This window comes from Galeopterus variegatus, unplaced genomic scaffold, assembly GCF_000696425.1.
Source record: "Galeopterus variegatus unplaced genomic scaffold, G_variegatus-3.0.2 Scaffold1394, whole genome shotgun sequence".
NCBI lineage: Eukaryota > Metazoa > Chordata > Mammalia > Dermoptera > Cynocephalidae > Galeopterus > Galeopterus variegatus.
In genome coordinates, this window is record NW_007727505.1 from 250,885 (window position 1) to 312,901 (window position 62,017).

At 56.0% G+C, this 62,017-nt stretch overlaps 12 protein-coding genes across 23 annotated transcripts in view; 10 read left to right on the plus strand and 2 right to left on the minus strand.

Annotated features, from left to right (window-relative positions):
- Positions 1-929: 929 nt before the first annotated feature.
- On the plus strand, positions 930-5,887 carry TMEM115 (transmembrane protein 115). The gene is made up of 2 exons (XM_008576730.1): positions 930-2,233; positions 5,090-5,887. Exons 1-2 carry the CDS (start codon positions 1,383-1,385, stop codon positions 5,292-5,294), a joined length of 1,056 nt encoding a protein of 351 aa, XP_008574952.1. The 5' UTR covers positions 930-1,382; the 3' UTR covers positions 5,295-5,887.
- A 662-nt stretch (positions 5,888-6,549) lies between these two features.
- On the minus strand, positions 6,550-9,156 carry LOC103593700 (cytochrome b561 domain-containing protein 2). Its single transcript, XM_008576731.1, has 3 exons — positions 8,940-9,156; positions 8,063-8,100; positions 6,550-7,387 (listed from the first exon to the last, which is right to left on the minus strand). Exons 1-3 carry the CDS (start codon positions 9,064-9,066, stop codon positions 6,884-6,886), a joined length of 669 nt encoding a protein of 222 aa, XP_008574953.1. The 5' UTR covers positions 9,067-9,156; the 3' UTR covers positions 6,550-6,883.
- A 275-nt stretch (positions 9,157-9,431) lies between these two features.
- Positions 9,432-12,991, plus strand: NPRL2 (nitrogen permease regulator-like 2 (S. cerevisiae)). Of its 2 annotated transcripts, XM_008576732.1 has the most exons (11): positions 9,432-9,919; positions 10,386-10,477; positions 10,567-10,735; positions 10,910-11,018; positions 11,405-11,541; positions 11,633-11,730; positions 11,852-11,888; positions 12,007-12,100; positions 12,176-12,293; positions 12,545-12,687; positions 12,774-12,991. In XM_008576732.1, the coding sequence occupies exons 1-11, from the start codon at positions 9,842-9,844 to the stop codon at positions 12,839-12,841; spliced, it is 1,143 nt and encodes a 380-aa protein (XP_008574954.1). In that variant the 5' UTR covers positions 9,432-9,841; the 3' UTR covers positions 12,842-12,991. The 2 variants fall into 2 exon arrangements, with proteins under 2 accessions (XP_008574954.1, XP_008574955.1); XM_008576733.1 differs by lacking the exon at positions 10,386-10,477 and having other exon boundaries at positions 9,719-9,919; positions 10,572-10,735.
- Positions 12,992-14,027: 1,036 nt separating this feature from the next.
- ZMYND10 (zinc finger, MYND-type containing 10) lies at positions 14,028-18,301 on the plus strand. 2 transcript variants are annotated; one of them, XM_008576734.1, is made up of 12 exons: positions 14,028-14,257; positions 14,509-14,617; positions 15,532-15,648; positions 15,770-15,823; positions 15,945-16,085; positions 16,185-16,273; positions 16,369-16,469; positions 16,824-16,996; positions 17,248-17,373; positions 17,456-17,577; positions 17,698-17,823; positions 17,913-18,301. In XM_008576734.1, the coding sequence occupies exons 1-12, from the start codon at positions 14,166-14,168 to the stop codon at positions 17,986-17,988; spliced, it is 1,326 nt and encodes a 441-aa protein (XP_008574956.1). In that variant the 5' UTR covers positions 14,028-14,165; the 3' UTR covers positions 17,989-18,301. The 2 variants fall into 2 exon arrangements, with proteins under 2 accessions (XP_008574956.1, XP_008574957.1); XM_008576735.1 differs by having other exon boundaries at positions 14,099-14,257; positions 17,966-18,301.
- A 200-nt stretch (positions 18,302-18,501) lies between these two features.
- RASSF1 (Ras association (RalGDS/AF-6) domain family member 1) lies at positions 18,502-27,897 on the plus strand. 4 transcript variants are annotated; one of them, XM_008576736.1, is made up of 6 exons: positions 18,502-18,844; positions 21,101-21,207; positions 25,542-25,646; positions 25,837-26,134; positions 26,258-26,373; positions 26,988-27,897. In XM_008576736.1, the coding sequence occupies exons 1-6, from the start codon at positions 18,595-18,597 to the stop codon at positions 27,132-27,134; spliced, it is 1,023 nt and encodes a 340-aa protein (XP_008574958.1). In that variant the 5' UTR covers positions 18,502-18,594; the 3' UTR covers positions 27,135-27,897. The 4 variants fall into 4 exon arrangements, with proteins under 4 accessions (XP_008574958.1, XP_008574959.1, XP_008574961.1 ...); XM_008576737.1 differs by having other exon boundaries at positions 18,595-18,844; positions 21,089-21,207; XM_008576739.1 differs by having other exon boundaries at positions 18,595-18,844; positions 21,101-21,206; positions 25,529-25,646.
- An 847-nt stretch (positions 27,898-28,744) lies between these two features.
- On the plus strand, positions 28,745-31,880 carry TUSC2 (tumor suppressor candidate 2). The gene is made up of 3 exons (XM_008576741.1): positions 28,745-29,026; positions 30,345-30,465; positions 30,636-31,880. Exons 1-3 carry the CDS (start codon positions 28,881-28,883, stop codon positions 30,699-30,701), a joined length of 333 nt encoding a protein of 110 aa, XP_008574963.1. The 5' UTR covers positions 28,745-28,880; the 3' UTR covers positions 30,702-31,880.
- A 2,356-nt stretch (positions 31,881-34,236) lies between these two features.
- On the plus strand, positions 34,237-39,306 carry HYAL2 (hyaluronoglucosaminidase 2). 2 transcript variants are annotated; one of them, XM_008576742.1, is made up of 4 exons: positions 34,237-34,438; positions 36,558-37,524; positions 38,049-38,138; positions 38,575-39,306. In XM_008576742.1, exons 2-4 carry the CDS (start codon positions 36,604-36,606, stop codon positions 38,983-38,985), a joined length of 1,422 nt encoding a protein of 473 aa, XP_008574964.1. In that variant the 5' UTR covers positions 34,237-34,438; positions 36,558-36,603; the 3' UTR covers positions 38,986-39,306. The 2 variants fall into 2 exon arrangements, with proteins under 2 accessions (XP_008574964.1, XP_008574965.1); XM_008576743.1 differs by lacking the exon at positions 34,237-34,438 and adding an exon at positions 35,589-35,691.
- A 4,394-nt stretch (positions 39,307-43,700) lies between these two features.
- On the plus strand, positions 43,701-46,402 carry HYAL1 (hyaluronoglucosaminidase 1). Its single transcript, XM_008576744.1, has 3 exons — positions 43,701-44,672; positions 45,220-45,309; positions 45,476-46,402. The coding sequence occupies exons 1-3, from the start codon at positions 43,773-43,775 to the stop codon at positions 45,791-45,793; spliced, it is 1,308 nt and encodes a 435-aa protein (XP_008574966.1). The 5' UTR covers positions 43,701-43,772; the 3' UTR covers positions 45,794-46,402.
- A 598-nt stretch (positions 46,403-47,000) lies between these two features.
- NAT6 (N-acetyltransferase 6 (GCN5-related)) lies at positions 47,001-49,851 on the plus strand. 6 transcript variants are annotated; one of them, XM_008576751.1, is made up of 2 exons: positions 47,001-47,126; positions 48,857-49,851. In XM_008576751.1, exon 2 carries the CDS (start codon positions 48,871-48,873, stop codon positions 49,642-49,644), a length of 774 nt encoding a protein of 257 aa, XP_008574973.1. In that variant the 5' UTR covers positions 47,001-47,126; positions 48,857-48,870; the 3' UTR covers positions 49,645-49,851. The 6 variants fall into 6 exon arrangements, with proteins under 6 accessions (XP_008574973.1, XP_008574971.1, XP_008574967.1 ...); XM_008576749.1 differs by having other exon boundaries at positions 47,004-47,126; positions 48,663-49,851; XM_008576745.1 differs by lacking the exon at positions 47,001-47,126 and adding an exon at positions 47,513-47,519 and having other exon boundaries at positions 48,432-49,851.
- On the plus strand, positions 47,513-52,671 carry HYAL3 (hyaluronoglucosaminidase 3). The gene is made up of 4 exons (XM_008576753.1): positions 47,513-47,519; positions 50,610-51,520; positions 51,966-52,055; positions 52,173-52,671. The coding sequence occupies exons 2-4, from the start codon at positions 50,627-50,629 to the stop codon at positions 52,440-52,442; spliced, it is 1,254 nt and encodes a 417-aa protein (XP_008574975.1). The 5' UTR covers positions 47,513-47,519; positions 50,610-50,626; the 3' UTR covers positions 52,443-52,671.
- A 545-nt stretch (positions 52,672-53,216) lies between these two features.
- Positions 53,217-58,620, plus strand: IFRD2 (interferon-related developmental regulator 2). The gene is made up of 12 exons (XM_008576754.1): positions 53,217-53,617; positions 55,576-55,695; positions 55,772-55,856; positions 55,964-56,088; positions 56,172-56,329; positions 56,494-56,544; positions 56,631-56,809; positions 56,897-57,002; positions 57,437-57,574; positions 57,663-57,791; positions 57,871-57,966; positions 58,106-58,620. The coding sequence occupies exons 1-12, from the start codon at positions 53,560-53,562 to the stop codon at positions 58,184-58,186; spliced, it is 1,326 nt and encodes a 441-aa protein (XP_008574976.1). The 5' UTR covers positions 53,217-53,559; the 3' UTR covers positions 58,187-58,620.
- Positions 58,621-59,160: 540 nt separating this feature from the next.
- LSMEM2 (leucine-rich single-pass membrane protein 2) overlaps positions 59,161-62,017 on the minus strand; it is a 3,273-nt gene continuing 416 nt past the window's right edge. The window contains exons 2-4 of the mRNA XM_008576755.1: positions 59,772-59,882; positions 59,491-59,676; positions 59,161-59,294 (exon numbers count right to left, since the gene is read on the minus strand). Coding sequence (XP_008574977.1) covers positions 59,161-59,294; positions 59,491-59,676; positions 59,772-59,882 — 431 coding nt within the window. The remainder of the gene's footprint in view (positions 59,295-59,490; positions 59,677-59,771; positions 59,883-62,017) is intronic.

A 62,017-nucleotide genomic window follows, 5' to 3' on the forward strand; every position in this document is an offset into this window, starting at 1 on the left:
GGCGTTACCTTTTCCCCAGTCCTCAATTTATTCTAAGATAATCGGGGATGTTTGCAAACCTGCGTATGTGCAAGAGTGTGCATTCTAGTATTATTGAAGGATGCAAGCTTTTAAACCAAAAAAAAAAAAAAAAAAAAAAAAAAGTTCAGGTACCAAGAGAGAGCAAAGACATGGAGGAAGCGGCCTTCGCATACAGTAACAGTGGGAATGCAGATCAGCACAGTGTCACAGGTCACGCTGCTAATGGGCGTTACCTTTTCCCCAGTCCTCAATTTATTCTAAGATAATCGGGGATGTTTGCAAACCTGCGTATGTGCAAGAGTGTGCATTCTAGTATTATTGAAGGATGCAAGCTTTTAAACCAAAAAAAAAAAAAAAAAAAAAAAAAAGGTTCAGGAACTTAGGCAATGTCACACAGCCCCAAGTGGCACAGCAAGGATGCCAAACTGGGTCAGACCCTATTCACCAAACCGTGCAGTTCGCACACCCTGGTACACACAAAGGACCGATCATTCAACATCCGCACCCACAACACCTGCCCACGAGGAGTCACCCATTCAGATGTACATACACAAATAGAGCCACTCTTCCCGGGGAATTCACCAAGTGTGCAGCTTAGGGCTGTGCTGCCTCCCAAGCCCGCCCTGCTGCTTCCCCAGGCTAGCGATGCTCATTCACCCTCTTCCGCCTCCCGAGAACCGGTAGAAACGGTCCTGAGAACTACAACTCCCAGCACACCCTCCTCTCACCACTAACAGAAACGGCCCGGGCGCACAGTCTCCTGGGACTTGTAGTACTACCCAGAATCCCGTTCCGCTCCTCCGTGGGCTATGGCCAAAGAATCCATAATCCCAGCATGCCCAGGAACCGGAAGACAGGAGCTCAGAGGGCATCTTCCGCCTCTGGGGGCGCGCAGGCGCAGCACCCATGTTTGTCGGCCCCAAAGAGGGAGGAGGTGCGATTGAAACCAAGACCCAGGCCTTGCCGGAGCTGACTAGACCTGACTCGGGCCTAGAACTAGACACCAGTCTCGCGCGGACCGAAAATCCCAGAGTGGATGGAGGAGGCCCAGCCCTGAGATCAACGCCAGCCCATCCGGCCTGGCGCGGGATCTACGGGGTGGGCAAGCAGGCAGGCGTGCCGAAGCCACTCAGGGCCTTCTCTCAGGTCCCGGGCGAGGAGCCTAAGCTCCGGCCCCACAAGGCCCTGTTCGGCCCCTGGGGACCAGAGCCCGACCCGATCGGAGGCGGAGCCTTCAGCAGGGCTATAGGCCAGTGACTAGGCCGGGACTGGGCCTCCCGTCGGGGCCGGACTGGGACGAGGCCCCGGGGAGGCCCCTAGCCCCAGCAGACCCTTCCCTCAGGCCGACGCCCGCCGGGAAGATGCAACGCGCCCTACCGGGCGCCCGCCAGCACTTGGGGGCCATCCTGGCCAGCGCCAGCGTGGTGGTGAAGGCGCTGTGCGCGGCGGTACTATTACTCTACCTACTCTCTTTCGCCGTGGACACGGGCTGCCTGGCAGTCACCCCAGGCTACCTCTTTCCCCCCAACTTCTGGATCTGGACCCTGGCTACCCATGGGCTGATGGAGCAGCACTTGTGGGACGTGGCCATCAGCCTGGCCACGGTGGTGGTGGCCGGCCGTTTGCTGGAGCCCCTCTGGGGTGCCTTGGAGCTGCTCATCTTCTTCTCAGTTGTAAATGTGTCTGTGGGGCTGCTGGGGGCCTTCGCCTACCTCCTCACCTACATGGCTTCCTTCAACTTGGTCTACCTGTTCACTGTCCGTATCCACGGCAACTTGGGCTTCCTAGGTGGTGTCCTGGTCGCACTCAAGCAAACCATGGGGGACTGTGTGGTCCTGCGAGTGCCCCAGGTGCGCGTCAGCGTAGTGCCCATGCTGCTACTGGCGCTGCTGCTCCTGCTGCGGGTGGCCACACTGCTCCAGAGCCCGGCACTGGCTTCCTATGGCTTCGGGCTGCTCTCCAGTTGGGTGTACCTGCGGTTCTACCAGCGTCATAGCCGGGGCCGAGGGGACATGGCTGACCACTTTGCTTTTGCAACCTTCTTCCCTGAGATCCTGCAGCCTGTGGTGGGGCTGTTGGCGAACTTGGTGCATGGTCTCTTGGTGAAGGTAAAGATATGCCAGAAGACAGTGAAGCGCTATGATGTGGGTGCCCCATCCTCCATCACCATCAGCCTCCCAGGCACAGACCCTCAAGACGCTGAGCGGAGAAGGTACTGTGAAATCTTCCAAAATATTGTCAAGCTAGGAGAGTATTGGTCAAGTATTGGTCAGTGCTATCTGTTTAGGTGCTTGCTGTACATATGCTGGAGACCTAGAGTCAGATGTTGAGGCAGATTCAGAAAGAGAAAATCAAATCCAGTCTTTGGCCTTGAGGAACTCAGCATTTAGGTTCTGGGCTTCGGTAGGTGCTTTTCTCATACCCAGGCCATTTAAGTGTCAAGAAATGCCCATGCTGTGTGAGGGGATGATGGAGGTACATATAACCCTGGCCTTTCTCAGAATCATAGACACCCACCCTGTGGAAGCTAGCAACAACTTGCTGGTCTTTTTCCCTCAGGGAAGGAGACCTGGAGTCCTTAAAAGGTGGTCTAGGCCACCCCAATTTCCAAATGCTGAACTCTGTCCTCTTCCTAGGCCTTAATTCAGATGCTGTGCTACTCTGCCACTTTACTGAGAGGGAAACATGAAGTATTACCAAATTCAACCCCCTCCAGTGGGCATGTGTTAACGAACCCAGGCGACCCACCATGGATGCCTGCCGACCAGACCACACCAGGGAGTGGAGATGACTTTTACATTGTCTGTACACCAAGTTATCTGCAGCATCAGAAATCCCAGCTGAATTATTCATTGGATGCACTTTGGCCAGGGCGGGACAGATCTTCTTATATTTTTATTTATTTATTTTTATGGTAAATATGTAACTTTATTATTTAAATATCTAGGACAGATCTTTTTAAATTCAGCTCTTACACTCTCTCTTCCAGATCTGTGGGCTCACCAGACTGGTCCCAGCTTCCACAAGATCCACAGCTTCATTTCCAACATTATTTTTGATTTTTTGAGGCAATTACTTAAGTAGTGAAATTTGGGGTAGGCTTTGTTTTTTTGCATTTGTCAAAGACTCCTGCTTTTGCTCACTGTGAGGTGGGTTCTTGGCAGGAAGCTTTATGAATTCAGATGAAGAGTTATCCCCGTGCTTATGCTCCACTGGGGCTGTGGAATTGACTGTGGGACATATCCCTTTCTTGAAGGAGTTTCCAGCTGGGGAAGGGCCATAGATTACTATGGTCCAAGGTAGTAGGTGTCAAAAAGTACACACAGCATGCTGCAGACATAATTCTGAGCCCTACAGCTTGGATCTCTGTGGGTGATTAAGTCCTAAAGACAGAGGTCTATCCTAACCTTATCTGGTGGAAGAGACGGGGCCAGGAGGGCTGGGCCTGGTAGGAACTGAGCTGCCCTCAGAGCTATTCAAGTGGAGCCAGGCCAGTGGTGCCCCTTCTCCAGTGAGGGGTCTTAGATTCTTAGGGTTGGGGCCAGCCCGTGGCTCACTTGGGAGAGTGTGGTGCTGATAACACCAAGGCCACGGGTTCGGATCCCTATATAGGTATGGCCGGTTAGCTCGCTTGCGAGAGCATGGTGTTAACACCACCAAGTCAAGGGTTAAGATCCCCCTTACCGGCCATCTTTAAAAAGAAAAAAAAAAAAAGATTCTTAGGGTTGGCTGGACATTCAGAAAACCTCTGCCCAGGCCAAAGAAAATGGACAGGGGGAGGCAGGTTGGTGGGGGGATGAGGGGGTTCAGGAGGTGTGTTCTTGGCATAGCATTATGGTCGTTAGCTTACTTAGGGGTGGGGGTTGCTCCAGTTTGCATGCCACTCCCAGACTCAAAAGGGCTACTAGTAGAGGAAGGCGGGCTTTCCTCTGTCTCTCTGACCCCTAAGAGGAAATGACTAGCATGACGCTATCTCTCTGCCTTGGCAGGCTTTAGACAGAACTGGCAAGGGCATCTCCGGGATGGGGACCTGGATAGCAGCAAGGAAGGACTATCCAGTCTGTGCCACCTTGCTATGTGCCAGGCTGGAGGGCAGGGTGGAAGTGTGCTGGAGCTTTCTATGTCCATGTCCTTGTCCTATATGCCTATCCTGTCATGTTCCCTGGCGTGGTAGAGATTTTTGCTCTGCTGGAACTTGGAAGGCCACACATGCTGTCCCAATGTTGGTGACACAGAAAGGCACAGTGGCCACTGTTGGAAGTGTTGCCTGGCAGCATGGGCACTCCACCTTCTGGTCAGCCATGGTCCCAAGCACATGTGTATACCTTCTTCTAGTGGACTTTCCCACCTCCCCGCAAAGGTGGGGTTCCAAGACTCTCTCCTATGGAACCAGTAGGCTCTGGCCTGTGCCCTACCCACATGGGCAGTTTCTCCTCCTCCTTTTCCTGCAAGGCCTCCGCCAAGTCCCTGTTCTAACACATGCCTTGGTGGCTTTGGGATTCTTCTGGGAAGGAGGATATTAGAGTCGGTTAGGAAGGTTGGACTGATTCAAGTTGGCCTGAGAACCAAAGGAGGTGCTGAGTTCCAGCCTTCCCCCACAGACCCTTGCCAGGAGGCTCAAGACCATCCCTAAGGAGAGGGAGAGAGTTAATAACCCTCTCCTTAGACATGATACCAGTGCCCAGGCAGAAACTCACATCTCAAGGGACTCGCTGTTCTATCCATCTCTTCTGGGGCACTAGCTCCACCTGCAATTAGGCACCACCCTCAGAACCATTCTGCCTGCCTGGCAGGCAGTCTGGCAGACACCCAGCTGGATCTCTCAGCCTGGAGGCACCCCAGCTAGGGAAAGGAAGACTACATACAGCCTTTGGATCCTCATTCTGATGGCAGTGTGGGCCCTAATCCAATCTCTGGGGAGCCTTGGGCCCTGCATGGAGAGGGGGAACCATGGGATTTGGTGGAAGGAATCTTATGGTAATGGGAGGAGTCAGCCTGTTGGGGAAGGGTGCAGGGCATGAGCCAAGCCCAAACCCAGAGTGACCTGTCCTCTCTCCTCTGGCCCCAGGCAACTGGCCCTGAAGGCCCTCAATGAGCGGCTGAAGAGAGTGGAGGACCAGTCCGTCTGGCCCAGCATGGATGATGATGAAGAGGAGACTGGGGCCAAGGTGGACAGAACCTTGCCCTCAGACAAAGCTCCCATGCCCCCAGAGAAGGGTGCTGCCCCAGAATCCAGTCTCATCACCTTCGAGGCAGTTCCCCCAAAGCTGTAACTCCAGACCACCTTGAGTGTAGCACCTTCTTTCCCAAGCCCCCCTTCACATCCTCTCAGCTACTCCAGGACACTGACTGCCCTGAAGAGAGGGAAGAAGGTCTGCTGGAGGTTTCTACGGCCTTCTGTTATTTCTCGCCAACACTACCCAGGACTCTTGCTACCTGGTTCCAACTCCAGACAACCACTATGCTAGGCATGCAGCCTGAGGCATCAGCCAGTCCAGGCCCCCATCTGAGGTAAGACTGTATCTCAGCAGGCAGTCCCAAGCAAGTGGCTTGCAGGGACACCGGTGCCATAGCTCCTGGCCTGGCCCTCACATATGAAACTGGTTGCCAAGACCCCTGAGCCAAGGCAAGAATTTGCCAAAAATGTCCTGGGGGCCCAGCCAGTGCAGGAGCCAGCGTGGGGCTGCACATCCCTGCCCACCCCCAGAAAGACTATGTTCATGTCAGGATTTGTTTCCCTCTGCTGTGGCTGTGACTGCTTCTGGGCCAGAATAGCCACAGCTCCCAGGTATTTTCTACAGGACCACTTGAGTGGGCAGCCAAGCCCAGTCTCACAGTATCAATAAAGCAGTTCTTTGAGGTATGACTCCTAGGTTTTGTCAGGCCACCTTGTATAGCCCCCTCATCATGTTCAACTGCAGTTAGACAAGGACTTTACTGGCTCAAGGGCTCAGTCTCTGTGGCAACTCCAGCTGGATAAGAAGCCCATTGCCCTTATTCTCCTCCCCGCCATCAACACCATATGCCCACTACCAAGCAGCCTTCCCAGAGCTGTTACCTCAGACCCTTACTTCCTTCTTCTCCCTCTGATCTCCAGCTGGGGAGTCCCTCTGTCTCTGCCCAGAGGATCTGATGTTTAAGGGCCTTTCTATCATAAGGAGTTGTTCTTATCCATGGTTCACCTCCAAGACAGAGTGCTTAGTGCTTGACACCTATGGAGACAGAGCCCATTCTCAGCTCCCATCCTGTCATTGTCTATAACTGACCACCAGTCTGGAGATTCCAGCACAGTGGGTAGCTAGGAGATGAGAAGGACACACATAAGGAACCATTCACAGCTACAGCCTTAGGGCCTGCAAGGGCCCTTGTTGGCATGGGCTACTCGGCAGCCAGATCCTGGGAACTTGTGTGCTAGGAGAGCTTCAGCCCCTTGGTCAGCAGCCAGGGACAGGGGGTCTCCGTCTTGCCCATTTTCTCCTGCTGATGGCATTAGCAAAGACCATTCCCAATTCAGCTGCTCCTCCCATCAGTCTTTTCAGTCATTTTTTTTTTATTTTACTTTTTTATCTTCTGTAATTCTGGAGATACGAGTACAAATATAAGCTGCATTGCTGGTGAGGCAGTCTTGGAACCCCACCTTCATCTAGACATGATTCATATGCTCCTCTGGGATGATGGAGAAAGAAAAGGGAGGCACTCTATCATGAGGGGCAAAAATGTCACACACAGGTCTCCTCTTACCCCTGACTGCCCCAGTGCCTGAAGTGTCACCCTGATTTAGTCAGGTGAGAGTCCAAGAGGTCCACAGCCTCAGCTTCTATACTGAGAGGCAAATCCAGGATTTCCTTAGGCTGGAAAGAGCTCATGGTTGGATCCTTTTGCGGTACAGGTAGGCATTGCTCACCTGGTTCATGATGACCAAGCTAGTGAGGACAGGGCATAGCACAGCCAGGTACCAAGTCCCACCAGTGACAGTGGCAGTGAACCAGAATGAGCACATGCCCAACAAGAGGCTGGCACTGCCCAGCAGGTAGCCCACCAGCCCAGAAGTGGCATGGTATAGCTTGAGCTTCGCCAGGGGCCATCGGGGCAACAGCTTGGGATAGAGCAGCCCCACCCCACCTGAGCACTGCAGCCCTGCCCACAGCACAGCTAGCAGCCCTGCCTGCCCATGCCGTGTGGCCAGGTGGGCTTTGCCAAGCTGCTCTTTGTGGAGGATGACCAGGCTGAGTCCCAGCAGTGCACACAGCAAGGCCAGCAGCTGCAGCACCCAGTGGCAGCGTGCTCGGCCTTTCCGTGAGAGGGAGTGCAGCAACGAACTCTCAGGAGAGAACACCAGTAGTGCCTCGGTCATCAGGAAGGAGAACTGAGGAGACAGGAAATGGGAAACTCAAGTGAGGGTGTTGTCCCAGCAGCGGAGAAAAGGCCTTTAGATAACACTGTAAGCTGTCAGTGAGTCTGGACTGATTGCCCTTCTTCATTCTCTTCCCACTGAAAAGACATCCATTTGGTGGGGCAAGAGTAGAAAACCCCATCTTGAGCAGAACATGTGCCCTGAGTAATTAGCGAGAGATGCCTCTCCCCACTTCTTCCCTGGTGCTATTCTGAAATGTCATCTCTGCTATGTTACCCAGCAAACACAAGGTTTGAGATGTGGCAGTTATAAATGATTCACAAGCTTTGTTTCCCTAACATGGAGCTGGGTACAATTTCTTGACAGGAGCTGGCCACATGGGTGCAGTGTTTCAGGGAAAATTAGATGCATCCCCATAAATTAAGGTAAAAAAGGACAGAGGTACATCCAAATGCAATTTCTCAGCTTCCTGCCTGGAGGTGGGTGAAGCCTCATTTTGTGCTTAGACAAACCTCACCCATTTGCCCTGGGTCTTGAATACACTAGTTCAAGTCTGGGACATATATCAAATGCAAAAGTTGGAGCAGGCAAGTCCTCCAAACAGATATTAAGTGTTCACAAGGATTCAGAGGCCACCACCCACGCCCATGCTCCCACCCTGAAGAGCTGCCCAGGCCCACTACTTACAGCCAGAGACATAAGCACAGGGTGCCAGGAGAACAGACCTGGAATGAGAAGAGGAGGCCTCATGGGGCTGAGGCAAGAAGAAACCAGCCATACCAATTCTACATCCTGAGGAATATAGGCAGCCCATCACCTAAGGAGGGGCTGCTAAAATGTGAGCCCCCTCTTGTTGCAACAAGCTAACCCTACGCCTATTCTCTCTTCCTGGCCCCTTCCTGGATCAAAGGCCATGCTTTGCCATTCCTCTGGCATTTCTCCCTTTTTCCTCCAGCACCACCCAAGAGAGGCAGCCAAGTGGAGCACCAAGACAAGGAAAGAGAAACCAGGTACTCTGGGGCCTGGCCAAGCTGGCAGAGCCCCCAACTCCCATCTGTTCCATTCCACTCACCTCTCTAGCACAAAATATCCCTCAGCCAGCCAGCCAGGCCTGTTTCCCCAGGAAAAGTAGCCCTTCCCTTCCCGGATGTCGACTGAATTCTACTTACTGGAGCCAGGCCTGGCAAGCACAGCCAATAGGCAGCCCATCACCTAAGGAGGTGCTGCTAAAATGTGAGCCCCCTCTTGTTGCAACAAGCTAACCCTACGCCTATTCTCTCTTCCTGGCCCCTTCCTGGATCAAAGGCCATGCTTTGCCATTCCTCTGGCATTTCTCCCTTTTTCCTCCAGCACCACCCAAGAGAGGCAGCCAAGTGGAGCACCAAGACAAGGAAAGAGAAACCAGGTACTCTGGGGCCTGGCCAAGCTGGCAGAGCCCCCAACTCCCATCTGTTCCATTCCACTCACCTCTCTAGCACAAAATATCCCTCAGCCAGCCAGCCAGGCCTGTTTCCCCAGGAAAAGTAGCCCTTCCCTTCCCGGATGTCGACTGAATTCTACTTACTGGAGCCAGGCCTGGCAAGCACAGCCACAAAGATGGTAAAGCCGAAGGCCACAAGGTGTGCGGCAGCCCCAGAGGCAGTGCGCAGAGCTCGGTAGATGTGCGACTCGGTCTCCACAGAAAGGGCCATGGTCAGCCGGGCCGGTGGCTGTAGCGTGAAAGCATAGTAGAGTGAGCAAGGGTCTGTTACCCCACTGTCCACTTCTCTCACTGGAGAAAGGGTTGCAGGGCAGGAATGTCACCCTCTTTCAAGAAGTTATGTTGGGGAGGAACAGTACCAAGACTGGCATCGGGAACAGTCACAACATGCCAGTAGAGAATCTACGGCCTGTATCTGAACTGGTACTGATCGCCGGCCAACCTTCCAGGTAGGAGGCGCAAGGCCAAATAAGACTACAAATCCCAGTGTACACTATGTCGTCACCGGCGGGAGCGCCAGGCAGGAGGGCGTGGAGCACTACGGGAATTGTAGTGCCATACTACGGCCCCAGTTACAGCGTTAATCCCTTCGCACACTGCCTCCCCACGTACAACTGGCATACTGCCCCTCCGCTCTAGGGATCTGCCTGTCTCACCCGCAGCGCCGACCCGTCGCGGTGGTTTCCTCCAAAGAAAACTGGTTAGTCGAGGCCCTGCCGCTCGCGCCACAGCTCTGTCGCGGAGCGGTTTCACTTCCGGGTGCGACGTCTACCCAGCCGGGACGTCCTAGGACTAGCCACCCCCACCAGCCTCGCCTCTGAGTCGCGCTGCGCAGGCGCCATTAACCAGACGGCTTTGCTAGTGTGTGTGCGCACAAGCGAACTTGACCCGGCGGCCCAATCCTCTGGCTGACAGGTGTTCCCAGAAATAGGGGCGCTTCCGCGCGCGAGAGACGAGGAGCTACGGGTTCAGTCCTAGCTAGCGCCATGGGCAGCGGCTGCCGCATTGAATGCATATTCTTCAGCGAGTTTCACCCAACGCTGGGACCCAAGATCACCTACCAGGTGCCGCCAGGGCTCGCGGGACTAGGCGGGGAGAGGGACTCTGTAGCGAGCTTAGCCGGCTGCCTGGAGGCGGTGGATCTCCGAGTATGCCACTCCCTTATTCGCGGACAACCCTGAATGGAGAAAACACTCAGACCCAGGTCCCCGGCCCCCTGTGTGGGCGGGGGAGACATATGTCACGTAAGCAGTGTTTGTAGGAAATGGGGCTGTATGGGTCCAGAGGCAGTGCTAGGTCCCACAGAAGGTGGGTTCGGCGGCCCAAGAATATTCCTGGATTGAGTTGAGACCTAAATGATGCATAGGAAGTAAGAACATGGCATGTGTTTGGAAACACAAAGGAGTAGTAGGCCTGGGTATATGGGAGAGAGAAATACTGAAGAAGAGGGTTTGGGCCTCAGGGGTCACCATGTGTACTCCATCCAGTCCCAATGTCCACTGAGGGGCCTGTTGCCACTCCTGTTCCCAGGTCCCTGAGGACTTCATCTCCCGGGAGCTGTTTGATACAGTCCAAGTGTACATTATCACCAAGCCAGAGCTGCAGAACAAGCTCATCACTGTGTGAGGCCCTAGCTGGGGGGGTGGGGAGGCAAGTACCCACTAGGAGGGGACAGGCTTGGGGCAGGCCTGACTCTGTTCCACTCATCCAGCACAGCCATGGAAAAGAAGCTGATTGGTTGCCCCGTGTGCATCGAACACAAGAAGTACAGCCGCAATGCCCTCCTCTTCAACCTGGGCTTCGTGTGTGATGCCCAGGCCAAGACCTGTGCCCTCGAGCCCATCGTTAAAAAGCTGGCTGGCTACCTGACCACACTGGAGGTCTGCAACATGCTGGGCTTGGGTGTATAAGCAGGCAGAGTTGGGGAAAATGTTCCCATGTCTCCAAAGCCCTCCAGACCTGAGACCCTGCCAGCCTACTTGGGACCCCGACAGGGCAGGTAGCCAGCCAGGGGTCCCGGGGTGTGCCCACCATGCTGTCCATGTTCTATCCAGCTAGAGAGCAGCTTTGTGTCCACAGAGGAGAGCAAGCAGAAGTTGGTACCCATCATGACCATCTTGCTGGAGGAACTGAATGCCTCAGGCCGGTGCACTCTGCCCATTGGTATGCCCAGCCTCTGCAAGGACAGCAGAGAGGGAGAGGAGGGATGGGAAAGTGGCAGGGGAAGGTAAGCCCAGCCATTACAGGAGAGGAACAAGAATCATGAACAAATTGGTGGCCAGGAAATAGCCATGGGCTGGCGTAATGATGCCCAGGGTCCAGTTCATGATGATGATGGGGCTGGGGCTGGGGAGGCAGCAGAGCTCTCCAGTTCTGCCCCTTGGGCATATTCCTTCCCCTCTCTGGACCTCAACTTCTCACTCCATAAAGGGGAAGACTGACACTACCCAGAGCTGCCTGCCTGTCTCAAGGGATGCTGGGAGGCCTGGATGGTAATTGAGGGCTTCTTGGAAGCGATGACACTGAGGATATGGTGGGGTCCCCTGCAGATGAGTCCAACACCATCCACTTGAAGGTGATTGAGCAGCGGCCAGACCCTCCTGTGGCCCAAGAGTATGATGTGCCTGTGTTTACCAAGGACAAGGAGGATTTCTTCAACTCACAGTGGGACCTCACCACACAACAGGTGTGCCAGCCCCCCCTGGGTATCATCACCTGAGGCTGGTCACAGCCAGGGCCTCACACCGCACCCACTGACGCTGCCATGCTCTGCCCAGATCCTGCCCTACATTGATGGTTTCCGCCATGTCCAGAAGATCTCAGCCGAGGCAGATGTGGAGCTCAACCTGGTGCGCATTGCTATCCAGAACCTGCTGTGAGTAGGACTATAATCATGCCCAGTATAGGGTCACCAGCCAGAGAAGAGCCCAGGGCCCCTGAGTATGGAGGCTGGGAAAGCATGGTTCTCAGAAGCTGAGCACAGCTATCTCTCCCAGGTACTATGGAGTTGTGACACTGGTGTCCATCCTCCAGGTAGGTGAGTCTGGGATAAAATTAAGTGGAGAGTGGACCATGTGGCTGGGCCAGACCAGAGCTGTGTCAGCCTTCCAAGCCCCTCACTCAGGCCCCTGTGCCTTCTGCTACCCTCTAGTACTCCAATGTGTACTGCCCAACACCCAAGGTCCAGGACCTGGTAGATGACAAGTCCTTGCAGGAGGCGTGTCTATCCTATGTGACCAAGCAAGGTACTAGTGGACTGTGGGGGAAGCCATCTTGGGGAGGGCAGGGCCACCTGGTGAGCTGACCCTTGGCACCCACAGGGCACAAGAGGGCAAGTCTCCGAGATGTGTTCCAGCTGTACTGCAGCCTGAGCCCTGGCACTACTGTGCGAGACCTTATTGGCCGCCACCCCCAGCAGCTGCAGCATGTTGATGAACGGTCAGAGGGGGATTCCCTGGGATATGAGGGGGTTGCCTGAGGGCAGGTAGACCCTCTGTAGGAAACAGGGGATTCCCAGTGAGCAGAATCATGGCACTGCTAGTCCAGAAAGGCTTCCTGGAGATGATGGGCTTGGAGGCCAGTCTGGCTGCTGAGACAAAATTGAAGGGGAGACTGCAGGAAAGGGTTGGCTGGGCTGGAAGGAGGCCTGGCCAGAGTATCACCCCTCTTTGCCCTAACCCTCACTTCAGGAAACTGATCCAGTTTGGGCTTATGAAGAACCTCATCCGACGACTACAGAAGTATCCTGTGCGGGTGTCTCGGGAGGAGCGGAGCCACCCTGCCCGGCTTTACACAGGCTGCCACAGCTACGATGAGATTTGCTGCAAGACAGGTAGAGGCAGGCAGGGCAGTCAGGGTGGGGTCAGAGCAGCGTGGTCAAGCCAAGACCACTGACCTCACTTCCACCACCCCATCCAGGCATGAGCTACCATGAGCTGGATGAGCGGCTTGAAAACGACCCCAACATCATCATCTGCTGGAAGTGAGGCTGGTGGTCGCTAGATATGGCACATTGCTGTGGGTACTTCCTCCTGCTAAGCCCTCCCTAATACAGACAGACTAGACCAGTAGGCTAGTCCATACTGTCTGGAGGTTGACCCACAGTTCTGTAAATAAAGTCATCCATTTCAACCTGCCTTTATTGAGTATTTCCTCTGAGCCAGCCACTGGAGATCCAGCAGAGAATGAAATAGCCACAGTCCTGCTTGAGCGCCATCTGGTGGGCAGGACTGACAGTGGACAAGTAAACATGCCCGCTATTTACAAACTAAAACAGCCAGAAACAGAGACGTAATGAAGACTGAGTTGGGACTGGAGCGGGGACTGGTCTGGATTAGATAGGCAAGAAAGGCTTCGCTGAGGTGACTTAAGCTGAGCCCTGAAGGAGGAAGACCATTGAGATGAGTACACAAGTGCAGAATCCTGAGGCAAAAACTTCTGGGATGTGTGAGGAACCCAAGAGAGGTCCATGGGGCTGGAACATAGCGGGTAAGGGGGAAAGAGGCAAGCATCTAAATCTTGAGATAGAAGAAAGAGCAAGTATATCCTGCAGAGCTGCTGGTAAGCCGCTTCAGACCTAGTATTTTGAGGGCCAGAGGTAGCCAAAGAGCCGCCCTCATGCAAAGCAGTAATGTCTTATGTACACCTTTAAGACTTCTGGCTGCTCATGACGGTCAAGAGAGGAAGCAGGCCTAGTGAAAAAGCCGCTGCAGTTACTCCATGAGAGGTGATGGCAGTCTGGACTAGGATGGAGAGAAGTTGTGAGCCCTGGGCAGTATTTCGGGAGTAGAGCCAATTGGTGGAGCAAGGCGCGAGAAATAGGGGAATGAGGAAACCTTGATGAGGAGCATCAGGGTGGGCCAAGATGGCACAGCTGCGGGAGGAGCTGGTGAGAGCCGGGATTACCCCCATCCCTGTGCGGACAACTTGGCGTCCGAGGAGAGGGTCTAGGCCACAGGAATCTGGAAGTCAGGAGAGACTCGTGGGCAGCAGCCCGCCGCGAGGGAGAAAGTTCTGGGTGTTCAAACAGGGTTGATACCAGCAGCCGCGTAGACTTTGGTGGGGGTGGGGCGGGGGGAGTGGCCCGAAAGGGGAGGTGGGACGGAGCGAGCCGCCAGCAGGGGCGGGGTGCAGACCGCATTGCGCAAGCGCCGAGCTAGCCCGTTACCAAGGCGGCTAGGACCCACGCGCCCCAACCGCCTCACAACAGTCCTGTACCAGACTAAGATCCCACCGGAGTCCGTTGTCCCCGAGTGTGTCGCCACCCATATCCCGGCTGCTGTCCGAGGTCAGCCGGCCCCCGGTCCCGATATGGGCGACCTGGAGCTGCTGTTGCCCGGGGAGGCCGACGTGCTGGTGCGGGGTCTGCGCAGCTTCCCGCTACGCGAGATGGGCTCCGAAGGGTGAGGCAGCTGGGTCAGGCGGAGTCACGGGGTCAAAGTCTTTGAGTGGGGGAGCTTGGGCCTGATGTTAAGGGGAGGGATTGCCCAATGTGAAGGGGATCCCTAGGTGGGGATGCAAAGTTCTCAGAGGAGCATTATATGGCTCCTGAGCTCTCTCTGGCTCAGGTTAGGCTTCAATAGGATCCAGCCTCCATCCTTATTCCTAATGCACACATGTGCACCCAAATGTACACACATACCCTCTGGGGCAGGTGGAACCAGCAGCACGAGAACCTGGAGAAGCTGAACATGCAAGCCATCCTTGATGCCACGGTCAGCCAAGACGAGCCCATTCAGGAGCTACTGATCACCCATGGGAAGGTACCCTGAGGTCACGGGCAGGGTTTCTGCCTTCCCCACCACACCTCACCCACTCTGCCTCTCAGGAACACCCTGGGTGGGGGACATGGCCAGTCCAGGCCCTCCTGTTCCTTGGCTCTCTGGCCAGCACCTCCTTCGCTCTGTCCTGGCACACCTGTCCTCCCCGATGGGGAAAAAGGAACGTGTTACACATTTCATTTTGTACCCCTATTGGATGGACCAGGCATTCCAGGCCTGGTGTAGGACATGAGTTAATCAGGGAAATAATCATGGATCCTAGAACAACCTAGGCTGCAGGGGGGGGCCCAAGTGCTAAAGGCTGAATTGACTGTAAGGTCAGAGGGGGCCCATTGAAGTGGGAGTGGGACCTTGACATGGAAGGAGGCAGCCTTCCCAACATGAGAGAGGGGGAGTTGGAAACCAGAGAGATGTCTGTCTGGAGCATGGTCAGTTAGTGGAATCAGTAGATGACCTGAGATGTCACTTGACAAAAGGATTCCTCCGCAAGAAGAACGTGGAGCTCACTACTGGGGGATGGGGTACGAATAGGGCATTGTGAAGGGCCCTGAGTAAAGGTGAGGCTAAGGCACACAAGAGCCTTGGGGCGCCAGAGGTCAGGGATAAGAAGAAGGGCATGAGTGGGAGGACTGGCCTGGAAGGAATTCCTGGAAGGAGGGGAGAGGAAACGTGCAGGGAGGGCAGGGACCAGTCACAGGAAGCATGGGAGATGTCCCCACAGAGATGCTTGGGGCAGCTGGAAATGAAGGTCTAAGGTGCAGGAGAGAAGTTGGGAAGAGTAATCATGGGGCCTGGGAGAGTCTAGGAGGCCAAGGGAATTTGAGAAGAACTGGGGTAGACCAAGCCAGGCTATGGTAGACCCACCTCATCCCTGTCCTTTCCTCTACTCTTCAAAGATCCCAACACTGGTGGAGGAGCTGATCGCAGTGGAGATGTGGAAGCAGAAGGTGTTCCCAGTGTTGTGCAGGCTAGAGGACTTTAAGCCACAGAACACCTTCCCCATATATATGGTGGTGAGCTGGGCTTCTCATTCACACTTCCTTCCACCCCTTATCCCCTGGACTGGGGGAATAGCTGGTGGCCCCTATCCCTCACTCAGAAGCCCCAGGTCCTGTCTTCCTTTTGGTATGACAGGTACACCACGAGGCCTCCATCATCAACCTCTTGGAGACGGTGTTCTTCCATAAGGTGAGGCACTATCCCCGCCCATGGGCCACTGCTTCTGGCCAGGGCCTGGCAGGAAGGGAGGTTGTGTCAGTGAGGGGAGGGCATCAGAAACAGAAAGTTTCCCTTCCCCCTTACCCCACAGGAGGTATGTGAGTCAGCAGAGGACACTGTCTTGGACCTGGTAGACTACTGCCACCGTAAACTAACTCTGCTGGTGGCCCGGAGTGGCCATGGTGGCCCCCCTGAGGAGGAGGAGGGGTGCCAGGACAACACCCCCATGCAGGTGGGTTGAGGTTCCCTGGGGTTGGCAGCCTAGATCTGGGTTCTCCCAGGCCTGTGCAGGCAAGGGATGACCCATCCTGAACACTGTATGGCCTCCCAGGAGCTGCAGAAGCAGGCAGAGCTAATGGAATTTGAGATCACACTGAAGGCCCTCTCAGTGCTGCGCTACATCACAGACTGTGTGGACAGGTGGGCAGCTCCCGGGCCTGGGGCCTACAGTGGAGGGCTAAAAGATTGGGCCTGTAGCTTCTGCTCACCTCCCTTCCCACCACCCCCACTCCTAGCCTTTCCCTGAGCACCTTGAGCCGCATGCTCAGCACCCACAATCTGCCCTGCCTCCTGGTGGAACTACTGGAGCACAGTCCCTGGAGCCGGCGAGAAGGGGGTAAGGTCCTCTCCAACCCATGTAAGCCCCATCCCACTGCTTCTAGGCCACTGTTCAGGATTGTTGGGGGTGGGCAGTTTGCCCACAGGCAGACAAACCCTTCCCCTAGGCCACAGATGATACCAGGATGTCTTCACCCAAGGTGGGCATAGACCTGAGCTCTGTAGCAGTCAAGGCCCATGTGTCCACTACTGAGAACTCACCCTGCTCTGGGAGCAGCAGCACCACAGCCTGGGCATGTCCTATAGCCCAGGTTCTCCCACCATGCCCAGGTAGTGGTCAGTCCCCCAGCCCACACAGCTGGCTCACTCAGAATGCAATCCCTGCACTCAGTGTCCTGGTTCCTCTCCCCAGGCAAGCTGCAGCAATTCGAGGGTGGCCGTTGGCAGACAGTAGCCCCCTCAGAGCAGCAAAAGCTGAGCAAGTTGGATGGGCAAGTGTGGATTGCCCTGTACAATCTGCTGCTAAGCCCAGAGGCTCGGGCCCACTACTGTCTCACAAGCTTTGCCAAGGGACGGCTACTCAAGGTGGGAAGATCCCCCCATACCAGTCCCCACAGCCCCAGTACTGCCTCACCCCATCCCACCCCGACTCCCTGATGTTTTTTGCCCATGCACCTCAGCCCCAGCCCTCTTTCCAGACGTTGGGCCTCAGATGACACAGCAGCTAGTGGGATATGGGCCCCACAGGCACCCCCAGCTCAGCCTAGGCCCTCCATGTTCCTTGGCCCTCTGGCCAGCACCTGCTTCACACTGGCCTCCACTGGACACCCTTGCAGCTTCGGGCCTTCCTCACAGACACACTACTTGACCAGCTGCCCAACCTGACAGACCTGCAGAGTTTCTTGGCCCACCTGGCCCTGGCTGAAACCCATACCCCTAAGAAGGACCTGGTGTTGGAACAGGTAGGTACTGGAAAGTTAGTTGCTCAGGACCACTGCCTTCTTTGCCAATTCCTTCCTGCTACTATCTGCTTCTCTCCCCTAGATACCAGAAATCTGGGAGCGGCTAGAACGAGAGAACAGAGGTAAGTGGCAGGCTATTGCCAAACACCAGCTTCGGCATGTGTTCAGCCCTTCGGAGCAGGACCTGCGGCTGCAGGCACAAAGGTAAGACCTGCTGAGCTGGCAGAAGGGGTGGATGGGATACAGGAGGCATGGACATGAGCAAAGGTGCTCCTGTGCCCCCACCTGCCAGGCCCAATCAGGCCCTCCTGACTCCTCCTCCAGGTGGGCTGAGACCTACAGGTTGGACGTGCTAGAGGCAGTGGCTCCAGAACGGCCCCGCTGTGCCTACTGCAGTGCAGAGGCTTCCAAGCGCTGCTCCCGATGCCAAAATGAGTGGTATTGCTGCAGGTGAGGTTACCCTAGGACCTTGGACCCTTTAGCCCCACTCCCAGATCCCCCACAAACACTCCCATCCTCACCAGCCCACGTGCCTGCAGGGAGTGCCAAGTCAAGCACTGGGAGAAGCATGGCAAAACTTGTGTCCCGGCAGCCCAGGGTGACAGAACCAAGTGAAGGCTGCAGATGCTAAGGGCCGGCCACATGTGCCAAGGGAATCTTCCCAGAAAGCGGCCCTGAACCTCAGGATCTCGATCCGGCCTCTGCCAGAGCCTCAGTCTTCCTGGTGGTCATGACAGCGGGGCCTGACAGAGTTGCTGACCCATCTCCCCCCACCACCCCCATCGAAGGCTCCCGACTTCCTGCCCCACCAGGCGGGTAGGCTGAGGGCGCTGCCTCAGCAAACTGGGACGGGAGGCCTGGGTGGAGGTGAGGGCCGGATGTGGGGACCCTCTTCCTCTAGCACAGTAAAGCTGGGTTCCAGAAACACGCCTGTCTCCGTGTTGTCGTAGTCGCTGTTGAGAGTGGGGTGAGGGGGATGAATGAGGGAAGGAAAGGAAGGGCGGGGTCTCTGCGCGAGCGCCTCCCACCCTCGCCCCGCGCTGCCTGCGGGCGAACATAGTCCCTGTGCCCAGGTTTCCGTTGAGCCGCTCTCCTCTGCTCTTTCCCGCCGTCCTGCATCGTTCCGGGGGGCGGCGCCGAAGTTGGGGCCCGCCCTGCAGCTCCGCCCGCTTCGCGCTCCTCAGCGCCCAAAGCCTGCCGAGGACCAGGCCTGACTGGGCCATGTCGGCGGAGCCTGAGCTCATTGAGCTGCGAGAGCTGGCACCCGCTGGGTGTGTCGGCCCGGGCCGCACGCGGCTGGAGCGTGCCAACGCGCTGCGCATCACGCCGGGCACCGCGCGCAACCCCTCAGGGCAGCAGGTCCCTGGCCGCGGCCACCGCTTCCAGCCCGCGGGGCCCACCACGCACACGTGGTGCGACCTCTGCGGCGACTTCATCTGGGGCGTCGTGCGCAAAGGTCTGCAGTGCGCGCGTGAGTAGAGGCCCCGCGCGCCAGCGAGAGCGGAATGGGCAGCCAAGGGGCAGCGCCATAGCTGCGGGTGAAGTCGCAGCGGAGGGGGTCGGCGGGGACGGTCCCCGCGGACCAGGTCCCCGCGGACCAGGTCCGTTACCTTTGCCGCATCACGGAGGAGAGTGCGGAAAGGTGGTTTATACCTTGTCGCGTTCCATCTGCGTCTGGGCACAGTTGAGCAGAGGCAGTTGCCTATGAATAACAAGGTGCTGATTTCAGGTTTATCTTTAAAGTGCCTTGGCTCTTCTATAGAAAGCCTTTATGCCTACTATCCTCTGAGCCCCTATTCCCAGGTCTGCCTCTTCCCAAAGATTCTCTCGCTGTCTCCCCCTCCAGAATCCCTGGGGTGAAGAGAAGTTATCTATGGGAGAGGGCCTGGAAAAAGTTAGAACTTTGAGTGGGCCTCCTTTGAGTACAAGCAGGGATTTTGTTCAGTCTTTATTTAGCAAACACCAGTTTTGGGCCTAGTGAACCAGGTGCTAAAACACAGCCACATACTCAGCACTCCTTCTACCCTCCTGGGAATCACCAGCAACCAAAGGTTGCTCTTCCACTGGCTATACACCAGCTAGAATCACCTGTGACACTTTTTTTTTTTTTTTTTTTAAAGATGACCGGTAAGGGGATCTTTACCCTTGACTTGGTGTTGTCAGCACCACGCTCAGCCAGTGAGCCAACCGGCCATCCCTATATGGGATCCGAACCCGGGGCCTTGGTGTTATCAGCACCGCACTCTCCTGAGTGAGCCACAAGCCGGCCCACCTGTGACACTTTTACAACCCTTCAACTCCCTCCCTGGATCCTACCTCAGACCTGTTTAATTGATTGCTGGGAGTGAGCCCTACGCATCAGTAACTTTTATTTTATTTTATTTTAAAAGATGACCGGTAAGGGGATCTTAACCCCCAGCTTGGTGTTGTCAGCACCACACTCACCCAGTGAGCTAACCGGCCACCCCTATATGGGATCCGAACCCGAGGCCTTGGTGCTATCAGTACCGCACTCTCCCGAGTGAGCCACGGGCCGGCCCGCATCAGTAACTTTTAAAACTCCCCAGATCACTCTAATGTGCAGCCTGGGTTGAGAATCACCGCTCTGGCCCATTTGGGAACTTAGAGATGGTGACCCAGGTCTGTGTGTGTATGGAGACCCTCTCATCCAGTACAGGAGTTCATCTGGAGGGAGCACAGGAGTTGTGACAGAATACAAAGAATGAACAAGGGCTGGGACATTGCAGTGTTCTCATGGAGAAATGAAGTGACCGTAAAGATGAGAAACAGGACAATTCAGGGGTGTATCAGAGGTAGAGACAGGGGAGGAATGGATGAGTTTAAGTTTATGCTTCAAACAATTGAGGGAATAGTGGCAATTTTTGCTGAGATGAGGAACCTTGGTGAGGGTAGGGGTGGAAGAAAAGTGAGTTAAATATTGGCCAGGTTCACTTGAAATGTCTATTAGACATCCAAGTGAAGGTACTGGCACATATCTGATCTGAGGGGGTTGGCCGATACTGGAGCCTTGGAGCTGGGGAAGGTGAGTGTAGACAGATCAGGGCGGTGATCAGGACTGAGCCCCGGACATCACCGCTGGATCTGGAAATTGAGACAGAAGCAGCAAAGGGAGCTGAGCAGTAACTACAGGGAAGTGGGAGGAAAACCGGGAGAGTGTGGCCCAGGAGTAAAGGGGAGCGAGCATCAAACGATGCTGAGGTGAGAATGGAGAATGGAGCGCTGTATTCCATTCGGCAGTACACAGATCGCTGAGGACCCTGACCAGGGCAGTTTTCTGGAAAGGCAAGCCCGACTGGAGTGGGTAGAGGAGAGAGTGAAAACGAGGAAGCAGAGTGTATGTAGACCAGTGTTTCTGGTCTGGGGGGAGTGGAGACAGATGGCAATTAGAGGAGGATTTAGGTTAAAGGTTTCTGTTTTTCAAGTAAGGGGCAGAGGAAGAGGCTGACAATGCTTTGCGGAAGGGGGAAGCTCTACTGCTAAGCGCTAGAGATCCAGCTGTTGAGCAGGCCTGGATGCCTAGCCGCATGAGGCCTTCCAGACAGTTTTCAGACACCCGGTAACCAACACTAGAATCTGTGTGGCAGTGAGCGGTAATGCAGAGCTTGGCGGGCAACAGCCCTCACCCCAGGGCTTCCCTTTAGAACCTGGGACGCTTCCCCAAGCTTGAGCTGGGGATCCTCCGCCTCACGGCCAGGCCTCTCTGCAGACTGCAAGTTCACCTGCCACTACCGTTGCCGCGCACTCGTCTGCTTGGACTGCTGCGGGCCCCGGGACCTGGGCTGGGAACCCGCGTTGGAGCGGGACACTAACGTGGTGAGCGCGGGGCCTGTGAGCAGACGGGCGGGGTGGGGACGCGCGGGCTGGCTATCCACAGCGCAGGAGGTTCCCGAGGGCCGCGCGGGCGCTACGCGCAATGAGCGTTCTTACAGCCGACTTCCGGGTGGCTGAGAGGGGCTAATTCTTGGCCCGGGCTCGGACGGAGTGGTGTCCGGGTGCTGACACCACGCGGACCCCACAGGCCGCAAGCCGACCACTACTGAGGCTAGCCCAGGCTGGGCGCACGCGCACTTTCATCACCTGCTTCCGGTCCAGGGGATGACGTTGTGCACATGCGCACACGCTCCGACACGTTCCCCGTAGGAGGTGGAGCCTGCGAGGTGGAACTGAGTTGAGCTGCCTGGGCGATGAGGTCATAACTGAGGCTAGGGTGTGGGTCCCCGCCCCTCGATGTTCCTTCCCCAATGAGACAAGGCTAGATCCCGCCTGTCTACGTTTCAGTCTTAACTGGTGCGGCGCGGCGCTGGCCCCGGCGCACGCGTACACTGACACGCGCACACGCCCGCACGCGTCCGGGGCGGTGGTTGGGAGCTACGGACGCAGGGGACTAGGGGACAGGGTGGGCGCGGCGATGGGGGAGGCGGAGACGCCTTCTTTCGAGATGACCTGGAGCAGCACGACCAGCAGTGGCTACTGCAGCCAAGAGGACTCGGACTCGGAGCTCGAGCAGTACTTCACGGCGCGTACCTCGCTGGTTCGCAGGCCGCGCCGGGACCAGGTGGGAGCCAGGGGTTGCCGGCGGCGGGCGGGGTGCGGTCGCTGGAAACCCGCCCCTCCCCGGTAAGTTGCCGCGTCGAGAGTTGGTGGACAGCCCCACCCTCCCGTCAGCGTGGCTTCCTGCCGGTTTCGGCGGGATGCCGGCCCGCGGAACCCAGTGTCGGGTTCTCAGTTCAGGGTAAAGCCCCGATTCCAGCGCCTCGGTATTGGGTGCCGAGGCCTCCTTGCTTTTTCTGTTACAGACCGGTCGAACCAGGGGAAGCAACTTCGTAGCTTGGGGTAGGCCAGAGACGGGCATTATCCACTTATGACTAAAGCTGCCTGCACAGTCTGGACTAGCACCTGGATTTCTGCGTTGGAGCACTACCACTCCCCCCCCCCATCCCCCAGGGAACGGGAGGAGGAAGTGGAGAGGGAGGAGTCCTCGCTGTGAATTGGGAAATATGTTTAGAAGACAGGAGGAGGGAGTTTAGCGTCATCGTACACTACTAGATGGAGCCAGCTGAGTCCCCACCGCTTGTCAGTCCTAGCCTGTCACCAGCTGCTGGAGTGTGGAGGATTCTGATCCCCTTTCTAGGGTGGATCTGGAGAAAGGGGATTTGGGAATGGAAAGGAAGGAAGCCTTTTTTGGACGGTAAGCATTCAGGAGCACTTAATCCACAAGAGGGGGGAAGGCTAGTTTGTAAAATGCCCTGAGAGAGGTGGAAAGAGATCCAGGTTACTAATCCAGGACTGTAAGGTGTAGGGAGCTAGCGCAGCTGAGACTCTCAGAGTCTCCTAGGTGTCCCCATTATCAGATACTTCTTTGTCAGGTGCCACAGGTGTGACTACCAGGCTGAGATAACTGTTCCGGGCCAGTATACCTCAGGGGAGGATCTAGGCCTGGGCATCAGGAAGAAGAGATGGGGACCATGAATCTCAGTATACCTGGCAACAATGGGGCAGAATTCCTTACTTGAGCCAAGAAAATGGAGTTGTGGATAGTGCTTTAGATGAAATTTTATAAAATTTCTACAAAAGAGATGGTGCTCAGCATCCCAAAATCTCAGCCCAGAGCTTGGGTGCAAGGTTCAAATGTGGACTCCTGGGATTGTCTCCATGTCACTTAGGCCACAAACGTTTTCCATTGTGGAAAGGTGGGGAAACCACAAGACACTAACCAATTGAAAAGGAGGCTGAGAAGTCCCAAGTAGTACGTAAAATAAAACCATCAGTCACTATGGACAGTGATTGAGTCAAGGGTGGGTCGCTATGGTGCAGGAGAAGGGGAAATTCCATGGTTCTATGCGTGCCTCTGGGAGGGCTGTTGGAATCCTCTTCCAGCAGGCAGCTTAGGAAACAAAAACTCTTCCTCTTCTAGGATCCTGGCAGGACAGTGCAGAGCATCTAGTTCAAGTCCCTTGTTCTAAGAATGAAGATACTGAGGGAGATTCACCTGGAGAAGGGAGGGGGCTCTGGAACTGAGGTCACTGTGTCCTTGTTCAGGGCTCCTGGATAAACCAGGAAGGGAAGAGAAAGGAGCAAGCTTTCTCATGCCCAGGCTGGAGCTCAGAGCGATCACAAGGAAGGGAAATAAGATTGTGCCCTCCCAGTTCTGTAAACAGAATGTTCTTCCTTCTCTTCTGAAAGTCTGTTCAGTGTCCTCCTGCCCCTAGCACTCCTTCCATCTGGGCACTCCTTCCTATTGGGCACTTCTTCCTGTCCCAAGTCCTCTCCTTGGGCCTGAACAAACACATCCACCCTTCATTCCCAGCCTCCAGCTTTCATTTTACCCCGTAGGTCCCCCATTTTCCAGGTCCCACACCATTTGTTCTTACTAGCCTGACAGGGTTGCCCACTGTCCCCAACAAGGTTTCTGCTGGGTTTTCACTCCTCAATGCTCTCCTCCATCCACACCTTTGGAAACTTGGGGAAGCAAATGGGCTTCAGTTCCTACCCCTCCCCCATTACTTTTTTCCTGTGAGACCCCAGCCTCAGTCCTCGGCCTGCTGGCTGCTGAATAGCAGTAGGTTCTAGGTAAAGAGCATACTGGTAGGGCCAGCCCACAGCTCACTTGGGAGAGTGTGGTGCTGATAACACCAAGACCACGGGTTCAGATCCCTATATAGGGATGGCCGGTTAGCTCACTTGGGAGAGTGTGGTGCTGATAACACCAAGACCACGGGTTCAGATCCCTATATAGGGATGGCCGGTTAGCTCACTTGGGAGAGTGTGGTGCTGATAACACCAAGACCACGGGTTCAGATCCCTATATAGGGATGGCCGGTTAGCTCACTTGGGAGAGTGTGGTGCTGATAACACCAAGACCACGGGTTCAGATCCCTATATAGGGATGGCCGGTTAGCTCACTTGGGAGAGTGTGGTGCTGGCAACACCAAGTCAAGGGTTAAGATCCCCTTACCAGTCATCTTTTAAAAAAAAAGAGCATACTGCTAAAAGGCCAGGGTCTCCACATTGCTCCCTCATCTGTCCTCATTTGTTCCCATCAGATGGTTTAAGCAGTTTAGGGGCCTCCAAGGGAGCAGTCAGGGAGAACATTGGCTGTCTTGGGCTCAGAACTGAGTACAAGAACATTCTATAGGAGTGTCTGCTAGGAATTCCTCTGGGGCAGGGCATTGGTGAGTGGTGATCTCAGCTGTGTCTGTGACACTCCCATTCCAGTGAGGGTCTGTCTGACGTCAACAGGAAGTAAGGCTGATATAGTGGGGCCAAGGGAGTTTGGTAGAACAAAGTTAATTCAAGAGTCCTGGCTGCCCTGGCCCGCACTCTATCCTTCTGGCAAGAATCCAGTCCCATGGATGGGGGGCTGAGTGGTGGAGCTACAATCTTTGGGTTAAACCTCCAAACAGTGTGGGAAGGTGCAGAAGCCTACCTGCTTGGCACTTGTAGGATAGGCTCTACCAGGAAGCTGCCTGCACACCTCTGACAGATTGAAGCCTGGCCTGAAGTCGCCTTTTGTGCAGAGCAGGTCAAGATTAAACATTTCACAGTGATTTCGTCACTATGTCTGAGATATGGAGGGTTGGCCCCAAGTACCCCACCGAGGGGTGTTATAGAGGTTACCCTTCTCCTTCTGCCCACTGGTGGCTGTACTGTTGAGGTGCATTAGTCGCCACACCTCCCACCCTGCAGTGGGTCATGGCCCTGTGCTAGGACAGAGTGGGAAAAATGGGCTGCCTTCTCCAGGACAAACCCTGACTCCAACCCAGCTAGGGTGCTGGAATCAGGCTGTGCAGTTGATACATGGTTTTACTTTAAACAAGAGTCCCTCCTCAAAGTCCCTCATCTTTTCCTGGCCCCTGGCCATTTGCCTTCAGTTGCCCCTGGTTCTATGGTATCCCTAGGGCCATGTCCAGTGCGAAGGCCCTAGGTAGGCAGCAGAGAGAAACTCAATGATACTGCCTTTGCTGTCTCCACCCAACATGTGCAGAACCAGGAACAGTGATGTGTTTAAGGCAGTTACCTGCTGGGCAGCTATGTATATCAGACGGGGCCAAAGGTAGTTGGTTTCCAAGGGCTGCCCCAGAGGCCATTTTTCAGAGAAGCCCTGGATTTCCTCAAGGGCCCTATGTCCATGCTGGCCTATCTTTCAGGACGAGCCTGTGGAGTGGGAGACGCCTGACCTTTCTCAGGCTGAGATTGAGCAGAAGATCAAGGAATACAATGGCCAGATCAACAGCAACCTCTTCATGAGCCTGGTGAGTTGACTGTTCAGGAAGGGAGTGTGGGGAGGGGCAGGAACCCAGCCGTATGCCTAATGCCCAGAAGTATTCTTCGGTGGGCCCAAGCAGTGAGTCCCACCCTCACCCCAAGTGGACTGACAGTACCCTAGTGTGTTTTATCTCACCTGGAACCTACCATCGTGGTTTTGTTTCTCTTTCACTTTAGAACAAGGATGGCTCCTACACAGGCTTCATCAAGGTTCAGCTGAAGCTGGTACGCCCTGTCTCAGTGCCCTCCAGCAAGAAACCTCCCTCCTTGCAGGATGCCCGGCGAGGCCCAGGGCGGAGCACAGCAGTGAGACGCCGCACCTCATTTTACCTGCCTAAGGATGCTGTCAAGCACCTGCATGTGCTGTCCCGCACACGGGCACATGAGGTCATCGAGGCCCTGCTGCGCAAGTTCTTGGTGGTGGATGACCCCCGCAAGTTTGCACTCTTTGAGCGGGCAGAGCGTCATGGCCAAGGTAAGCTTCCCATCCTACTCCACCCTGTGTGAGGATATATATGCATGCTCCTGTGTGTGCAGGGGTTGAGGCAGCTGGACCTGTCTCTGAGCATACACCTGCTTCCCCCTGCCTTGCCCTCAGTGTACTTGCGGAAGCTGTCAGATGATGAGCAGCCCCTGCGGCTGCGGCTTCTTGCAGGACCAAGTGAGAAGGCCATGAGCTTCGTCCTGAAGGAGAATGACTCTGGGGAGGTGAACGTGAGTACACAGTCCTCCTTAGTTTCTTGGTTGTCACTGGACAGGACTGATGAGCTGTAGCTACAGTAAGGTTGGAAGAGGAATTGGGCTCGACTACAAGCCCTGCAAAACCTCTCCAGGAGTGGTTGTAACTGAAGTGAAGGCTTCCAGGTCACTCATGCCAAGACCTAGGGCCTGTCCCAAGCAGCCAGGAACAATTGTCTTGCTGCTTTGCTCTTTCTTGGTATGGAAAATCCTCTGGAGATTGAGAAGTCTATCCGACAGCATGGTGAGACCTCCCTTCAGGCATTAAGACTTTTTATCAGGAAGCTTTCTGGCTCCAAGGTATTAGACCCATGAAGTGGGATTAGACTCAGGGTGTGGGCATGACCTGTCCAAAAGTAACTGAGAACATCTGGTTTGGTTGCCTCTCAGTGAGGTCACTGTTTTGTAGGGCCCATCTTTTATACAAACTGTGGTTGCAGATGCTAGCACAGACCACTCAGGCAAGAGCCTGACATCAGAAGGCCCTATCCTAGCTTGTGTGACTATGATGTATTGGTCTTCTCTGGGAATGGTCTGCTGGCTTGACCATCCCTGCTGCAGCCTGTGTACCTCCCCTCTACCCCTTGCAGTGGGACGCCTTCAGCATGCCTGAACTACACAACTTCCTGCGCATCCTGCAGCGGGAAGAGGAGGAGCACCTCCGCCAGATCCTGCAGAAGTACTCCTATTGCCGCCAGAAGATCCAAGAGGCCCTGCACGCCTGCCCCCTGGGATGACCTCTTGTATCCCTGGGTGGAAGGAGGAGAGTAGGCAGCGCCAAGAGCGTGCTGTGTGAGTGTGACAGGGCCCATGGGACCTGAAGAATGAGTGTGCATGGAGGCCCTCCCCTACTGGGGAAATGAGCTCAGAGAACAGGAAGGAGCTCGCCCCCTGTGTCCACCAGTGGGTGTATCAGGGCATGGCTCTGTACCCCTCTGGCTCTCGTGTATTGGGTCATGGTGGGCCAGGGCTGCCCTGGGAAGCTGCTCCATGCTTGCAGCAGGGATGGAGCAGACAAGAAATCTTAATTTGTGTCTCAGGTATGAGAATCTTGGAGACCCTACAAATAGAACGGATCATGTTTGCAGGGGTGAGGGACCTCATCTATGGAGAAAGGCTGTATGTTTGGGTCTTGGGTAGGGTCTCAGGATAACCCTATCAGAGCCAAGGGTGGGTGCTCAGAATAAGGCAGGCATCAAGGAAGAATCTAGGTTTCTCTCTTCATTGCCTGCTGGCTCACAGTGCCTCAGTGCCTCCAAGGAGGATGTCCCTGGGCCAGGGTCTGTGTGAATGTGGGCACTGGTCCAAGTCCATACCTTGTTTGCCAGCCAGTCAAAGCCAGGGTCTCTCCCTCAGGTATTTTGATGAAGTGCGCGAATGTATGTAATGTTTTGTGGCCTCAGCTGAATGCCTCCTGTGGGGAAAGGGGTTGGGGTAACAGTCATCATCAGGGCCTGGGGCCTGAGAGAATTGGCTGAATAAAGATTAAGAATACTCCTGCTTTTGGACTCTATTATTGGCCCACAGCTGCAGTTGCCCCTTCAGCCAGTGGTTGCCAGGCGTGTGATGGACAGGCTCATACGGTATCCTTTGCCAGGTCACCTTGAGACCAGTTAGTGAAGATGTAGTATGCTTATGTACTCAGCCATCACTCAGCACCCAGGGGTTCAGGTCGTGGTGGAGGCTAAAATAAACTGCAGTTTAGGGAAACCATGCCCTTAACACACACACCAAGATGTGGGAGAAGCTGTGGCATAAGCCCTTCACCAAATATTTATTGCACTGCTACTGTGAACAGGACACAACTCATGACACCGAGGGTACAGCTGTTTACAATTCTTGTTTTATGAAGCATGCATTCTGGTGGGTTTGGAAAGAACACTGAATTTGAAATTCTTCAGGCCTGAATGTAGCTCTACATGCGTCCAATTCCTTAATTTTCCTTAGGCTCGGTTTCTTCACATGCGACTGTGACGATCACAAAAACACGGTTGTGAAAATAGAAGCCAAACCTTAAGGGGTAGGGGAACCCCGCGGCTTGGCCTGGGTCAGGCACGAAAGTGCTGGTTTGAGAAGCCCTGGTGGTTGAGCAGGCCCGCTGAACCTAAGCTCTGGTGGTCGCGGACGCAGGAGCCTCGATACACGTCCCAGAGAACAGGAAGACACAACCACCGCTCTGCTGGGTGGGAGCTGCCGGGGCTGGAGAGAAGTTGGCCTGGGACCTGGGGTCTCGCAGCGCGTGCTGGGATGCCCGGGGTCTGAGGGCTGCTATTGGCCCACCCCACGGGCCGACGAGAACAACAGCCAATCAGAGGAGGGAGCGTGCGGAAGCGGAAGTGAGGTTTCCGGGGAGACAGTCGAGCCTGCGGAAAGCGGCGGCGGCTGCGGTACCTGGGAGCCGATGCTGGGGCAGGGCATGGTGGCGCCGACTGCGCTGTGAGAACGGAGCGGCCGCGGGGTCGCCATGCGCTGGCGGCCCTGACATGGGCGCCAGCGGCTCCAAAGCTCGGGGCCTATGGCCCTTCGCCTCGGCGGCGGGGGGCGGCGGCCCAGAGGCGGCGGGCGCTGAGCAAGCTTTGGTGCGGCCTCGAAGCCGAGCCGTTCCCCCCTTCGTATTCACGCGCCGCGGGTAAGGGCGTGGGTTCCGCCCCGGGGAGGACAGGTGGGTGGCTGGGCGTCCCGCCCCAGGGGTAGCTCCTGCCCTTCTCATCCCCTACAGCCGAGCCAGGACGACTCTCATATTTTGGGCCACCATCGGAGCAAGGGGTGGGAAAAGCTGGCCAGTCGGCTTCTGGTGGCCTGGCCGCTCTATTGGTCTTATTAGGGAAGAGTGGGCCTGAGGCTTGTCCTTGGTCAGGCTCTCAGCGGGGTAAAACTAAGATAAGGCTTCCATGAGACTGCAGGACCTCTTCCTTTCATCCCTTCCATCTTATCCTGCAAGTTGAAGGCTCCTAGCCTCCCCCTCCCCCAGTTCTCCCAAGGGGAGAATGACGTGTTAGGCTGCTTCCTTTCCCCACAGTAGTGGGGTTGGACCTCCGAAGGTAGTGGCTGGGAAAGCAGAGCTGGGCCCCAAAGTGTTGGGGGTGAGGCTGGGGAAAAACCCTCACCCAGTTATCTTCTCCAGATCTGGAGCGCTGACCTATTCCCTTTTCCCCCCAGGGGCCCAGACAGGAACACCAGACTGTCCTGGCCCTAGTGGGCTGCTGGGGACAGGCACTCCCCATGCTGGAGATTTGGCTGTCGATACCAAGGAGACACAACAGTGGCAATTTGGCTGCACCAGCTACTGGGGGTGGGGGGATGTAGCCTTCTTCCCTTTAGGCTTCTTCATAACTTAAGCATCTTTGGGGGCCGGCCTGTGGCTCACTCGGGAGAGTGCGGTGCTGATAACACGGGTTCGGATCCCATATAGGGATGGCTGGTTTGCTCACTGGGTGAGCGTGGTGCTGACAACACCAAGTCAAGGGTTAAGATCCCCTTACCGGTCATCTTTAAAAAAAATAATAATAATAACTTAAGCATCTGCCATCTCAGTCTTTGGCACTGGGCCAGCAGTATCTTCTAGGGTGAGACCAACATGCCCAGGCCATGACTCCACCCACTCTAGAAGTCCTGGATGAAGGCAAGGGCCTGATATTGGAATGGTTGTTCTTGCTGAACAAACCAGTAATGAGAACTGGCTTTGGCTGCCTGGATAGTGTTCTCTGGTGTGGCCTCTTTATTTGGGGATCTGACAGAGTAGCACTGGCCATCACCCCACTCCCCACTTCCTTCTAGTAGACCCCAAACCCCATGCAAATGATTCTCCAGGTATATTATCCTCTCTTCTTCCCACCAAGATTGTTCCTGCCCACTTGGGCTTGGGCATATTTCCCTGTGGTCTGTGGCATTTGCCATGACCAGGTGTGAGTCTCCAGCCCAGCCATTTCTCCTCTGCCTCTACACAGCTCCATGTTCTATGATGAGGATGGGGATCTGGCTCATGAGTTCTATGAGGAGACAATCGTCACCAAGAATGGGCAGAAGCGGGCCAAGCTGAGGCGGGTGCATAAGAATCTGATTCCTCAGGTGAGGGGCTGGGCAGTGGTCACAGAGACTACAACAGGTGTATGAAGGTAGACCCAGATGGGGTCTGTTGTCATGGTGGGGGCTCTTGGGGGAGGAGCTGGGAGGAACAGGAAGGCTTCCTGGAATAGAAGCCCTGAGCTGAGTCTCATTAGCCTCTCTTTCTATGGCAGGGCATCGTGAAGCTGGATCCCCCTCGCATCCACGTGGATTTCCCTGTGATCCTCTATGAGGTGTGAGCCTGGGGGGTAGCAGACACAAGCACCCCCTGCCCCAGCAAGAAACCTCCAGGCTCAAGATGTGTCTTCCATTGAGGAGCCCAGGCTGGAGCCACAACCCTGAATAAACTCCGTTGGCCCAGAACCTTCAACTGCAAGCGAGGCAGTTCCACGGTGTTGGTTGGGTATTGGTTTGTGTATGGACAAGAGGTGGTTGGTGGCTGGCAAAGGCTAATGGCAGACTTACCAGCTCATCCTCCCCAGCCACCCCTCCAAGAAGCATGGCAAGGCATATGTCAGTCAGGAATGCCTGGTTCCTGGTTCCTTGACTGGCCTGCTTTTTTCCAAGCTTGCCTGGCATCGAGCCCTGCTAGAGGCTACAGCACTTTACAAGCAAGGTCTGGCTTCTTCCAACCCCTGGGCTGTGTGGGCTGTACACAAGTGGGAACTTCCTTTCCCTTACTTCCCTTACCCCCAGTTGGAGCATTTCAGCCATTTGCTACCTCGATTCCTCCTGTGGACAGAGGCTGGGGGCAGTGCCAGCCTGATTTTTCCCACTTACCTGCCCATCTGTTCCTACCTTCAGATGGATGGACAGTTTGCTGGCTGTTGGTAGGAGTGGGGGCTGGTGTGGGAGGCTTCTCCCTCCACCCAGGCTGATCCCTCCCTACTGTAACTACTTGTTGCCCCCTCTACCCCTCCCCCACTTGAGAGGGTACAGGCTGGGGTCAGGATGGGCTGTGGTTGCCTGTGCCTATGGGGAGTTGCCTCAACCCACCTATCCTGTCTAATCCCCCTTGCCTTTGCACCAGGCCCCCCAGCCCCCCATGGGAGGAGACTGTCTGCCATCCTGTGTTTAGGGACAACACCCTAGGGCTGGTGCCAATAACTATAAGGAGCCCACCACCCTTTCACCTACAGTGTCCCCACTCTAGGATCAGTCAAGGGAAAGTACTGGAGCCCCGGGGTAGGGACAGAAAGGAGGGAAAAACCATAAAAGGAATACTTAAAATGTGAAGGTTATAATAGTCTAGTCCATGATGATGTTGGGGCAGAGTCTGACTTTTTTTTTTTTTAATTCCTTACTGTGTAAACTCTGTGCTTCTAGAATGTGGGAAATGGCTTGGGGAGGGTGGCCTCCAGCCAAGGAAGACTTGTGTTATTTGTTCAATTTCAATAAAATTATTTGTAGATCCTGCACATGAGAGTGGCATCCTTTGGGCCTGTGAATACCAGCTGGGCTCAGTAGGTAGGCCTGGGCCTAGACTCTCACAGGTCCTCCATCTCCAGCAAGGCCCAAGGGTAAGCTTGAGCCCAGCCTGTAGCCATCCCAGCCCTGGCTAGCAGGTGGTTGTGTTCATACAGACCTCACCACAGGCCCCCTCAGCATGCAGGGGCCACTCATCTATTTTGTTCAATGTGGTAGGGACCCCTGGAATCAAAAGGCCATGGTATGATTCATGAGAGATTGGCCCCACCTGCTTGACCTAAGGTGAGAGTGTGACTCCAGATAGTTCTGGAATAGTTGTCCCGGCCCCAGCACTACCAGCTGACCCCAAGTGACCCCAAGTGGAAACAATGGAGGTCAGGACAGTACTTCCCCACTTCCTCCCACTGGGCTGTGCTCACTTCCATCCCAGGCTGCGCTCCATAGAACTCAAAGGCCCAGCCTTAGATAGACAGCAGCCAGATAGGTGCCACACACCCTTGGCCTACTGCCAGGCTCTTGCAGCTCAAACTCACCTGCCTCCTCCCAGGCTTGTCTGTGGACACTACTGAGAGAGTGAACCCAGGGCTTCTGTTCTAGCAGGCAAGGCTCAGACCCCCAATACTTTCTCTGCTCTCTGCTGTCCCTGTCTTCTCACCTGCCCCCTACCCCAGGTGAACATTCTGCCTTCTCAGAGCCTGCTATGTATGAGGCAGCTTCTCTACCAGGCCTAACCTTTGGCCATCAATCCAACTCCCAGTTAGGAAGGAGCGAGTTCAGGAATGCAGGCTTATGGGCCTGGAGAGTTGTCATGCCAATCAACTGGAGGTTTGAACTTGCTGGCTCTGGAGCAAGATCACCCTGTGAAGCCTGGACTACAGTTCTGTGGGGCACCTTCCCACCTGCTCTATAAGATGCAAGGCATAAGTCATCCTCCACTGTCCCCCCCACTGGCTGTTGAAGGGCCAGGGCTCTCCCATGCTAGATGGCATACTATCTCACACCACCACTGTCCCATCATGGGGGAACTCCCTGTGCTGGGCCTGCCCAGCTGACCCCGAAGCTGGAAACAATGGCAGTTAGGGCAGTACTTCCCCACTCCCTCCCCCTGGGCTGTGCTCACTTCCTTCCTTCTGGCTGCCTGAGGAAGTGTCCCTTCCCTGTGACAGTCTGGCCCGGTGTTTGTTTCGCCAGGGGTCCCCACCCTTGGAGCTTCCAAAGCCTCTGTCTCTTTTGAAGCCAGCACAGTGGTACAGGGACACTGCATCCTCCCCTGCCATGTCCTGAACTCCTTGGTCCTCAGGACCAGACTCCAGAATATGCATCCACCTCCCCCAGCCCTTCCCACTGCCTTCTGTTAGGAGAGAAGCCTCTGGGCGTTGGGGAAGTGGGCCGCTGGGGTGCTGAGGGGTAGGCTTAGGGTGATTTGAGGGTAGGCAGATTTGTCAGCACCTCTGGAGAGGTCTGCTGGAAGCCTGCTGAAGTCTTCCGTGGGGCCAGCCACATTATGAGCACTCCCTCTCACAAGAACATACCCCTTTCCTCACTCATGTTGTAAAGAGCCCCCTACTTTCTGCAGCAGACTCAGTGACATCTAATAATGTCCTCCAGGAGGAGACCACCCTGCAGAACCCTTTCAGCCCCTGCCCCTAACCCCCATCCCACACAGTTGCACACATCAACACATTGTCCTCTCTGTCACACTTGGGATGCTTCCTCTCTTAGTGGAAAAAAATTGACTCAGCTCCTGGAAGTCCCCCCCCCACACACACACACCCCTGCCTCCCCACTGGTTCCTTTCTTTGGTACCTGCTCTGAGAGACCATTAGATAAACACCCTCCAAATAGTTTGACTTTCAAAAGCACCACGACTTGGGCCCCTCTTCTCACTCCCTACTGGATTTGAAGATGGGCCCCAACCCCAAGATTGGGGAAAAGAGATTCCCCAGTTTTGTTTTGTTTTTTTTCAAAAGATGACCGGTAAGGGGATCTTAACCCTTGGCTTGGTGTTGTCAGCACCACGCTCACCCAGTGAGCTAACCGGCCATCCCTATATGGGATCCGAACCCGTGGCCTTAGTGTTATCAGCACCGCACTCTACCGAGTGAGCCACGGGCCGGCCCAGAGATTCCCCAGTTTTAAAGAAGTTTGTGGGCATGGGGGAGAATGGCACCTGAGCCTGGGCCCCTAGCCTTCCTGTCACCTGGTGCAGCTGGTGTGGCCAGATCCTACTCAGGGGAAGGGTGGAGAGGGGAGTCAGTCAGCCAGCAGGGCATGCCGGAGGGAAACAGGGTCAAGGCGATCTCCCCCTCTAATCCACCCGCCCCCCCCCGCCCCTGTTCCTGGCCCTTTCCTCTCAGAGGGGCAGCAGGAAGTGAGGAGAAAGGGCTGGGATGATGGGAGGCGGGAGTGGGTGGGAGGGAATGGAGTTTATCAAGTCCCCGGCGGGCTGCCCAACGGGCAGCAGCTGGCGTAAGCAGCCTGGCTGGAGAAGCACACCCCAGGAAGGAGGAAGGCCGCCGACCTCCTGGGGAGACAGACTCCCACACAGGTGAGATCAGCGCAGACCGCCGACGGCTGGTCAACACCTCCATAGGTGCGCTCGAAGCACCGGTACCTCCCTCCTCCCAGGCGCCCGGTCGGGGAAGGGGCTGGCGGCGCAGACGCGGGCCCTTTGGAGAGTTGACTCCCGCACAGGGGAACGGATCTAGGAAGAGGCGAGGAGGTCTCGTACAGGACTCGCAGTGTTCCAGCTCTATGCCTGCCTCCCACCGGGAAGGGCTTGGGGGTGTAAAGGCTCAGAAAACGGGATGGAGTCCCCGGGAGTTCCTCCTGCCGGCTTTCCGAGGTCTGGCCAGAGACTTGTACAAGGATGGCAGCCCTCTCGGAGTTGAGAGGGAGCCCTGGAGGCTCCCGCAGGCCCCCGAGACTGGGCAGGAGAGGAAAGGTTACCAAGGATTGGCCCGCCCCTGATGCGGATCGGTTTAAGGGGGGTGCCCTACCCCCAAACCCCTCCGGCGAGCAGCCACCCACGGCCCGGGTTGCCGGGACAACCACTGCCCCGGCCCTGCCCCTGGAGGGCCAAGAGGTGGTGCTTGGCCCCCTACCCCCAGAGGGACAGGGGGTGGGGCTTCCTTTCAGACCAACGACTAGAGGAGGGGGAGCCCCGATTTGTAGGAGGCGGGGCATTACTGTCCCGAGACCAGGGATCCGCTCAAGTCAAAGTCCCTTTTTCCATACAAAGGGGCCCCGGGGCTGGGGTCTCCATTCAGGTGTGCAGAGCCAAATCTGCTGCTGCCCCCACCCAACGCCTCAAGGTCCCACAGCACCTCCTATGACTGAGCGGGTGCATGCCACCTCCTTTATTCCCTCCCTCCCACCGTCCCTTGTGCTGTGCCTTTAAGGGGCTGGCGGCGACGCGAAGCGGGGAGGACTGTACCACCGGCTGCAGGCTGTGGGGGGAAATTTCAGGCTAACTGGCGCTCGTGGTTGAGACTTTAGCAGAAAGTTCCATTTGGAAGGGCTTCAGAGTCTTAAATGGGTGGGATTCGTAGAGGATCTGGGATCCTCGAGTCCGAAACGCGGTACTAGCGGCGAAAAAGGAGAACACACCCTCCCTCCCCTACCGCGAGTCCTGCCCCGGGCCCACCTCCGCGCTGGATTCTTAAAGGGCCCGCAGACCGGGGGGGCGGAGCCAGCAGAGACGCCGAGCCGGGCAGTGCCCGGGCGAACGGCCGGAGCAGGCTGGGCTGGGCCCGGGATGGCGGTAGCCCTGGCGTGGTTCCTGGTGGCGTCCCGCGCGAGGTGAGAACGGGCTCTGCAAGCCTGGTGGTACTCCCCCCGCGGGCTGGAGTCTCAGCCCTGAGGGGCGCTCCCGGAAAGGCGCCCAGGAACCCCACCCCCACCCGGCCAGGCTCAGGCCCCACGTGCGGGGCGGGGGCGGGGTCCCGCACAAAGGCCAGGTGGAGGGCTTTCTACCCCCGACCGGCCAGGTGGGGGGCGGAGAGGGAGGCGCTTGCGCGTATTCCTGGTAGCGGTGGAGGAAAGGGCCAGCCGGACTGCCGGCGCCGCCGTGGGAGGTCCGCTGCCCCTTTGTCCCTGCGGGGCCTCCACCAAGACTGGGGGAGTGTCTGCGCTCAAGACAAAGTACTGACAGCCTCACTTCTTTCGGGGCCGGTGTTGCACAGATACCAGCCCCACTGCTGTGTTCCTTCCAGCTTCCTAGCTTCTGTATGAACTGTGCCCTGCCTTACTCAAATGCTATCGTTTCTCTGGATCACGGGTTCTTCACCGGGTTCAGGGTGAGCCTCGGGTTCAGGGCTCTCTGAAACCATACACTGGATGGTATGCAGGCATGGATGTGGCTCTAGCAGTAAGTCCATAAGCAAATTCATCCAGTTCTCAGAAGAGTCACAGATCTGACAGATTCCTGCCCAGCCATAGGCTACCTGCTAGGGGAAGGAGCCCTATGCTCCTGGCAGTGAGTCCCTGGCGCGTCTTGTTTACCCTTCAGTGGCCGGTAGTATCTGAAACGTATTACAGCCATGTGTGGTCTGAACAGCTTTGGGCACAATGCCCCAAATAGCGTGGGCTTTGGGAGCATGGGGGGGTTTGAGGTGGACACCTCCAGGGTTCTCTAGACTGACTTGTTTTCTCCCACTCTCCTCCAGTTCCTGAGCTGGTGCCAGGCAGGTGACACTTCCTGCAGTCCCCAGTATGCGGGCAGGCCCAGGCCCCACCGTCACACTGGCCCTAGTGCTGGCGGTGGCATGGGCCATGGAGCTCAAGCCCACGGCACCCCCTATCTTCACAGGCCGGCCCTTTGTAGTTGCGTGGGATGTTCCCACACAAGACTGTGGCCCACGCCACAAGGTGCCACTAGATCTGAATGCCTTCGATGTGCAGGCCTCACCCAATGAGGGTTTTGTGAACCAGAATATCACCATCTTCTACTATGACCGTCTAGGCCTATATCCACACTTTGATTCAGCCGGGAAGTCTGTGCATGGTGGAGTGCCACAGAATGGCAGCCTCTGGGCACACTTGAAAAAGCTGCAAAAACCTGTGGAGCACTACATTCGAACACAGGAACCTGCAGGGCTGGCAGTCATCGACTGGGAGCACTGGCGACCTGTGTGGGTGCGCAACTGGCAGGACAAGGATGTGTACCGCCAGTCATCACGCCAACTGGTGGCTAGTCGCCACCCTGACTGGCCATCAGACCAAGTAGGCAAACAGGCACAATATGAGTTTGAGTTTGCTGCACGGCAGTTCATGCTGGAGACACTACGCTATGTCAAGGCAGTGCGGCCCCGGCACCTCTGGGGCTTCTACCTCTTTCCGGACTGCTACAATCATGATTATGTGCAAAACTGGGAAAGCTACACAGGCCGCTGCCCTGATGTTGAGGTGGCCCGCAATGACCAGTTGGCCTGGCTGTGGGCTGAGAGCACAGCCCTGTTCCCCTCTGTCTACCTGGACGAGACACTCGCTTCCTCTGCCCATGGCCGCAAATTTGTCAGCTTCCGTGTTCAAGAGGCCCTTCGTGTAGCTCACACCCACCATGCCAACCATGCACTCCCTGTCTACGTCTTCACACGGCCCACCTATAGCCGTGGGCTCACAGGGCTTAGTGAGGTACGTGCCTTCTAGAGCCCTGCCTTCTTCCTCCTTACTCAGGGAAACACTGCATGCTTGGGTTCCCAGGGGCCCACAGCCCCACAGTTTACTGGCTATTCCACATCCCCTCAAATCATTCTCTTGGTAACCTTGTGAAAGGGTGACAACATTATTTCCATTTTACTGATAAGAAAACTGAGGCACAGAGATGCTGAGAAGTTTGCCCAAATTTTCCCAGCAAATCCAGGGCAGAGCAGGGACTTGGACCCAGGCATTCTGACTTTGGAGTCCATCCTGATAGATAAGGCCCAAGGCTCAGGTGTGCCCCGGGTTTGGGAAGCTGAGGATCAACATGAGAGTAGAAATGGACTTAAACATTTAAGGAGTAAGCAAAACAGATAGTCTGAACATCTTCCTGGAGGTGAAAGAAGAGGGCTGGGCTTGGGGTCAGCAGGTCAGAACAGGCTGGGGCCTGCCCACCCTGTCTGCTCTTCTCACCCATCATCTCAGTCTTCCCAAGTGACTATCCCCTCCCCATACAGATGGACCTCATCTCTACCATTGGTGAGAGTGCAGCCCTCGGCGCAGCTGGTGTCATCCTCTGGGGTGACTCAGTGTACACCACAAGCATGGTAAGTAAGACCCACCCAGCCTGCCGTAGCTGAGTCTACAGGAACAGGCAGAGAGTTTGGGCCTCTGGCTGCCAGGCTCAGGTGGGCAGGTTTAGACTGGTCCCCTTGTCTGACTCCCACCCAAGGCTTTCCTGGTCCAAGCAGAGAAGAAGGGAATCCCCACCCTACTCTCAAGAAAGAGGAAAGGCTGTCCTGAACAGCTGTTGACTTCCACCCTTCCCCACTTGCCCAGCTAGACCCTAGTCTCCACCTGACCCCCTTCTTAGCAGGAGCAGGGACTGTGAGGGCTCAGGCACACGTGTGTATGTGTGTGTATACAAATGTGTGCACTGTTGAAAAAGGTAAGGTCATCAGTGTGTGGATGCAGAATTTCCATCTTGGTCTGTGGGCTGACTCAGCTAACCCTGACCTGTGATCCCTGGCCTCTGTCCCCCAGGAGACCTGCCAGTACCTCAAGGATTACCTGACACGGCTGCTGGTCCCCTATGTGGTCAACGTGTCATGGGCTGCCCAGTATTGCAGCTGGGCCCAGTGCCATGGCCACGGGCGCTGTGTGCGCCGCAGTCCCAGCGCCAATACCTTCCTGCACCTCAGCGCCAGCAGTTTCCGCCTAGTGCCTGGCCATGCACCTGGTGAGCCCCAGCTGCGACCCGAGGGGCAGCTCAGCTGGGCCGACCTCGACCACTTGCAGACGCACTTTCGCTGCCAGTGCTACTTGGGCTGGGGTGGTGAGCAATGCCAGTGGGACCATAGGCAGGCAGCTGGGGGTACCAGCAGAGACTGGGCTGGGTCCCACCTCACTGGCCCGCTGGCTCTGACAGCCATGGCTCTCACCTGGACCTTGTAGGGGTCTCCTACCTGGCTGCCAATTAAGCTGGCCTCTGCCACAAGGCCTCTCTTGGGCATGTGGGAGCCTGTAGGGGGTGAACAAACTAGAGTCTGGAGGGGGCAGAGCCCCCAGGATGCCCAACAGAGTATCCATACCAGCTCTCACCCCCCTGTTCTAAGGGGGAGAGGAAGTCCCCTGGGAGGCCCCTTCTCTTCCTGCCAGAGAGGAAGGAGGATACAGCTGGGCTGGGGAGGGCCTGACCCTACTCCCCTGCCCTAGATAGTTTATTATTATTATTTTTGGATCTCTTTTGTAAATTAAATATAAAACAACTGCTTCTGTGCTTGGACTTTCTGTACCTTGGCCAGGGCTTATAAGAGAGATTCCAGGGTCTCCCGTGAGGTTGAGCTCAGATCTGTCTCTGAGAAGCCCTCTGCTGGGGACTTCTCATCTGTAAAATATGTCCACTGGAACTTGTGGGCCCAGAGCTGCCCACTCTGTGGCTGTCCTGCTGGGGAAGGGGCCACTGAGGGTTGAGGGACACACATTCCACCCCAACACTAAGGACCTTGCTTTTTCCACGTTGGGCCCCAACCTGGCGTGAGGAACAGGGCTCATTGTGCTTCTACCACTTGCCCCTGCATCTCCTGCTGGGCCGGTACCAGCTTCCTCACCCCACCTACCCAGGGAGAAAGGAGGAAGTAAATGTGTGATCTTCCCTGCTGTTCCCACAGGCCAGGGCGTCTCTCTCACTCCCTGCTGCCAGTGGGAGTGGACTCCAGCCACACACACCTCTCCCCATCTGGATCACAGCCTTCCCTTGGTTTTGGTGGGGGGCAGCGGGCAGGGGATTGAGATCTGAATCCTGAGATTCAGTCCCTGTCACACTACAGAGATCCATGATGGGACAGGGGGATCCTGAGCCTGGGAGCAGGGACATCCTCAAAGATCACCTCTGTCCTGGCCATGGGAGAACATGGCTAGTCCCTGGCTGTCCCAGAGAAGAGAAGTAGCAGCCGGAGTAGTCGGACCAGCTCTGACTTGCTACACTATGCCTGCCTCTGATGGGAGTTATTTCAACCCTCCCCTCAGCCATCAGAGCCACACCTGTAGTTCCCCTGTCCATGTCAGTGATGACTCACCCACACAGTCCTGTCCTCAGGAAACTCACCAGCCCTGGGGAGACAGACTCAAGAAATAGAGTGGTGAGGACAGCCAGTAGCAAGGGCTCAGGGGAGGTGCTTGCTTTATTGAGTTTTGAAAGGTGAAGGGGACAGCTTGATGCTAGGGAATAAAGCATGGAGAAAGGCTGGAGGAAGTTGGAACACAGCTGGCACATGGAGCTTGGGCTGGGGTGTAGCTTGGGGTCTGCTGCAGGCGGAGGCAAGAGGGGCAGCCCTAGAGTGGCACCTGGCCTAATTTCATTTGATGGCGGTGACTATCTCACCCGTTCTGTAAACACACTGAGCACACACATGCCAGTGCTGGGGATGCATCTCTGAACCACACTGACAAAGACTGCTGTCTTTGTGGGGATGACAAAGTAGAGGGAGATGCCAGACAGGAGAGTGAGCCCCAGAGAAGCGCACAATTGAGGGGATGGTGTGGTTAGAGAAGCAGAGCCTGGAGAAGCAAGCCCAGCCAAATCAATGCCAACTCAGGTTGTCAAGAGAGTCCTCTCCTGCCCTTCTTGCTGGTGATGGGCAAAGAATGGAGATAAGCGGGCTGGGTGGCAGCACCAGGAGGGTGATGCGGTAAATTCACCTGGTGAAGGAGAAGGTGGACACAGACGTCAAAGAGTCCCAAGTGCTTATGGCCATGGTGGGGAGAGACCAGGCTGGAGAAAATTCAGGTGTTGGTCAGTAAGGCCATGAGATAGAAGGTGGAGCTCAGCAGAGGGAAGGCAAGGAAGGAGTTAGGACCTGTCTCCCCGACACCTGTGACTTCCCACATCTGTGACCTCCCTACACAGATGTGACCCATGCACACCTGTGAGCTACCCCACCCACACCTGCAACCTCCCAACACACAGGTGTGTTCCAGACCCACACACCTGTGACCTTTCCCACCTAGCTATGACCCCTAGATACCTGTAACTCTCTGTGCAAAGCTATGCTCTTCCACATGTGTGACCCCACACAACTGTTATCTTTCCTAAACATCTGTAACTCCTCCCCAACTGTGATCTCTCCTACACTCTTGTGACTTATACCCATTCAGCTGGACCCCTCCATACAAACCTGTGTCCACCTCACATCACTTCCCCAGGAGGACCTAGAAGAAAGTCTTGAGGAAAGTGCAACTCAGGGACAGCCAGAACTGTCCTGTGGGTAAGGGCAGCAGGGGTAGAGAAGTACTGGGGAGTGAGGTGGCTCAGAGGCCTGAGGTATGCACAGCCAAAGAGAGCGAGTAAGGCTGGCCCATCAGCCTGGACAGACCTCAGACACACACACATCACTCACACCAATCCAACTAGACCAGCCCGGCAGGGGAGGGCCCTAGGGTTGGGGAGGGCTATGGGTACCCTCAGCTTCTTCCTGCTTTGCCACCATTAGAGCTTCTTCCTTGGACTGAGGCCAGCTGGAGAATGCTGGAGCTTCTCCCTCAGAACAAGGCCAGCTGCAGAATGCTGGCCTGCTGGTTTCCATGATTGTGCCAACTGCAGCACTAGGTTTCCTGGGCACCAGGAGGTAGCATGGGAGAGGGATCAGGGGTTGCCTTGATGTTCTCCTGTCCCCTTAGCCCTTGAAAGTTGTGCCAGGCTCTCTGTCCTACATGGTCATCACTCTTGGACCCTGCTTCCTGAACAGGATCAGCAGCCACTGCCTCTGTGACTTGATCCTGTGCATGGGTCTTGGCCAATGTGCCCACAGTCCCCAGCACCCTGGGCCCTACTTTCCCTCAGCCCTGCCAGCTTCTCCATCCCAGTCAGCCTGGAGGACCAAGCCCAGATGGCTGTGATTGTCATTTCTCCAGTGGCCATCGTGCCAAATGGTTCAGTGGCTCAGGCTGACTCGGCTGTAGATCCAGGCAACATTTTCATCCTGGGCAAGGACATAGCATTTCCTTCACCCCACTATGGCAGGCAAGCCTGGGCCTGAGCACCCAGCAGGTCTCAATAACCAGCTAATGAGTCAGTGAACAAATGAAACCACAAATGAATGAACAAGCATGTGCTCACTGATAGACCCATGCTCATACCCATGGTCACACAGACATGGGGTCTCATGGTCACAAGGCAGCAGGGTCTTACACACATCCAGTCCCAGGCACTGGGTCCCATGTTTGCATGTGCACATCATTGGAATTAGTGCAGAGGAACAGATGTTCACTAACTTGGGCTTCACAAAGACACAGTCACTGACCCAGCATATCTACAGACATGATGACAGCCCCAACTTCATGAACACAGTGCCTTTCAGAAGCAGGTCCCTAAAGCAAAAATTACATCCACTAGGAAAAGTAGGCACGGGGCCTAGGGTCATGATACTTCTAGGGGCCCATACAAGTGTTTTGATTTTTTTTAATCAGAAGGAAAAAATATAAATATATTAAAAATGAATATATAATAATGAACCCAGTCTGGATTATATTCAACTTTATTTTTTTTGTTGTTGTTGTTTTTTCTGACCGGTAAGGGGATTGCAACCCTCAGCACGGTGTTGCCTGCGCCACGCTCAGCCAGCGAATGCACCGGCCATCCCTATATAGGATCTGAACCCGCGGCCTCGGCGCTGGTAGCGCCGCACTCTCCCGAGTGAGCCACGGGGCCGGCCCAAATTATATTCAACTTTATACCAACACAGTTGTAAAATACATTGTCAAGTATTTTTTTAAGGAGGAAGGGCTCCATAAAAGCAAAAGTGCCTAAGGCCCACCAATGTCATAATGCAGCCGCGTGGGGAAAGTACACTCCCTGACTATATAATCTGGAGCCACCCAGATTTCAGTACCACAAACAGGCCTGCCCAGCTGTTTCTGCCACTGCCCTCCCCCTCCAACCCCAGTAAAGCCACAAAGCCCTGCCCTAGTGCTGACAGAGTGGGAGGGCCCTGCTGGCCTAGCCCCACCCCCACCAAGGGCACTTTGCAGGGGGTTCTGCGGTAGCCTTGCTGCCTGGCTGAGCCTCCCAATCCAGGTCCTACCCCTTAGCCCGCCCCTGGACTGGGTGGGTTGACCCCCTACAAGAGCTCAGAATTTCCAGAAGCAGCTTCCTCCGAGTCTCTGGTGTAGCTGGGGCCAGAGTTAAGGAACAGAATCTGGCCAGGCCCTGCCTAGGCCCCCATCCTGGGGCCAGGAAGTTTGGAGGAAGAAGTCCTTCAGCCTTGAGGTCAGCAGGGACAAGTGGGCAGACTGGTGGGTGTGCAGGAGGGGTGGGCTGACATCCCTTCCTCCAATGACTAGCCAGGATTTTTGGTAGAAGAGACAGTCAGGTCAGTCTGGGGGCTGAGGGCCTGGCTCTCAGCCACTCTTCCTGGAATAATAGATGTCATGGCTTCAGTGGCCCTTGAGGAAGGGGGACCGGGCAAGCTTAGGCCAGGGCAAGCCTTGTGGGAGGCATATGGCAGAGGCCCAGCCCAGTAGGCAGCTCAGATGTGCCTCCAATGGCAGAGCTCCCCTCTACATGTCTCCTCTGCCCTCTTACCTCCCTGAGCCCTGCAGGTTGATGTTTAACTGAAAGCAGAGCAGGGGTGGATTAATGAGCAAGGGGCTCAGTCCACCTGCCCAAGCAGAGGTCAGGGGGTTCAAGGCCCGCTCTCAGCAATGCCTCCTCTGGCCAGGTTTCTGTAGACCCACCCCGTGCCATGGCAGCCTACCTACTTCGCATCTGTGCCCTCTTCCTGATCTTGCTTGACATAGCCCAAGGCTCTAGGGGCCCTGTGGCACCCAACCAGCCCTTCATCACCATCTGGAATGCAGACACCCAGTGGTGCCTGGAAAAGCATGGCGTGGATGTGGATGTCAGTGTCTTTGATGTGGTGGCCAACCCGGAGCAGACCTTCCGCGGCCCTGACATGACCATCTTCTACAGTGACCAGCTGGGCACCTACCCCTACTACACACCTGCTGGGGAGCCTGTGTTTGGTGGCCTACCCCAGAACGCTAGCCTGGATACTCACCTGGCCCGCACATTCCGGGACATCCAGGCTGCCATACCTGCACCTGACTTCTCAGGGCTAGCGGTCATTGACTGGGAGAAATGGCGCCCACGCTGGACCTTCAATTGGGACACCAAGGACATTTACCGGCAGCGCTCACGGGCACTAGTACAGACACAGCACCCTGACTGGCCAGCTCCTCGGGTGGAGACAGCAGCCCAGGACCAGTTCCAGGGGGCTGCGCAGGCCTGGATGGCAGGCACTCTCCAGCTGGGGCAGGCACTACGTCCTCGTGGCCTCTGGGGCTTCTACGGCTTCCCTGACTGCTACAACTATGACTTTCTAAGCCCCAATTACACAGGCCAGTGCCTACCAGACATCCGTGCCCAGAACGACCTGCTAGGGTGGCTGTGGGGCCAGAGCGATGCCCTCTACCCTAGCATCTACATGCCTGCAGCGATGGAAGGCACAGGGAAGGCACAGATGTATGTGCAGCACCGTGTGGGTGAGGCATTCCGCGTGGCTATGGCTGCCGGGAACCTCACTTTGCCAGTGCTGCCCTATCTCCAGATCTTCTATGACAAGACAAACCGCTCTCTGCCCCTGGTGAGTCTTCTTTAACCCCACCCACCTTGTCACCTGCCTTGTCAGGTATAAGGTCCAGCAATTGAGGCCACACAGCCTTGGGGCACTTTAGCCTTGGGGCACTTTCATGCATTCATTCTCACGTTCATTGAGCACCTACTTGTGGCAAGTTCTGTGCTGGGCACAGGCAAGTCAGCATTTTTCTTTTTTTCTTTTTTAAAGATGACCGTAAGGTAATCTTAATCCTTGGCTTGGTGTTGTCAGTACCACGCTCACCCAGTGAGCTAAATGGCCATCCCTATATGGGATCCGAACCGGTGGCCTTGGTGTTATCAGCACCATACTCTCCCTAGTGAGCCACGGGCCGGCCCCCAAGTCAGCATTTATTAGAATGATAATAGTCCCTGTCTGCATGCCACTCACAGGCTAGACAGGGGACAGGCTTGCCTCTAGCCACCAGGGCCAGAGCAGCCCTCGATGGGTGTTAAAATTATTTGTCCCATCCAGTGGTTACACAATCTGCTGCAGGGAGGGAGGCCCCACGGAACTGTTCTGTCTCCTTCTCTAGGAGGAGCTGGAGCACAGCCTGGGGGAAAGTGCAGCTCAGGGGGCAGCAGGAGTGGTGCTCTGGGTCAGTTCGGAAAACACAAGAACCAAGGTGAGCTCATGCCTGGGTGGGGGCTGGGGACATGAGTGGGTCCATTAAGCTAACTGGAGAGACCCTAGCTTACCCTTTCTACCCCTGAAGTCCCAGTTGGCCAGCAGCTCTAGGTGGACCCGTGCATTCATGGCCATGATGTCCCTAACGCTCCTCCTCCCACCAGGAATCATGCCAGGCCATCAAGGAGTATGTGGACACCACACTGGGGCCCTTCATCCTTAATGTGACCAGTGCAGCTCTTCTCTGCAGTCAAGTCCTGTGCTCTGGCCATGGCCGCTGTGCCCGTCGCCCAAGCCACCCTGAGGCCCTCCTCATCCTCAACTGCATCAGTTTCTCCATTCAGCTGACACCTGGTGGTGGACCTCTGACCCTGCAGGGTGCCCTCTCACTTGAGGATCGGGTGCAAATGGCTGTGGAGTTCAAATGTCGCTGCTACCCTGGCTGGCGGGGAGCATGGTGTGAGCAGCAGAGCAGGTGGTGAGTGGTCACACACAGGGTTGCATACACTGAGCATCTAATGCACTCGGGTCTGACCACAGCTTCCTCAAATACAGGCACAGTCACACAGGTCATGGTCACAGTCAGAATAATATTCAGCCACCGTCTTGGGCACATGCCCTGCACACACATGCACATTGATTACAGACCAGGATAGTCTCATGAGGAGTTAGAACCATGGAAGACACCATCCACTGCATGTCCAAATGCATGTACTTGGCAGGGTCACAGACAATCCTCCAGAGATACTGAGCCCATCTTTGAACTGCGGCAATCACAAAAGATGACATTCGCTGAACACCTACTCTTTGCCAAGCCATGTGCTAAGCACTTTAAGCAGTATACCTCATTCAGTCCTCACAAGGAGGCTGTGAGGAAACCGAGGCACCCACAGGGAGGGTAAGCACTTTGCCCAAGGTCGCACAGCAAGAAAAGGGAGAAGCTGATTCAAACCCAGGCTGTTTGGCTCCAGAGGTAGAGCCCTGGCAGTCGTACTGTGTGTTGATGGTAACCAGCCCTGCACGACCCCTGAATCCACTGAGAGGCACCAGCTTCACAAAGCCCAGCAAATAAAGCAGTCATGATTTACTTAGCTGTTTATTGAGCGCCTAAAATGTGCAGGCCCCGGGATCCAGTGAGCACAGGAAAGGCTGGTCTCTCTCACTCAGGTCTGATATCTGTCTGAGGGCGGCTGCTCCCCAGGTGGGCCCGAATTTCAGGAAGAAGCTTCACCTTATCTTTCTCCAAGCAGGACTGGGGCAGGCGGCTAGCGGGACTCGAGACACAACGGGCCGGGGGCGGGATCTGCCTGAGCCTGGGGCGAGGCGGAGCAGAGGCGAAGCCATCTGGGGGAGGAGCCTGCTCCCTGCTGAGGCTGTGACGCTTTGGGCAGGGCCTCAGCGGGGCCAAATCGAAGCGGGACCGAAGCGGGACCTAAGCGGTGACGCAGGGAGCCAGGGGTGGGGCCTTTGGGGGCCCAGGGTGGGGCGGAGCCAACGGGAGATGAAGCCTGGCTCCGCAGAGACTGGAGGAGCTGGGACGCAGCCAGGGCAGAGACTGAGTCTGCGCCCGATCATTGTTGCGACGCGCAGAGCCGGGGTGGGGTCTAAGCCGGAACGCGCGGGGGCCGGGGCGGGGCCTGACCGTCCCAGAAAACCACCGGCTCTGTGGTGTATCTCCCGTCGAAACAGTGCAGTGCGTCCGCCGCACCGCTGGGGGCCAGTGTGGCGGACCGAGGAGCCCGAGCCAGAGACCGAGCCAGACACCACGCCGTGCGGAGCGAGGAAGCGGAATATCCCGGAGCCTCGCATCAACATGTCAGTATCGCCCCCTTTCCGCTCGCTGCCTGTCCTCCTGCGCGTGTGGTCCCAAAGTGGTCAGGCCGCACTGCACGCCTTCCCTGCGCCAGTTGTTCCATCCCAGAGCATGCTGGGCCAAACCTACCCCCAGAGTCAAGCTCTCGACGCCCCCATTCCCAAAAACTCTGAGGCCTGTGACCCACTAGGAGGGAGGAGAAAACCGAGGCACAGGAAAGACAGTGTCGCCCCTCTCTGAGGACGCCGGAGCCTCGCTCCGTCCACAGTAGGTGGGGTCGGCACTGAAGGAGTTAAGCTCGCAGGGAAGCCTGGTGCTCCAGGCTTAGGGGCGGATCCTGGGGCTTCCTCCCTCCAGACCAAGGAGTGCAACTCCTGCAGAGACGGCTGATGCAGGTGAGGGTCTTATAGCCCTGTGAGTAGGGTGGGATTTGGTGCGAGGGGAGGGGGCTGCCTGTTACTTATCAGTGCTGCATTGGCCTCAAGCTCAGGGAAGGTAGGGAAGGGGAGCCAGAGGCCCCTCTGGAGCAGGTGAGTAGAGGAGTGGGTCCCAGCTGCCTGCCCACGGCAAGATATCCCCCAGCATAGACTCTCCTGCCAGCAGAACTTGGGGTAAGGTGGGCAAGCAGTGGAGTTTGGGAACACGAGGTCTGGGCCCCCACTTGGTGGCCGTTGGACACCTCTGTGGATATAGAAAGGAAGTCGTGGTCTTTATCTAGGGTTGCTAAGAAACTCAAGCCAGTGAGGAGCCAGGCCTGCAGAGGCAACCCTGCTGTATGACTATGGGCCAGGTCCTGTGCTGGTGCTTCTGGGGCTCCATCAGAGGGGACAGTTGGGTCCATGTCCTAAGTGTCCTGAGCTGGGATGAGTTGGGAAGGGGACCATGCAGTCTATGCCCAGGCAGTGAAAGAGTCAAGGGAGGGGAAAACTGAGCTTAATGGGTGGCTGAGTGGTGCCCCAGGATCGGCTAGGTGGTGGGCATGGCCCAGGTGGTTGAAAAGGCTAGGAACTCAAGGAAAGCTGGAATGTAGGGAAAAGGAGGGATCAGGGAACTCCTGGGGGTGTTGTTTCCTCCAAAGGGAACCTTGTGTGGGTTCAAGCAGGGGGTATATTGTTTGGATTGCACCTTCTTTCTGATGCCAGCCGCTGTGGTAGTACACTGCTAGAGACAGGATGGCCAGCAAGTAGGCTGGATTGGCTGTCCTGGCACAGCGAGGTCCTGGGGAGGACAAATTTGTAGCCAGAGCAGGCTGGGGCCAGGACTCCTGGGTTCTGTCCCAGCCTTCAGCAGCTCACTATCAACCTCAGCCCCCCTACAGTGTGGGACAGGACACCTGGATCTGTCTGCCCTGAGTCAGCTCTCCCAGGACTAGATGGTTCTCTTCTGGGTCACCTGTGCCATCAGTTGAGTGTGGGACAAGGTGCATCCCCCCACTCCCCAGTTCCAGGATGCATGACCTCCCTTCCACTCTGTCAGCCATTCCCTGCCCCAACCCCATCCTCCCTCTTGGCACAGCCCAGCATGGCTGTTATCCACAGGGGGAGAGCCCTTGTGGTCTGAGGAGATGCCACTGCCTGGAGACTGTGGTCTTAACCCTCATCCTGGCACTGAGCCACCTGCAACCTAGCAGGAGGTGACCTGGCTCCCAGCCTGACTCAGCTGAGCCTGGATATTACATGCAGGCCAGAGCTTGCTCTGAGCCCTGGCCCAGCCAAGCTGATCACTACCCTAGACCCTACACACTGGATGGAGCTGATCCTGAGTACCAGCCCAGCTGAGCTGACCCTGGATCCTGCACACCAGCCAGAGAAGACCCCAGCCCCCAACCTAACTGAGTTGACCCTGGAGCCTGTGCACTGTCGACCTGAGCTTCTGGACGCTTGTGCTGACCTCATCAATGAGCAGTGGCCCCGCAGCCGCACCTCCCGCCTACACTCCCTGGGCCAGTCCTCAGATGCCTTCCCCCTTTGCCTGATGCTGCTGAGCCCCCGCCCCACACCTGAAGCAGCCCCCGTTGTAGTGGGCCATGCCCGCCTGTCACGGGTGCTGGACCAGCCCCAGAGCCTCTTAGTGGAGACAGTGGTGGTGGCCCGGGCCATGAGGGGCCATGGCTTTGGCCGCCGCCTTATGGAGGGCCTGGAGGTTTTTGCTCGGGCCCGGGGCTTCCGCCGGCTGCACCTATCCACACATGACCAACTGCACTTCTATGCCCACCTGGGCTACCAGCTGGGCAAGCCTGTGCAAGGCCTGGTCTTCACCAGCCGACAGCTGCCTGCCACCTTCCTCAGTGCCTTCTCCAGGAACCCCTCCCCCCAGCCACCCTGCAAGGCCTCCAACCTGATTGCCCAAGTTGCTCCAAGGGGCCCCCAGGGGCCCACATTGCCACCACCCCCTCCCCTGCCTGAGCTCTTGACTACCTCACCCCTACCTCCAGCAGGGCCCCTTTCACAAAGCCTGATGGAGACACAATACCAAGACCTAAGGGGATGCCCCATATTCTGGATGGAGAAAGACATCTGAGGGCCACCCAGGGCAAGGCACACTTTCTGGGTCACTGGACTGCCCTGGACAGTACCCGCCTCAGCCCACTGGCCATACCTCAGCCCCTAGCCCCTGAGGGGCAGCCGTAGCCTGGGCATGTTTCCTGGCTACCAGTGGGGTCAGGAGATGGCTCCATAGCTCTGGTTCAGAGCAATCAGTGTGGCTGAATAAAAGCTTCCAGTGGGTGTGGCTCTGATATTTTATTTGCTGACCCGCACCCGCATCTCTCAGGTCCCCTGCAGAAGCCCCCAGATCCAACTTGGCCCTGGGGCCATTGATGGGGGAATGCCTGTCCTTTGCCCCTCCCACTGTGCCAGGTCCAGGGGACAGGGTGGCTATTCCCTTCCCCATTCACTCACTTATTACTGTTCACAGAGCACCTACTGTGTGTCAGGCCCTGGATAGGGCATAGGCAACAGGGAACTATATAGACAGGGTCTCCACCCAAAGGGACAGATAAGGAGACAGGCATACAGTGGTAGGATCCATGCTGGGACAAGGGAGGTACAGATGCTTCAGGAGCCCAAGTGGCTTCACTCCACCTGGGGATCCAGGAGACCTCCCAGGGGAGCTGATACCACAGCAGAGAGCTGTGTGCTGAGTAAGAATTAATCCAGGCAGGAAAGGAGGTGAGAGCTGAGTGTTCTTGGGAGAAGGAACAAGATGGGCAGAGGAAAGAAGCGGATTTGTGACAGCTGTGGGTGGAAAAGGTATCAGAGGACACAGTGGTGCCTTGACAGAGATGGAGAACACAGGAGGGGAGCTCCTCAGGCCAGCTAAGGGTGTGGCTGTTCTGACAGGCCTATGGATCCCCTTGGGAACCATGCTTTCCCCAGCCCATCTTTGTGGGGAGGAGCTGGGGTAGCTTTCTGTGCCTTCCCTGTTATGTGGAAGGTGTGGCCATGGCTATGGGCTCTAAGCTCACGTCCATCTCTCTCCTGCAGGTTTCTATCCCTGGGGTATGACCATGCAGCTAGACTTGGCCCTGATGCTGGGGGTGGCCCTCTGCCTGGGGTATGGCCAGCCCCTGCCACAGGGCCCTGAACGCCCCTTTTCTGTGCTGTGGAATGTACCCTCAGCACACTGTGAGGCTCGCTTTGGTGTGCACCTGCCACTCAATGCCCTGGGCATCATAGCCAACGGTGGCCAGCATTTCCATGGCCAGAACATCACCATCTTCTACAAGAACCAGCTTGGACTCTATCCCTACCTTGGGCCCAGGGGCACAGCTCACAATGGGGGCATACCCCAGGCTGTGCCCCTTGACTGCCACCTGTCACAGGCTGCCTACCAGATCTACCGCAGCCTGGGACGCAGCTTCACTGGCCTGGCAGTGCTGGACTGGGAGGAATGGTGTCCACTCTGGGCTGGGAACTGGGGCCGCCGCCGAGCCTATCAGGCAGCCTCCTGGGCTTGGGTGCAACGAGTGTTCCCCAACCTGGACCCTCAGGAGCAGCTCCACAAGGCCCGCACTGGCTTTGAGCAGGCAGCCCGGGCACTAATGGAGGACACACTACGGCTGGGCCAGGCACTGCGGCCCCATGGGCTCTGGGGCTTCTATCGCTACCCAGCCTGTGGCAATGGCTGGCACAGTACGGCTTCCAACTACACAGGCCACTGCCACACAGCCGCCCTTGCCCGCAACAACCAACTGCATTGGCTCTGGGCCGCCTCCAGTGCCCTCTTTCCCAGCATCTACCTCCCACCCAAGCTGCCGCCTGCTCACTATCAGGCCTTTGTCCGATACCGCCTGGAGGAGGCCTTCCATGTGGCCCTCACTGGGCACCCACATCCGTTGCCTGTCCTGGCCTATGCCCGCCTCACACACCAGAGTTCTAGGAGGTTTTTGTCTCTGGTAAGTGGAAGCTGATGTCTAGGGGTCTGAGTCAGCCAGCATGGCCCTGTCCTAGGAAGGTCTGAGAAGACCTTGCTTGGAGGATTTGAAGGGCAGTACCAATTTAGGGGTTCTGAGGGGAAGGCCCTGTCCTGGAGCATCTGATGAGGGAGGGATGGCTCTGCCTTGGTAGATCTTGAGGGGCAAGGCAAGGCCCAGCCTTTGCAACCCTGGTCTGAAGGGAGACATTCTCTGAGTGGAGGGCCTGAGAAGCCACTCAGAGGCTCCGTGCAAAGGGGCCCTACTCTAGAGGTAGAATAAGATTGTGGCAGTGAACCAGAAGAGTTTCAAGGCTGCACTCTAACCAACTGAGCTAACCAGCCAACCCAGAAGTTTCATGAAGGTGGAGGTGGGCTCGGATGGATCTTACCAGCCCAGCCCTGGCTTAGCAGTTCTCTGCCTCCAGGATGACCTCGTGCAGACCATTGGTGTGAGTGCAGCACTGGGGACAACCGGCGTGGTGCTCTGGGGAGACCTGAGCTTCTCCCGCTCTAAGGTGATCGTTGTCCCCTTCAGCCTGCCATGCAGCACATGCTGGGGTCCCAGGGTGGGAGAGAGGCCACATCAAGCCCATGGAGCAGGAACACTGACACACCCCTTCCTTTTTCCTCAGGAGGAGTGCTGGCATCTCCATGACTACCTGGTGGGCACTCTTGGCCCCTATGTAATCAATGTGACCAGGGCAGCCGTGGCCTGCAGTCACCAGCGGTGCCATGGCCATGGGCGCTGTGCCCGGCGAGACCCAGGACAGATGGAAGCCTTTCTGCACTTGCAGCCAGATGGCAGCTTTGAAGCTTGGGAGTCCTTCAGCTGCCGCTGTTACTGGGGCTGGGCTGGTCCTACCTGCCAGGAGCCCAGGCCTGTGTCTAAGGAAGCAGCATAAAGCTAGGAGTCCCTGCCCTTGCCTCTTCTTGTCCCTGCTGCCACTTTCCCAGTCTTTGAGGGACTTTGTCCCACTTTTGCTCTATTTAGATTACAGTCAGCCCTCCGAAACGAACACCCCACTTGCACCCCACCTCCCTTGGGATCCTTGAAGGGTGGAAAGAGCAAGAAAAAAAGGCTTATAGGGCTGGCCAGTTAGTTTAGTTGGTTAGAGTGCAATGTTATAACACCAGGTTCGAGGGTTCAGATCTCCATACCAGCCAGCTGCCAAAAAAAAGGAGAAGAAAGAAAAATGATTATAAAACCAGAGACTCTCTGAAGTCTCATGACAAGGACAGTCCCAGGGAAAGTAAGGGTTCCAGCTGGTTAGGGTTGCCAGTCCAGGGCTTTGTTCCTACACCTCACTGGGTCCATGGAGGTCACAGAAGACCCATCAAGGGGCAGGTGGGCCCCAAGATCTTGGCTAAGGTCTGTACGTGCTAAGCTGTTTTCTGTCTGTACTCTGCTTTCATCATAAAGTCACTTCTTTGACTGCCTGAGGTTTGGCCATTCCCCCTGTTCTACCAAGCCCTAAAGCTCTTCCCATGGTCCCTGGACCAAGGGGGTCCTATAGGCCTGTTGCGCGTGCCCGGCTGCAAATGCCCTGAGGTGCCTGTCCTGCGGTGGTGCTCCACTCGGAGAGAAAAACTTAAGAGTTCATGACTGCGCGCTGTGCACGGCGTGGGGGTGGGGAGGGCTGCGCAGGGCATTGTGGGTGGATAGTTCTAGTAGAGCGTCGTTAGCTTGTGGGTCCAGGGGTGGACTTCAGTTCCCGTGGTGCTGTACGCCCAGCCGGCCGGCGGTAATCTGAGGGCGCGCAGTCCCCTGGGAATAGTAGTTTCGGCAGCGTGGATCCGGGTCTGAACCGGACTGCCGGGAACTCGGCTTCCCGGCGACCCGTTTGGCAGGGCGGGGCGCCTCGCGAAGATGGTGGCGCGCGTGGCGTGTGGCTCCCGTCGTCTGCCCAAGTCTCAGCGCAGCGCACCAGCCGGCGTCTGGCTGCTCTTGAGTCCCCGTCCTCCGGGTCCCTGACCCCGCGCCCCCTGTGTCCCCCGCGCTTCCCTCACCCTGTTCCCGGCATGCCCCGCGCCCGTAAAGGCAACACGCTCCGCAAGGGCGGCCAGCGCCGTAGGGGAGGTGAGTAGGGGGTGCGGGGCAACTGATGAGCGGCGAGTAGGGGCCCAGCGTGGGTCACCGTCAGTGTCCCCAAGTGTCCTAGGGTAGGAAACTCCCCCTCGACCAGTCTGGCGCAGCCTCCCGGAACTCCGCCGAGGATGGCACATGCCCCAGCAGGCATGGGCCACGTGTGCACCCAGCTTGAGTCCGCGCTCCAAGGTGGTGACCGGGCCAGCACCTCTGGGCCTCGTTTTCCCCATTGCCAGTAAGCAACTAGGGGGGACATACCTACTCGACAGAGCGGGAAGCCAGCCCCTTGCTGACCCTGATCCTTTAGTGGACTAGACAGGGAAGTTGGCGGGAGGCTTGGCTTGCTCCAAAGAACCCAGAGAGAAAGTGATTGGGAAGCTACTGGATACAGGCCTTGGTGGGCCCGGTCCCAGAGGGTGGGTGAGTGTCCTGGAGCCTGAAGCAGTCGTAGGACTCTCTTATCAGTGTCGACCAGGAGCCTGTTCTGGTGCGGTAAACACACATGTTTACTCTGTCATGATGGGATGCCTGCCAGGCACAGTTTTAACCTGGCCACCAGCCTAATGGGGCTTGGATGGGGGACATCTGATAGGGTAATGACTACTCCAGAATGTGTTCACTGAGTGGTGTCAGCCCCAGACTGAGGAACCAGGAAGGTGCCAGGGGGAGGGCTTCTGGGTGAGTCCTGAGAAGGTGGAGTAGGGAGCACCATGTGGAGAGAACAAGTTGTGCAAAGGCCTGGCAGCTGGAGGGACCATGGTATAGTGGAGCAAATGAGAGAACGCTAGGCTGCTTTGGCAGGATAGTAACAGAAGAGGCCAGCCTGGCGATCAGAACCTGTCCTGTGCTCTGCCTCAGCAGCCACCCTTGCCAAAGTCAGCCCTTGGCCTTGGACAGAACCATACACAGGAGTGTTCCAGCCCTACTGACCCTGATATTCCCATGTTCACCTGTTTTCAAGGACTAACATAGTTACAGGGCCACTTCACTTTCTGCTCTTCCCAGGGTGAGGAGGAGCCTGTGTTTTCCTGGGGGACCAAAGGAAACTCAGAAGACAGTATGCTTAGGGCTGGCCCGTGGCTCACTTGGGAGAGTGTGGTGCTGGTAACACCAAGGCCACGGGTTCGGATCCCTATATAGGGATGGCCGGTTAGCTCACTTGGGAGAACGTGGTGCTGACAACACCAAGTCAAGGGTTAAGATCCCCTTACTGGTCATCTTTAAAAAAAAAAAAGACAGTATGTTTGCAGCCTGGGGCACTCATGTACACCCCACTAGGAGCTGGGCATCTGCCCCCTAGGGCTAACGGGTGACCCGATGAGCTTGTTGGCCCACAGCAGTGCCATAACAAGTCACTTGTCTTCACCTACTCTACCTGAAAGAGGTGCTTATACATCTGTGTTTTGCCGATGGAGAAACTGAGGCTTTGAAGGCTGGGCGACTGATCTGGTTATACCCCTGTTAAGATGTGAAAATGGGATTTGAACCCTGGGTCTGCCTAACTCTATAATCTAAGCCCCTGATACTTGCCCTGCCCACTTTTGAGCATAATCTGGGCTGGTAGCTGAGCTCTGCCAGTATCTGCCTGGATATGTCCCCACTTCAGGCTGGTCCACAGGCCTAGGTGGGACCTGTGCAGCCCCTTCTGCCTCTCCCTGGCTCACAGTCTCCTCTTTAAAACAGGCTCTGGCCTTGGAGGCACTGCTCACCAGACCTACCAGATTATCCCTAGACTGGCCAACAGGTGGACCTCTTTCACATTCTGCTTCCTGGTTCAAATTCCCTACATCAGCACCTGTGCTGCCTGCCTCAGCTTTGCTTTTCTCATCTCTGAGCAGGGGCAGCATTGTATTGTTAGGTCACAAGGTCATGTGAGGCACCCCCCACACACACACACCCCTCCCTCATCAATGAAAGCAGATCAAGTACCTCCATTCCACGCTCCCCAGGTGCACAGAGCAGTGCCCAAGCTGACTCAGGTTCCAGTGAGGATGAAGCAGCCAGTGAGGCCCACAGCACCACCAGTGAATGCCCCAGCCTTCTCAGCACCACAGCAGAGGACAGCCTTGGTGAGAGTGGGTGGTAGTTTGGCAAGGGCTCTGTTGGGTGAGGACAAGAAACACTGCTAACCCGCTGACCTTGCAGGGGGGGATGCTGTGGATGAGCAGGGCCAGCAGGAAGACCTTGAGGAAAAACTGAAGGAATATGTGGACTGCCTCACAGACAAGAGGTACTCCCGGCTGCCAGCCAACTCCTACACCCAGGTCCCTGCTCAGCCTATTGCCAAGTGTTACCAAGGGAGGGCTGGCCCATATGACCCCCTTCTCCACCCCCCAGTGCCAAGACTCGGCAAGGTGCTCTGGAGAGCCTGCGCCAGGCCCTTGCATCCCACTTACTCCCTGACTTCTTGCTGGAACGCCGCCTCATACTAGCTGATGCCCTGGAAAAGTGCCTCAAGAAAGGTCAGGCCCAGGGGCATATGGGGGACCTAAACTGGGCAGTTGCTAACCCTTGCTACATGGACTGACCTGAAAGCATCCCACAGGGAAGAGCGAGGAACAGGCCCTGGCTGCTGCTGTGCTAGGCCTGCTCTGCGTGCAGCTAGGCCCTGGACCCAAGGGTGAGGAGCTGTTCCACAGCCTTCGGCCCGTACTGGTCTCTGTGCTCAATGACAGCACAGCTAGCCCTGCTGCCCGGCTCCACGTGAGTGTTCCAATGCCCCATGAAACCCTTCCTCCACCTTATCCCTAAGAAGAGTGGTGGTTCCATCTGTCTTCAGGCTCCCCTACTCTGAGGAGGTTGAGCCCCTCGCTGTGAACCCAGGCTTACCCCCTGACCGTGGCCTGGCTTTGTCCTCCTCCCAACAGTGTGCTTCTGCTCTTGGCTTGGGCTGCTATGTGGCTGCTGCTGACGTCCAGGTGAGTGGCCCTTGGGTCCAGGTAGTAGAGTACCTAGGCCCATAGCTCAGCCCCTGAGCCACTCCCCTGTCCCCCTGTGCTCCTAGGACCTGGTCTCTTGCCTTGCCTGCTTGGAGAGTATTTTCAGCCGGTCCTGTGGTATGGGTGGCTCCACAGCTCCTGCGATCCCTGCCAGCGTGCATGGCCTGCTCTGTGCTGCTCTGCAGGCCTGGGCATTGCTACTCACCATCTGCCCCAGCACCCACATCAGCCACATCCTTGACAGGTAAGGCCGGCTCCCCCTGGGGTGGGAGGAGGGGATCTTGAAGAGGCCTCCAACTGACGCATGTGGTTCAGCTTGCCCCTTCCCTAGGCAGCTGCCCCGGCTGCCCCAGCTCTTGTCCAGTGAAAGTGTGAACCTGCGAATCGCTGCCGGTGAAACCATTGCACTCCTCTTTGAGCTTGCCCGGGACCTTGAGGTATGACAGGTATAGGGGATGGGGGGGAGGGTGCCTGTGACACCATCTGCCCATCCTAGGCATCCAGAAAACAGAAAAGCCATAGGTTATTATGCAGGGGAGGTGGCCTCAACACAGACTCACATGCTAGCTGCTATGGCATGGGCCCTGAGCAGGGGTACCTTGTAAAGGCAGAGGCCAAGGAGGGCTTCAGAGGGACCAGGCAGGTTATTATGCAGGGGAGGTGGCCTCAACACAGACTCACATGCTAGCTGCTATGGCATGAGCCCTGAGCAGGGGTACCTTGTAAAGGCAGAGGCCAAGGAGGGCTTCAGAGGGACCAGGCAGAGAGGAAGAGAAGGGCTATCAGTCAGAGGAAGGGTTTGGGCAGCCCCATGTTGAGAGCAATCAGAGCTCAAACTTCTGCCACATGCCCTCCATTGCTCCAACTGCAGGAGGACTTTGTTTACGAGGACATGGAGGCCCTCTGCAATGCCCTGCGCACTCTGGCCACTGACAGCAACAAGTATCGTGCCAAGGCTGACCGCCGGCGCCAGCGCTCTACTTTCCGTGCTGTGCTGCACTTCATTGAGGTATGTGTGAGAGTATATGTGTCCTAGTGAGAATGCATCCTCAGGCATAGCAGCCAAGCCTAGTCGTGTGGGCCCCTCTACCCTGCAGGGTGGAGAATGCGAGGAAGAGACAGTGCGCTTCGGGCTGGAGATTCTGTATGTGGACAGCTGGGCTCAGCACCGGATCTATGCTGCCTTCAAGGAAATGCTGGGTTCGGGCATGCACCACCACCTCCAGGTGCGGGGATGGACAGGGAGGAGGCACCTGGCTTGGCTGCTTCAGACTGGCTTGAGCTCACTGCCCTCTTTGCCCCTAGAACAACGAGCTACTCCGTGACATCTTTGGCCTGGGCCCTGTGCTGGTGCTGGATGCCACTGCCCTGAAGGCCTGCAAAATTTCACGCTTTGAGAAGGTTTGCACCCTTGGGCACCTTTATCTTCTTTCCATTGCCCTTTCTCCTGGTGGCCTGGAGTTCTGTGGGGGCTGGAGGAGGAACCCTGGGCTTTCCCCTTCCCAGCTCACCAGGTCATCACTCTTTGTCCCTGCCCTAGCACTTGTACAATGCTGCTGCCTTCAAAGCCCGGACCAAGGCTCGCAGCCGTGTGCGGGACAAGCGGGCAGACATCCTCTGAAACAAGACCAGCTAAAGAGGAGACTATCCACACCCTTGCCCATATTTTTAACAGAAGACAGTGCAACAGCTGGTCTCTGCCAGTAAATGTCGCTTTATTTTTTTAATGACAAAGCCAAAAACAAAATGGGGTGGGTGGCTGAGAGACAGGACACTTGGGACCCTAACCCTTTGTCCCTGCACTCAGCCCTGTGGGCTCTTCCTGCCCTCTCTCAGGCCGGGCCAAATGTGTGCTTATCCCAGGGCTGTAAGGCTTGAAGTAGGAAAGCTGTCCTTCTCAGGCCTTGTTCCCCCAGGGTGACCCACTTCTTTGTGGGGGGATGGCATCTGGACAAATGCCACCACAGAAGATGGGGAGGCAAAGCTACCTGGAATGGATTTATGTGCCGATTTTTAAAGATTATTAGAGATAATTAAACAAAATATGCAGCCTTCTGTGGTCTTGACTCCTTGGTATTTCTGCCTGTCCTCCCTCCCCATCCACCACCCCAGGCTTCAGCCCAGGTGGGTTTCCCCCATCTCATCTTTGCCCTCCTAGGCAGTCTCTCCCCAGGTGGCCCTCCTCCCCCTACTCAGAGCCCAGCCTGTCTTTGAGAACTGAGGTTGGACCCCCACTAAAAGACCTGGCAGAATTTGGGTGACTGCAGTGGAGGCAGCTATTTCTAGACTTCTGAACCTGCTATCTGGGGGTGGCCAGAGGGTGCTAACAGGCCACAGGAGGAGCCAGGAGGTTGGCACCCCTTCCTCCGACCTTGGGCCACCCAAAGCAGGGCCTCGGCACCAGAAGGCTTGCTAAGCCTGGCCTGAAGAGGTCAGGAGAGGCAGGCAACTGTGGAGTCACATTAAGCTCCTGTAGAAAAATTTCACCAAGGAAGTAGTGTAGACGTGGCCAGCAGCAGGAGAGGAGAGACCTGGCAATGGCCACTTTATTTCCCCCACCCCACCCCACCCCGGGCCCCTGGTCCAAGTGGCATCTCAGCTGGGTACTCGGGCTTCGCTGGAGTTGAGCCTCCGCAGCTGGCTGAGGCTGGCCAGGCGGAGTTTGAGTAGCGTCTCCTCCTGCGTGCGCAATGTGTGTGCCAGGATGCGCAGGGATTCACTCTGCAGCACTGCGAATGGGCAGGCAGGAGTGGGAGATCCTTCAGACCATGTGCCACCCCGCACCCTCCCCCTACCCAGATAAGCGCCAGGGGGCGCCTACAGACCCCGATCCGGCCCTTCATCGCTGCAGCATGTGCAGTTGCTCCTTCCAACAGCGCATAAGGGCCTCAGGGTCCCACCAGCACCCTGCGTGTCAATCCGTACCACTCAGGTAGACGGCCAGTATGGCGAGCACTAGGCAGGTAAGCACCAGCAGCGCTAGCAGCAGCAGGAACCCCCCGCGGCCACACATGGGGCTGCAGCCTGCCTGGGCACATAGCGAAGGCGGCAAGACACCCAGCAGCTCCTCCCATGGCCGTGCCTCTTCGACCAGATAGGGGCGCAGCGAGCCTGCAGGGCGGATGGAACATCAGGAGGGCAATGGGGGCAGCTACTTTCCTCCCCTCTCCCAGAACACTTATCCTGCATCCCTGCCCCCATCTCACCTCCACTGTGTAGGTCGCTGATGGACTCCACACTGTGCAGACGCACCTCCTGCACGTGGTTGAGGACCGGTGTCTCCCTGCTCCTCTGGCTCAGCCTAGGTGCTAAGGTGTCTGCAGGGGTAGTGTTGAGCTTATTTATTTATTTATTTATTTATTTATTTTAATAAAAAGATGATGGGTAAGGGGATCTCAACCCTTGATCAGTAAGGGGATCTTAACCCTTGACTTGGTGGTGTCAGCACCACGTTCTCCCAAGTGAGCTAACCGGCCATCCCTATATAGGATCCAAACCCGCGGCCTTGGTGTTATCAGCACCGCACTCTCCCAAGTGAGCCACAGTCCAGCCCCTATGTTGGGCTTATTTAGCTGGCGGGTCTCCCCCTCCCTTCTCCCAGATGGCCTCAGGCAGCAGGGACTTGGGGAGGATGGGGCATTTGGTTTCAGATTCCCTAAAACTGACCCAGGGATGGCCTTTGATTTGCACTCAGGACGATCCCAAATCCCTATAGGCCAGTTTTGTGTAAGGTGGCAGGAGGTACACTTTACTTGCTCCCATATGTTTCCTTCCAAGCACCTCAAGGACCTCTGCCTGCTCATTTCTAGCAAATATTTTATCAGTCTTGCAGGACAAAATTCACAGTGTATGGAATTCAGTCCTGCCTCTTCTGCTATCAATTTCCCCTGCAGTCCCTGTGAGTTAGCCCATCAGGCCAGGCCCAGTGTCTGGCACATTCTCCTCCTTCTGGGCAGAAGCAGCCTCATTATAGCCATTGTGGTGTTTTTTTTTTTTCCGAGCTTTGGTTTTGCATTCTTTAACATAGTGTGATTCTGCTGTACTTCTGTGAACCCTGCTGTTTTCTGTCAATATCACTACAGGAAACCTTTATTTGGTATACTATTTCACATGCCTCTGAGGTCTCACTCCAGGCATCCCTTTGAGGCTGCCTGGGCATTTAGGTTTCCAGTTCCCTTCAGAAATTAATAACCACCAGGACATCCATCATTGAGTATGAAGGTTTTTCCCAATTTCCCAATAGTCATTAAGGACAATTCCCAGAAGTAGGATTACTGGATCCAACAGCACAGATTTTTCTTTTTTTTAAAGCTGTCGTCATCAAATTGTTCTTTAGAAGGGCTTTCTACAGGCCCCAACAGGGTATACATTGTTTGTCACCATTAGGCATCCCCATAGGAAAAAAATATATTTACGTGCACACATATATATTTGCTAATTTGGAAGATGAGAAATGGCCTGTCTTGATTGATTTGATTGGGTTTCTTTGCCTAGGGAGCCTGACCAATATGCTTTTTTTTTGGTGCCTGGCCAACATGGGGATCTCAACTCATAACCTTGGTGTTATAAGGCTGCACCCTAACCAGCTAAGCTAACTGGCCAGCCCCAACATGCTTAATTATCCATTAATAGCCTCTTCCCATTTAGTCACTGGGGTTTGCGTACTTCTCTTGATTATTTATTTTCTTTCTGTTTGTTTTTTGGGTTTTTGTTTTGTTTTTTGGAGGCTGGCTGGTAAGGGGATTTGAACCTTTGACCTTGGTGTTATCAGCCCCATGCCCTAACCAAGTGAGCTAACCAGCCATCGCCCTGATAGGGGCCAGGGTGGCCTTGGACTCTGGGTCTGTCACTCAGGACAGTAACTCGCCTTCATAATTTGCTTGAAACTTCCCCTTGACATGCTCAAAAGCTAGTTAAACAAAGAGAGATGCTGCCAGTCGTTAAGTCTGGGTAGTGGGTTGAGGATCATGTTAAATTCCCTCTTTTCACTTTGCTGTGCTTTCCCCACCCACACTTTCTAAATTGAACATGGATTCTATTTGTTACAGGAAAAACACACAGTAAATGTTATTGTTTAGACCTCAAAAGAAGGCAAACATTTCCCCCTACAAGGGGCCAGGCCCCTCACCAGCAGTGTAAAATGTGGAAAATGTGATTAGAGGAGTTGGCCAGCTGGGCCACCCCGGGTTGTGGGCTATGAGCTGGAGCATGGAGCAGCTGGTTCTGCATCCTGGCCCGCACTGTACCTGTGGCTTCCTGGATCTATGCTGTTCTGGCCCCTCTGAGCCTCAGTACTTCTTATATGCAGTGGATCAATTAGACGAGTGACCATTAAGCTCTTGACTAGCTGAGCGTCAGTCTCACCAGGCCAAGGAACCCAAACCCTTAGCTACTTTGGGATATTTAGGCCCAAGCTGAGGGAGGGCAGAAGCCTATCTATTTCCCAGTTCCC

Bases quoted from the DNA above. Each gene is read 5' to 3' on its own strand.
- HYAL1 (XM_008576744.1), top strand. From the start codon at position 43,773: ATGGCAGCCTACCTACTTCGCATCTGTGCCCTCTTCCTGATCTTGCTT. The intron at 44,673-45,219 runs GTGAGTCTTCTT...CTCCTTCTCTAG, and splicing joins CAAACCGCTCTCTGCCCCTG to GAGGAGCTGGAGCACAGCCT. The intron at 45,310-45,475 runs GTGAGCTCATGC...TCCTCCCACCAG, and splicing joins CGGAAAACACAAGAACCAAG to GAATCATGCCAGGCCATCAA.
- HYAL2 (XM_008576742.1), top strand. From the start codon at position 36,604: ATGCGGGCAGGCCCAGGCCCCACCGTCACACTGGCCCTAGTGCTGGCG. The intron at 37,525-38,048 runs GTACGTGCCTTC...CTCCCCATACAG, and splicing joins GGCTCACAGGGCTTAGTGAG to ATGGACCTCATCTCTACCAT. The intron at 38,139-38,574 runs GTAAGTAAGACC...TCTGTCCCCCAG, and splicing joins CAGTGTACACCACAAGCATG to GAGACCTGCCAGTACCTCAA.
- HYAL3 (XM_008576753.1), top strand. From the start codon at position 50,627: ATGACCATGCAGCTAGACTTGGCCCTGATGCTGGGGGTGGCCCTCTGC. The intron at 51,521-51,965 runs GTAAGTGGAAGC...CTCTGCCTCCAG, and splicing joins CTAGGAGGTTTTTGTCTCTG to GATGACCTCGTGCAGACCAT. The intron at 52,056-52,172 runs GTGATCGTTGTC...CTTTTTCCTCAG, and splicing joins TGAGCTTCTCCCGCTCTAAG to GAGGAGTGCTGGCATCTCCA.
- TMEM115 (XM_008576730.1), top strand. From the start codon at position 1,383: ATGCAACGCGCCCTACCGGGCGCCCGCCAGCACTTGGGGGCCATCCTG. The intron at 2,234-5,089 runs GTACTGTGAAAT...CTCTGGCCCCAG, and splicing joins CAAGACGCTGAGCGGAGAAG to GCAACTGGCCCTGAAGGCCC.
- RASSF1 (XM_008576737.1), top strand. From the start codon at position 18,595: ATGTCGGCGGAGCCTGAGCTCATTGAGCTGCGAGAGCTGGCACCCGCT. The intron at 25,647-25,836 runs GTGAGTTGACTG...CTTTCACTTTAG, and splicing joins GCAACCTCTTCATGAGCCTG to AACAAGGATGGCTCCTACAC. The intron at 26,135-26,257 runs GTAAGCTTCCCA...CCTTGCCCTCAG, and splicing joins GGCAGAGCGTCATGGCCAAG to TGTACTTGCGGAAGCTGTCA.
- ZMYND10 (XM_008576734.1), top strand. From the start codon at position 14,166: ATGGGCGACCTGGAGCTGCTGTTGCCCGGGGAGGCCGACGTGCTGGTG. The intron at 15,824-15,944 runs GTGAGGCACTAT...CTTACCCCACAG, and splicing joins AGACGGTGTTCTTCCATAAG to GAGGTATGTGAGTCAGCAGA. The intron at 17,824-17,912 runs GTGAGGTTACCC...ACGTGCCTGCAG, and splicing joins AATGAGTGGTATTGCTGCAG to GGAGTGCCAAGTCAAGCACT.
- IFRD2 (XM_008576754.1), top strand. From the start codon at position 53,560: ATGCCCCGCGCCCGTAAAGGCAACACGCTCCGCAAGGGCGGCCAGCGC. The intron at 56,089-56,171 runs GTCAGGCCCAGG...AGCATCCCACAG, and splicing joins GGAAAAGTGCCTCAAGAAAG to GGAAGAGCGAGGAACAGGCC. The intron at 57,003-57,436 runs GTATGACAGGTA...CTCCAACTGCAG, and splicing joins AGCTTGCCCGGGACCTTGAG to GAGGACTTTGTTTACGAGGA.
- LOC103593700 (XM_008576731.1), bottom strand. From the start codon at position 9,066: ATGGCCCTTTCTGTGGAGACCGAGTCGCACATCTACCGAGCTCTGCGC. The intron at 8,101-8,939 runs GTAAGTAGAATT...TTCTCATTCCAG, and splicing joins GCTTGCCAGGCCTGGCTCCA to GTCTGTTCTCCTGGCACCCT. The intron at 7,388-8,062 runs GTAAGTAGTGGG...CTGTCTCCTCAG, and splicing joins CTGTGCTTATGTCTCTGGCT to TTCTCCTTCCTGATGACCGA.
- NPRL2 (XM_008576732.1), top strand. From the start codon at position 9,842: ATGGGCAGCGGCTGCCGCATTGAATGCATATTCTTCAGCGAGTTTCAC. The intron at 11,731-11,851 runs GTGAGTAGGACT...TATCTCTCCCAG, and splicing joins ATTGCTATCCAGAACCTGCT to GTACTATGGAGTTGTGACAC. The intron at 11,889-12,006 runs GTAGGTGAGTCT...GCTACCCTCTAG, and splicing joins CACTGGTGTCCATCCTCCAG to TACTCCAATGTGTACTGCCC.
- TUSC2 (XM_008576741.1), top strand. From the start codon at position 28,881: ATGGGCGCCAGCGGCTCCAAAGCTCGGGGCCTATGGCCCTTCGCCTCG. The intron at 29,027-30,344 runs GTAAGGGCGTGG...GCCTCTACACAG, and splicing joins TTCGTATTCACGCGCCGCGG to CTCCATGTTCTATGATGAGG. The intron at 30,466-30,635 runs GTGAGGGGCTGG...TTTCTATGGCAG, and splicing joins ATAAGAATCTGATTCCTCAG to GGCATCGTGAAGCTGGATCC.
- NAT6 (XM_008576751.1), top strand. From the start codon at position 48,871: ATGGAGCTGATCCTGAGTACCAGCCCAGCTGAGCTGACCCTGGATCCT.